Genomic DNA, 71,520 nt, shown 5'->3' with positions numbered 1-71,520 from the left:
AGAAAAGAAGAGATCCATTAGTCTTTATTAAATTTATATCTGTCAATCCAAATATCCTGTCCAAAATCATCCTTCCTACGCATATAATCTTCCACTTTTTTTTCTTGTCCTTATATATCTCAATTTAATTGAAATCTCGGGTAGAATGATGACAATGGAGGGGAGCATGGATAAAGGGGTATTGGAGGACATAATACAACGGCTATTGGACGGCAAAGGAGGGAAACAGGTTAAACTTTCGGAGGCAGAGATTCGTCAGCTCTGCGCCAACGCCCGACATATCTTCCTTTCTGAGCCCAATCTCCTCCAGATTCGTGCCCCTATTAGGATTTGCGGTAACTTTCCGCTTTTTTTTTTTTTGGTTTTTGATTTGTGATTTTGAAGGCCCTAAGCATATTTGAATAAAGATTGTGTGGATAACAATTTATGAATAATAATTCAGGTGACATACATGGACAATACCAAGACCTGCTGAGACTGTTTGACTATGGAGGGTACCCTCCTAGTGCAAATTACCTATTTCTAGGAGATTATGTTGATAGAGGGAAGCAGAGTTTGGAAACTATATGCTTACTATTGGCTTACAAGATTATGTATCCTGATAAAATATTTCTTTTGAGGGGAAACCATGAAGATGCCAAAATAAACCGTATTTATGGTTTTTATGACGAATGCAAGAGGAGATTCAATGTTCGTCTTTGGAAGATATTCACCGACTGCTTTAATTGTTTGCCTGTATCTGCACTGATTGATGATAAGATACTATGCATGCATGGTGGGCTTTCTCCTGAATTAACAAACTTGGATCAGATAAAAGATATTACTAGGCCTACGGATATTCCTGACAGTGGTCTCCTTTGTGATTTGCTTTGGTCTGATCCTGATCCTAGAATACATGGTTGGTCTGATAGTGATAGAGGTGTTTCGTGTATTTTTGGGCCCGATGCAGTTGCTGATTTTCTCCAAACTAATGAATTGGACCTCATTTGTCGCGGTCATCAGGTATTTATTAAATATCATGTCTTAACTTTTCTTGTGAATTATTTACCTCAAAATTAATAAATTTGCTGATTGTTTGTGAGCAGGTGGTGGAGGATGGGTACGAGTTCTTTGCCAAGAGACGACTTGTTACATTATTTTCAGCTCCAAACTATGGTGGGGAGTTTGACAATGCAGGTGCTCTTTTGAGTGTTGATGAATCATTAGTTTGTTCTTTTGAGATATTAAAACCTTTGGCAAACACTTCCAAGCTGCCTCTCAAAAAGGTATATTTCAATTTATATTTTTTTTTATCAAAAAACATTTGTCTGAATGTTGACAAGATATTCTACATATTTTGACAGCCCCCTAAAATTGGAGGATGATACATGAGAGAAAGTTTATATGAAAGTTTGTTGGTAGTGAATAGCTGGAGTGGAATGCTTACGTCATCATATTCATAACCCAACAAATTTGAAAAGCTCTGAATATCACTAAAGAAAAAACATGTGTAAATTGGAGAAGCACAAGTTGTTTGACTTTTGTTTAATAGCTTAGGGTTGAGACAACTGTAAACGTTGTTTGTTTATTTGCTTCTGGCTAATGTAATTTTGTTGTATCATTTTGTATATCCATTATGTGTTTTTTCTCTCCTTTTTTTCTTTTCTTTTTTGTTAGTCCCTTAGACCACCTCAAGGTTAAATGTATACACTGTTTAAGGCTTTTTAACGCATGGATTTGTCTCGTATCCTCGTTCCCCCTTTAGATACTTTCATCTAGGGGATAAACGAGCTAAGCTCGAGTTGAGTCAAGTCTAACGATTTTGGCGAGCTCGAGCTCGATCTTTTCGAGTTGAGCCCATTTTGTGTATGTTTTTAATTTTTCGGAAAAAAATGCAATTTGCCCCCTAGAAATTTTAAATTTTTGCACTTCCCCTAATAATAAATTAAAAAAAATTTGACTCCTCAGTTGTACTTTGCCCTAAATCACAGTGATTTGCTCCAAAATGGTCGAGACGATGACGTGGGATCCTTGGAAGATATTTTGGATGATAGCTCGTCGGGGATTCCACCGGAGGGGTACCTGCAACGCCGGGAAGGGTTTCCCGGCGTAGAAGCTCCGACGATCAAGTTAGTTTTTATCAAGAGATAATCGAGTGTGATATGTAAGAGAGAGCATGGGAATGATAAGTTGAGAGTAACTCCCTATTTATAGGTGAGGATACTTGATGTGTAAGAAATAAGCAAATTTGTCCTAACTCCTCTTCTTGGGCCTGATATAACTTTGGGCCAAATACAAGTGAAAACTCAATCCACGGCCCAATAAATGATTAGGAAACCCCATGAGGACAATTTACTCCATATCAACTACTCCCCCCTACTCCGAAGTCTAGAAGTCGTGATTAGACTAGGAGTATTATTCACGTGTTGTCTTTTCGCCTTACATCGTTTTTTCTATGGTTGTATGACTCGTGCGCTAATCTTGCCGTAATGGCTTGAATGTCTCTAGCGGTTTACATACTCGATTTGATAGGCTATTCTTGCCTATTATAACAATTCATTTTTGCTCGATTCGACGCCTCGTTTTTTCCTCGATTAAACAACTCATTTCGTTTCGATTTAACGACTCGTTTTCGCGCGATTTAACGCTTCATTTTTGCACTTACCTCGCCTCATCTCGTTTCGATTTAACGACTCATTTTCGCGCGATTTAACGCTTCATTTTTGCACTTACCTCGCCTCATCTGTTTCGATTTAGCGACTCATTTTCGCGCGATTTAACGCTTCATTTTTGCGTTTATCTCGCCTCATCTCGTTTCGATTTAACGACACATTTTCGCGCGATTTAACGCTTCATTTTTGCACTTACCTCGCCTCATCCGTTTGTTGGAGTAGGTGACCAACAAGCCATTTTGTGGCTGTGGTCTTTCCTTTTATCTTGTAATAAAACAATCGTTTTTTCGTTCGTAATAATAAAATATCTTATTTGGCATTCTATATCTGTTATCCCATGCAAGTAGCATAGATATAGTCCTAACGAGTTACTCTATTACTGTGAGTTGATCTAGTAGAATCGTGAGATAACTCAGCAATGTAATGTAACTGTTAAACCTTGTTCCTAGTCGATGGGTTACGCCAATAATGAGGATACCGGCCTTTCCCTTTTGAGACTAGCACTTAGTGTATGTGTACTGCGTCTCATCAGTCCTCGGTGTTGTGACATCGGCATACTTGAGTGGGTGCTCATACTGGATGAGTTCACTGAACTCCCTCGCCCTAGAAATCTATAAGTGGTTCTCATTCATCGAGTAATAGATTTCTAAGATATAGTTGTACACCATTAGTCCTTAAGACCCAGACATCACCGTGACTTCACTAGAGGACCGATTGTATTGTGACCTGTCCCTGAGTCCCACCGCGGACCACTCCAAGGGCCAACGTTCGTGCAATCCGAAATCTAGTGTGAAGTTTGTGCATTGTAGTAGGGGATTCGAGCGCTTGAGTAGTCATGGATGTCCTGTGTGTTCTGACGGTTTATAATCCATGGAATCTCTGGCCAGAGTTGATCGTGGGGTGATTAGGGAAATGTGTTTCCCTAAGTCGCACACGAACGGATTTATAATACCTAGAACGTTCGCACGGTTATTGAACTTTATAAGAGGTCTCGGTGAACCAATGCCTCTAGTTCAATCGGGACATGTGCTGCGAAAGGATCGTACTGTATGCTAACTATATCATAAGGTTCTTGCAGGCACTTTATTTGTATCTAGGGAATCATGATGCGTAGTTGCTAGACGCCAATCTTGATTCGTTGGGCACCGATTTGATCGGGGATTAGGTAAAACGAGTTTTACTCTAATCGGGACTCTTGGGAGGAGTTCGTTTAAGAACAATGTGTTGTTCGAATCACAAAGAGTTGTGAGCCCACGGCTAGCATACACCTGAACCATTGAGGGTCACACTTCTCGTGTAACATGGATCCTTGATAACAATGAGCATAGGTTAATATGTTAATCTTTGCAAAGTTGGAGGTCAATATGATTGAGTCCAAGATTCGTAATTGTGGATTACGAGTCGGAATAAACGTAGAGAAAGAGACATGCGGAAATTAGTGAACTTTCTAAATTGAGAAGTTTCCCAATTTAGCAGGTCCACTGAAGTGGAAGTTTCCAATTTTGGAAATTGAAAATTTTGAAGAGGCACTCGTATCGACGAGGACTTCGAGCTCGTCACAAATATAATTTTGTTATAATTTTGTGGACGATCGTTTATTAGAAACGAGGCCGACGAGGGAATGGGCTTAATGCATCAGTGGGACAAGCCCAATGACTTAAGCCCACTAGGGTTGAAAACCCTAAGTATAAATAAACCTCAAACAAGAGTTTGAGATCAGATTTTTACTCACAAAAACCCTAGCCGTCCAGCCTCTCGGCCGCTGCTGCCCCGCCGCTCCGGCGCCGATCACCGCCGGAATCCGCCGGTTCTTTCCTCTCCTTTCTCTATCGTATTCCCTTGTTATCTAACCGCTTTGTATCTAGTGCTACAGTAGGGGGAGATCCGTTTATTCGAGGTGAAACCTCATTGGAGAGGAGTTGCTGCCCCGACGAAATTGCCACGCCGCTGCTGCACCGCCGCACGCGCCGCTGCACCGCCCACGCGCCGCCGTCGCCTCACCTTCGGACCAGCTGCCGTTTGGTGGTGTTCCTGCAGCCCCTAGGAGTGGTATAAAGCAGCTTGTACGTGATTCGTATTAGGTTTCGATTCGTCGAAATCTCACGCTACAAGAGGTAAATAAATCAAAACTATCGTAAATTAATTCGAGCATGTTTGTATGAATTATAATTTATGATTATGAGTAATATGTGATTACGTGTTTCGATTTTATTGAATGATGAATAAGCATGTTTCGTAATTTTTGGTTTTACGTGTTTTCAATTAAATCGATAATTACCATATGTATGGCGGAAGCGTTAAGGTACGTTGACTATGTGATTAGTTTATGCATGTAATCGAAACTAGTTCGATATAAAAATTTTAAATTCCGCTGCGTATACATGCACGATCCCCAACAGTGGTATCAGAGCCACGGGTTAATCGTTTATTTGTCAACGTGTTTATCGTTTTCGAAAGCATGCTTCGATTTGTTGAATTGTTGAATTATTGGTGTTATCTAATTGGGTGGTTTAATATTAATTAAATATTTTGAATATTTCAGAAAATATAAAAATTTTAATTTTGAAAAATTCGATTTTTGCTGCTGTTTTTCAGCTGACCGAGCCGGTCCGGTCGGACCGGTCAGCACAACAAAAAAAAAAAAAAAAAAAAAAAAATTAATTTGATTTTCTGAAATTAATATTAAAAATTAATTGATTTTTAATTTTTGAAATTATTTATCAATTAAACCCAATTAGATAATTGATCCATTAATTTAATTTGAATTCAAAGAATAGTGTTGGATTAATTATTTAATTTAATCGTTAAATTAGTTTAATTAATGGAACACAAATTAGATAGCAAATAATTAATGGACTTCATTCTTATTTGATTGATTTATGAATGAAGGGAGTCCGTTAATTATATTTGCAATTAATCGTATTAATTAAATAATTCATGAGATGAATAATTGTGATTAAGTACGATGATGATCGTATGTCTCTCTTAGGATCAATATGCGTTTCCACATACCTAGAGAACATAGTTCTAGGAATCACAAACGATCATAACCTAAAACTTCCGATGAGCTAATAAGATTTAATAAATAAAATCCCTCATTCTTAATTAAGAATAATTATCAAGCTATAAAGAAAAACCAAATTGTTGAATTTTTCTTTCCTTCTACCAACAATTAAATTATGTGTAGCCTCTCATAATAGTGTAGTAAGCCGTGTTAGCGGGGAGTGCTATTGTGGGATAAGCTGTAATTTAATTGACATTAGATGGAGATACGGTCATAGATAAAATTATGTTGGATTAATGTGTCAGCTAGATTAACTAGGGATTGCATTAGTTTGATATAGTTGGATCTATGACATCACATATTGGTAGGCTAGACTTGACACACGAAGATTTTGATATTCGCTAGATTAACTTAGGTCATTATCAAGTGTGAGGTAAATCGATCTTTAGGGTCACATAGTGATGTGATTGATAGTACTCTACCTTTAGGCTTATGTAATCGGGATAGATTAACTACGGGTTACATTAGCGCTATTGGACCTAAAGCCCATTAAAGAAAAATAAGTTTTCTCGATTGTCTGCTAGAGGGTGGTGGAATTCGATAAAATTAGTGGGAGAACAATTAAAACATAAAAGTCCAAAATTTTAATTGTAACGATTATTACGAACTAAACTCTAATTATTGTCTTCTTAAATTTTTCTCAGCAACAATGTCCAAACATCCCCTTTCCTCAATCCTCGACCAAAACAAACTCACCGGTCCAAACTATTTGGATTGGCTTCGCAATCTGAAACTCGTGCTCCAAGTCGAGGAGCGTCTCTATGTGCTCAATGAACGTCCCCCCGCTGCTCTTCCTGCGACTGCTACTGCTGACGAGACTGCCACTTTCGAGGCATGGAAGAAGGACGACCTCCATGCGTGGTGCTACATGCTAGCATCCATGGTGCCAGAGCTCGCGAGGAAGTATGAGTCTCACGTGCATGCTTATGATATCAAGCATCATCTTGAAAGCATGTACAGTGAGAATACTAGGGCATCGAGGTACTCAGCTACCAAGGAGTTGATCACCATGAGGCTGCGTGAAGGGGCTTCGGTCCACGAACACGGTCTCAAGATGATCACTCTCCTTGAGAAGTTGGTGAACCTTGATTTCACCCTCCCGGCCGAGCTCTCGGTGGATTTGATCCTACTGTCCCTTCCTAGTTCTTATGAATCGTTCATAGTGAACTTCAACATGAACAAGCTCGATCCACCATTGGATGAGTTGTTGAACATGTTGGTCAGCTATGAGTCCACGATCAAGAAGGAGAAATCAGTTCTCCTAGTTGCTCCTTCTGCAAAGAAAGGTTCTTTCCAGAAGAAAAGGAAAGAAAAGAGTTTCGGCCCGAGCAAGAAACTTGAGAAGGGCGAGTCGAGCGGAGTGAAGAATGACAAGGTCACCAAGCAAGTTGATGACGCTTGCCATCATTGTGGAAAGAAGGGCCATTGGCGACGCAACTGCAAGGCTTACCTCGATCAGAAACGTTCTGAAAAGGGTACGTATTTAGTTGAAGTTAACTTGTCCGTTAAATCTTCTGCTTGGGTATTGGATACTGGTTGTGGCTCACATCTTTGTAATGATTTGCAGCTCATGACAAGAAGTAGGAAGCTTAATGTGGGTGAGACCTACCTAAGAATGGGCAACGGAGCAAGAGTTGCTGCTGAAGCCATTGGGACAATTTATCTTTCTGTTTTGGATTCTAGTTTTTCCATTGTTTTGAACAATTGTTTATTTGTTCCGTCACTTATTCGAAACCTTATTTCTATTCCTCTTTTGGATAATGAAGGTTTTACTTTTGTTTTTGGAAATTCGATTTGCATTATACAAAAGGAACAAAATATGATTTGTAAGGGACAACTTATAAACAACTTATATGAACTGAATCCAAATGAAATACCTATTAACATTATATCAGCAAAACGAAAAGATATAAGTCTTAACCCCGCACAACTTTGGCACGCTCGACTAGGTCACATTTCCTTGAGAAGGATGGACAAGTTTGTAAGTGAAGGAATGTTCTCCTTGGAGGACGTGAAATCACTTGAAACTTGTGTATCCTGCCTCAAAGGAAAAATGCCCAAGACTCCCTTCAAAGGGAAGATGGAACGAGCCGAGGGTCTTTTGGATTTGATCCATTCAGACGTGTGTGGTCCACTAAGCGTTAGTGCTAGGGGTGGTTTTAACTACTTCGTTACCTTTACCGATGATTATTCTAGGTATGGTTTCGTGTACTTAATGAAGTATAAGTCTGAAACTTTTGAAAAGTTCAAAGATTTTAGACACCAAGTAGAAAACCAACTCGGTAGACGTATTAAGAAACTACGATCCGATCGTGGTGGCGAATACTTAAGTACTGAGTTTATAGACTATCTTAAAGAGAATGGGATTCTGTCTCAATGGACTCCTCATGGAACTCCTCAACTTAATGGAGTTTCCGAACGTCGGAATCGAACACTGTTAGACATGGTTCGATCTATGATGGGGTTCACCGAGTTAACGGCATACCTGTGGGGTCATGCACTCCTAACTGCCGTGTATTTGCTGAATAGGGTTAATACCAAAGCAGTTAACTCCACACCTTATGAACTTTGGCACTCCAAGAAACCCACGTTTAAACATATTAGGATATGGGGTTGTCCTGCTTACGTGAAGCGGCTAGTGGGAGATAAGTTGGATGGAAAATCCGACCTATGCTATTTTGTGGGGTATCCCGAGGATTCCATCGGATACGAATTCTACTATGTTTCCGAGGCAAAGGTGTTCGTCTCGAGAAATGCCGTGTTCCTTGAGAAGGAATTTCTATCGGATAGAAAGGGCAGTGTAGTTGATCTCGAAGAAGTTCGAGAACCACAATCTGAAGTTCAAGCACAACAATCAGATAATGAACCAATTCAACAAACCACTAACATACCTCCTGAACCGTCACTGCGTAGATCCGAAAGAGTTCGGAGAGCGCCCGATAGGTTATTCCTCGTTGATGAAGTTGACCAAGGATGTGATCCTAGAACTTTCAACGAAGCTGTATCGGATACAGACAAGGGACATTGGCTAAATGCCATGAAATCCGAAATGGACTCTATGTACTCCAACAAGGTATGGACCTTGGTAGATCCACCCGAGGGAATCGTTCCCATAGGCTGCAAGTGGATCTATAAGAAGAAAATTGGAGTAGATGGAAAGGTATCGACCTACAAGGCTAGATTGGTAGCGAAGGGTTATACTCAAAAGCAAGGAGTTGACTATGAGGAAACCTTCTCTCCAGTTGCTATGCTTAAGTCCATTAGGATTTTGCTGGCCATCTCTGCGTGGTATGACTACGAGATATGGCAAATGGATGTGAAGACCGCTTTCCTTAATGGGGACATTGAGGAAGAAATTTACATGGCGCAGCCGGAAGGCTTCATATCTTCTGGAGATAAGCAAAAGGTTTGCAAACTCCAGCGATCCATTTATGGATTGAAACAAGCATCCCGTAGTTGGAACAAAAGGTTCGACACAACTATCAAAGAGTTTGAATTTGTGAAAAACCCGGAGGAACCTTGTGTCTACAAGAAGGTTAGTGGGAGTGCAGTGACTTTCCTTGTACTTTATGTTGATGACATACTACTCATTGGGAATGATGTAGGGATGTTGCAGTCAACTAAAGTATGGTTATCCACACGTTTCTCGGTGAAGGATTTGGGAGAAGCATCCTACGTATTGGGAATACGGATCTATAGAGATAGATCGAGGAGATTGCTTGGCTTGTCCCAATACATGTACATAGACACCGTTCTCAAACGGTTTAGCATGGAAGAATCCAAGAAGGGATTCTTGCCAATGTCCCATGGGGTTCGTCTCTCGAAATCCATGCGTCCTCAAACGCAAATGGAAATCGAGGAGATGAAAAGGACACCTTATGCATCCGCTATAGCAAGCATAATGTATGGCATGCTATGTACACGACCTGATATTGCGTATGCTGTGAGCGTCACAAGCAGATATCAGTCCGACCCCGGCCCAGCCCATTGGAAGGCTGTGAAGGACATTCTCAAGTACTTGCGAAGAACTCGAGATTTGTTTTTGGTCTATGGGGATACCGAGTTGAAATTAGAAGGCTTCACGGATTCTAGTTTTCAATCGGACGTGGATGACTCAAAGTCAAACTCGGGGTATATATTCAAAGTCAACGGAGGTGCCGTGTGTTGGAAGAGTTCAAAACAAGGCACGACGGCTGATTCCACCACCGAGGCTGAATATATTGCAGCATCAGATGCTTCAAAGGAAGGGTCATGGATTAGGAAATTCATCCAAGAGTTGGGTGTATTTCCGAACGCTAGCGATCCAGTACGGCTGTACTGCGATAACAACGTGGCCACCCCTCTCGGCCGCTGCTGCCCCGCCGCTCCGGCGCCGATCACCGCCGGAATCCGCCGGTTCTTTCCTCTCCTTTCTCTATCGTATTCCCTTGTTATCTAACCGCTTTGTATCTAGTGCTACAGTAGGGGGAGATCCAATTATTCGAGGTGAAACCTAATTGGAGAGGAGTTGATGCCCCGACGAAATTGCCACGCCGCTGCTGCACCGCCGCACGCGCCGCTGCACCGCCCACGCGCCGCCGCCGCTGACACACACGCGCCGCCGTCGCCTCACCTTCGGACCAGCTGCCGTTTGGTGGTGTTCCTGCAGCCCCTAGGAGTCGTATAAAGCAGCTTGTACGTGATTCGTATTAGGTTTCGATTCGTCGAAATCTCACGCTACAAGAGGTAAATAAATCCAAACTATCGTAAATTAATTCGAGCATGTTTGTATGAATTATAATTTATGATTATGAGTAATATGTGATTACGTGTTTCGATTTTATTGAATGATGAATAAGCATGTTTCGTAATTTTTGATTTTACGTGTTTTCAATTAAATCGATAATTACCATATGTATGGCGGAAGCGTTAAGGTATGTTGACTATGTGATTAGTTTATGCATGTAATCGAAACTAGTTCGATATAAAATTTTTAAATTCCGCTGCGTATACATGCACGATCCCCAACACCGTTTCGATTTAACGACTCATTTTCGCGCGATTTAACGCTTCATTTTTGCATTTATCTCGCCTCATCTCGTTTCGATTTAACGACTCATTTTCGCGCGATTTAACGATTCATTTTTGCATTTACCTCGCCTCATCTCGTTTTGATTTAACGACTCATTTTCGCGCGATTTAACGCTTCATTTTTGCATTTACCTCTCGTTTCGATTTAACGACTCATTTTCGCGCGATTTAACGCTTCATTTTTGCATTTATCTCGCCTCATCTTGTTTCGATTTAACGACTCATTTTCACGCGATTTAACGCTTCATTTTTGCATTTACCTTGCCTCATCTCGTTTTGATTTAACGACTCATTTTTCGCGCGATTTAATGCTTCATTTTTGCATTTATCTCGCCTCATCTCGTTTCGATTTAACGACTCATTTTCGCGCGATTTAACGCTTCATTTTTGCATTTATCTCGCCTCATCTCGTTTCGATTTAACGACTCATTTTTGCGCGATTTAACGCTTCATTTTTGCATTTATCTCGCCTCATCTCATTTCGATTTAACGACTCATTTTCGCGCGATTTAACGCTTCATTTTTGCATTTACCTCGCCTCATCTCGTTTTGATTTAACGACTCATTTTCGCGCGATTTAACGCTTCATTTTTGCATTTACCTCACCTCATCTCGCAAGGATATTAGTAGAGGTTCGAGCTTTCATAGATTTGTGTTCGAGGTGGAGATGCGAGCTTCGTAGGACCCATTCTTAATAGGAGAGAACTACAAGTCTCGACAAATCCCGCTTCGATGTAAGAAAACGAGCTCAGCAGCAAACAAGATCGTTAAGTACTCGCTTTTATGTACGAGAATAACTCTGGCCTACAAGAGCTTTAAGAACTATTTCCCGGAATTTGAAATTCCAGAGAGAAATTCAAGCTTCAAGAAAGGTGATTGAGAGACTTGCCTCGGCGGGCATTATGTTGGCGAGATTCGGTTAGAGAACATCGAGATGGTAACGTTCGAGACGGCGAAATCTGGCTCGGAGTTGTGGGAGAATTGGCATAGAAGTGCGAGCAATGTGAACGCGAGCTCCCGGGATAAAGTAAGTTTTCAGCAATCCTGCCAAGGGGATAACTCCGAAAATCGCACCTTGAAATTCCTTGTTTTCGGGATTTTGAAACTTGATGTGTATATCGGTGTGGTTCTCGAGGGACGATATACATTCCTTCAACGATGCAATCTCGGGTCCATATGCAGCGAGTTGACTTTTGAGGCCTTCATTTTGACCGATATATCCAAGACACTCATTGCGGAGCTCGTTATACTTCTGCTCGTAAAGAATCCATCTCACCATGGAATATTGTAATTCACCGAAAACCGATGCGGCTCGATTCCCCAGCTCGCTGATCTCATTTATTTTATTTTGCAGCTCAAATTGTAAATTCTTTTCTTGGATTTTTCTCTTATCGTGCTCTCCCTGCAATTCATGCAGATTGAATTCCATTTTCTGACTTGCTTCAAGAAAGTATTCTCCGTTTTCAAATCGCCATTATCTTGAGATAACTCCAGTTTCTGCTTTTCGACTAGACTAATCTTCTCTTCTGAATCTTCTGTATCCCGACTTGCAACTGATCGACTTTTTCGGACCCTTTTTCCGCCTGCTCAGTTACTTTAACTCTCCACGTTTTTAGGGTCTCTCTCATACGAGGCGAAACCATTTCATCTTTCGGGCACTCTTCGATATTCTTCACGAGTTGACTGTTCAAATCCACTAAATACACTACCGCGTCCTCCGTTTCACGGAGCTCTTGTTTAACCGCCACGTAATCGATGCTCTTCGCCTTTCTAATCTTCTTGTTCGTCTCCAGTTTCATTCTCAGGTTTTCGACCGTGGTGTGAAGATTCTCGAGCTTTTTCGCATTGGATGAGAGTCTTTCAAGAATCTTTACGCCGTTCGATTCTTGATTCGGCTTAGTAGTTGATTTGGTCCGTGGGGCTTGCTTCTTTTCTAAGACACGTGGGAGTCTTCTGATGAAGATGCCTCTCTTCCAAGACACGTGAGAGTTCTTCGATGGAGGTACCTGCAACGCCGGGGGGAAATTCCGGCGGGAAAGCTCCGCCGATCAAGTCAGTGATATGTGATTTAAGATGTCGTTATTATGAAAACTGTAAGTACGTGGATGTGCATATATATATGTGAATAGATAATGCTTCCCCTATTTATAGATGATGAAACCTTGGCCTCCAAGGTTTCCTTTTCTAGGGTTTTTTCTCCCTCAAGTCACATTTTTTGGGCATTTGTTATTTGGGCCTGCTTAGGCTTCACACATCTGCTCGGTACTAGACTTCGATCGTTTTTACATTCGGCTACGAACTACGGTCCGCCGAGGTCTTAAGTCGTTATTCAGAGATCACAATTCGCTATCCTTTCTTGTAATAGTGAGTCGGTTCTTCTTAACTCATATTTGTTCATCTAGGTCAGAATGGCCCGTATCAACTACTCCCCCCTACTCCTTATTTATAAGACGAGTTCGTTATTTCTCACCTCGTTTTATAAGTATGGAGTACGTGGTACGAGCTCGGTTTTGACTTATTTTCGGCAGACGCACGCGCGCCCTCCCTTTTCCATTAATTACTCTGACACCAAACGTGGTCGTTTCGAGTTCCCTAGGTCATTATTAGTGGATTTCAATCGGTTATTTTTTGCATCAGATTCGAGGCATTCTATTTTGAATCTCGTCCGTCCGAACAAACGGCTAGGATTGATTCCCCCGTTCTTCTTCCTCCTATAAGTACCCGATTCCTATGAATTTCCAAAAATTTTCCTCTTTATAACTTTGTGCTCTCTCATACTGCTAATTTCTTCCGACGATTCTGTTTCGAAACAGAGTTCCTCTCTTCCGTGTTTGTTTCCTTGGCCGACAAAGGTACTTATTTTCGCTTATCTTTCGATCATATATGTCTTCCCATTCCCCCGATCCTTTTGGTCAGAGAATGCCTTCCGGCCATTTTTCTGGGGAGGGGGACGAAGGACGAACATCCTACCCTCACTATTTCTTCATCTTCGGAAGAGGGGCCTTTCTTCTCTCCCTCGGGTAAACTATTGAAGAAATCTAAGAAAATGATTAGGGATGATCTTCTGTCCTCAGCGAGGAGTGGCTCTCCTTCGTTGTCTGAGGGACGAGATCTAGATGATCAATGGGGGCCCAGTACTCTTAGCGAGATAAATTTAGTTAATTTAGCTCGCGATATAGGTCTCCCTCCTGACACTGAATTGATTCTACCCTCCCGAACGAGCGTCCCTTAAATCCTCCCCCAGGCTTTAGCACCTGGTTCTCGGAACAATTTTACTTCGGCCTCACCTTCCCCATTTCACCCTGGTTTTCCAAGATTGCCCAAATATGTAATGTATCCCTTAACCAATTTCACCCCCATGCCATAATTATCATGACTGGATTTCGTATGCTTTGTGCCTGGTCCGGAGTAGTCCCTACCCCGGCTCGGTTCCGGAGTGTTATGGTATTGAAGAATTCCAGTCCCTTCCACATTTCGATCTCAGCTCGTCCGGGTTTCAAAGTGCTAATTCCACCCAATAAAACAGACGGGTGGCAAGGTCATTATTTTTTCGCCAAAAACCCCATCGATACCCCTTATTTATGTCCTTGGGCCGTTACTCTGCCTGAAAAGAAGAAGGGGAAGTCCTTAGCAATTGATGATTGTCTTTTGAAACTGATCGCTCATTTTCAACCGAGCTATGGTCTTCCTGATAGTCTCAAGAGTTTTCCACCGATGCTCTGCCATTTCTACTTTCACGACAACGGCACTCATGCTTTAACCCAAGCGGATTTAGGTGGGTCTAGACATGTTGCTAGTTTTACCTCGTCCTATTTGCTTTGATTTTCTTTTTGTCGCTTCTTTTTCGGTTATATTTATGTTTGTTTGGTTCTGACGGTTACTCACCTCGTTTTTCTAAACTTAATGAACTGACTTAAGGATGAAGAGGATGTTCAAAGGTGGTAAACCAGCGACTCGCCCCTCCGAGCCGGAACCTGGGTTCCAGGGATCGGATTTCCAGTGCCCTTTGGCCGCTGATTCCAAGAAAAGGCCGGTGGAAGAGGGGCCTTCAAAGCAGAAACCTTCCAAAAAGAGTACCGGGCCTACACGCCCCCGAGGTGCCTTACGAATTGAAGAGCCCGACCTTCCTCAGCAGTCGTCAGCTCTAGTCGTGGCAACCCCTTCGCTGCCTCCTACTACCGAGGAGATTGTCGAAAAGGAGCCTTCTTCGAAGAATAGGAAGGCTGATCAGGTCCTAGGACCAATTGGTTCGCATCCCCTCCCGAACTTCGCGCTTCACCTCTGCCAGAATGCGGAGAACGCTATCGCCGCATGTCGGGCTTTAGCTTTTCCCCGAGATGTCGCCCACTATAGCCAGAAGAGTAAAGGCGATAGGCTCGAGTTATTGTTGCACAACATGACTCAGGTCGGTGATTACTTTCACATGTGCGAGTTAGTATCATCTTTGTGTTTCTGATCGTGGCTAACTTTTACTTGAATTCCTTGTGTATGCAGCAATTTGCTATTGCTTTCTAGGGTCCTCTGGGGTGGGATGACGTTTCGTGAGAGGCGTACGACAACCAGAAAAAGGAAGTCACCCAACTTCGGAAGGAGGTCCGAGCTCTGAAAGAGAGCCTAGCACTGGCGGAGTCATCGAAGGAGGGGTTGTTCGCTGAGGTGCGGAAGGAGCAAGAAGAGAAGAAGATCTTACAGGCGGAGAGAGACTCATTGGCATCTCATAATGCCAATCTGGAACAAAGGCGAAAACACTCACGAATGAGCTCTTCGCTGCAGGAGTTCAGGCATCTTCTAACTTTACTGAAGGGGTGAAAGAGGGGCACCAGTTGTTCCCCGGGTCGTCCGAAGGATTCCGTTTCGCACAGGAGTTCGTTCGTCGGTTCTTCCACCGGCTGTGGCGATCTACGACCTTTACTCGCGAGGCTTCTGCCTTGGCTCATTTTTTCTTTTCTGCTGCTGTTAAGGCTGCTCAGAAAAGATTGAGCGGGGCTGTCATCGAGTTCGCACTACCGGAGGCAGAGCTCGCTGAGGATCTTCCAGATGACGAGATCCCGGGTTTCGAGGGGGACATAAATGAGGACCCCGACTTATAGTGGTGGAAGCAGGTTTATTGCAATCTTGTTGAGGACTTTTCTCGGCAAGGGTTATCGTCGATGATCATCACTGACTTTGTCGGGGACGTGGAGACTGTTGAGGCGGTGACCAACCTCAACGAATCATAATCGAACCCAGCCTCGTCTCCCCTTCCTTCTGCCGAAGGTCCTAACGACACGAGAGTGGAGCCCGCCGAAACGAGGAATGAAAGTACCTAGCCGGTCATCTGTTTATGCTTTGACTATGTACTTTTAGACAATGTATTCGTAGTTTTCCCTTTATCTCATGTATCAAACAATGTTTTGTCCTTGTTATAATTTTCGTGTTTTGCTTCAATACCTCGGAGGTTTGCTTGTTTAAGATTTACCTCTTGTGTTCGTTTAAACTCATATGCTTTAGTGTTTTCATATATGTGTGGAAATGAGTTTTTACTTTGAATCAGATTTTCTTTAACCAATCCAAAAGTTACCTTGCTAGGGTCTTTGGCTTTCCTTGAACTTCTCATGACCTTTAGGAAATCATGTCATGTTCTGAACTTAGCTCGGTTTAATAGTTTATTTCGGCTTAAGCACTTTAACTTGTTACCCGGTGCGATTTATTCCTGAGTTTGTATCTAGTTAATCTGTATCAACCCGATTTAACGACCCATCTCGTGCCAACATAATATCTTGGCTCACTATCAATTCAACTCGATTTAACGACTCGTTTTATGCCAATATAGCATCTCAATTTATCTCGATTTAACGACTCGTTTCGGGTCAACTTGATTTCTCAATTTATTGTCAATTCAGCTCGATTTAACGACTCGTTTTGGGCCAACTTAATTTCTCAACTTATTATCAATTTGGCTCGATTTAACGACTCATTCTTAATTCAGCTCGATTAACGACTTATTCTTAATTCAGCTCGATTTAACGACTCATTCCTAATTCGACTCATTCTTAATTCAGCTCGATTTAACGACTCATTCTAAATTCAGCTCGATTTAACGACTCATTTTGAATTCAATTCGTTTTAACGACTCATTCTTAATTCAGCTCGATGTAACGACTCATTCTTAATTCAGCTCGATTTAACGACTCATTCTTAATTCAGCTCGATTTAATGACTCATTCTTAATTCAGCTCGATTTAACGACTCGTTTGATGGGAAGTAAATGACATGGATATTTTTTAACGTGGAAACCCTCCAAACAAGGAGAGAAAAAACCACGGGGCCTAGCCCAGCTCGAAAAGATATGTTTATTGATGGTAATTACTTACAAAGCGTGCTGCCTCCTTTTTTTTTGTTTTTTTTACACGAAGAAACGCTTTAAGTGAATTATATTCCATGCTCGCGGCAATGCTTTTCCCTCCATGTCTGCCAGTTCGTATCCGCCGCCAGCCAAACACTTTGTCACTGCATATGGTCCTTCCCAATTAGCTTCCAACTTACCCGTGTGTTTCAGAGCATCAGCTCGTCGAATGACCAAATCACCAATTTGGAAAGAACGAGACTGGACTCCCTGATCATACCGGGCTTTAATCAAATTCTTGTTTCGTTCCATATGTAGATATACAGTCTCTCGCAAGTCAAAAATTTCGTTCAATTGTGTTCTGAGGGCGTCATCGTTCTTTTGTTGGTCAAATGCGGCTATGCGAAGTGTATCCATTGCACTTCGACGGGTATAACCGCTTCGGTCCCATAGGTTAATCGAAACGGCGTTTCGCCAGTAGCGGCTTTGGCGGTTGTCCGATAAGACCAGAGGACCGAAGGTATCTCGTCTACCCAACTTCCCCCCAGTTCGTCCAGCCTTTTTTTAAGGCCGTTGACAATGGTACGGTACACGGATTCGACTTGTCCATTGGCTTGCGGATGCGCGACTGCTGCGAATTTTTGTGTAATTTTCATTTCTTCGCACCATGCTCGAATTTTCTTTCCGTTGAATTGAGAGCCATTGTCCAACACAATACTCCGGGGTAAGCCAAAATGGCAGCAAACATTTTTCCATATGAACTGCATTACTTCGTCCTCCGATATCTTCGATAGGGCTTCTGCTTCGACCCACTTGGTGAAGTAGTCTATTGCAACAATAAGGAATTTCTTTCGACCAGCCGTTTGTGGAAAGGGTCCCACCAGGTCGATTCCCCATTGTGCGAAGGGGCATGGGGCACTCATAATGGTCATTTCCTCCCCAGGTTTATGGATGAGCGGGGCGAACTTCTGACAGTGTATGCAGTGTTTGACGTATTGATGGGTGTCTTTCTTCATGCCGGGCCAGTAGTATCCGGCCCGATATAATTTTTGTATGAGTGCTCGGGCTCCTCCATGTTCACCGCAGCCTCCTCGGTGCACCTCATCGAGGACGTGCTCCACTTCTCTTTTTCCCAAACATCTCGCATCCACCGTGGTGAAACTTGTTTTGTATAATATCCCATGTCGCACATAGAAGTGCCGAGCTTTGTATGCTAAGCGATGTTGCTCTCTGGTCTTCCCAGTTCGTTCTCCTCGAAAGTATGTGAACAGGGGCGTCCGCCTATCGGCTTCTTCTTCGTCGATCATCATGATTCCAGGGGTTGGGGTAGGGGCGATGAGGATAGATATCTTTCTCTCAACACAGTCAATGACCGACGACCCAATTTTAGTGAGGAAATCGGCTCGCTGGTTGTCGTTTCTCGGGATCTGGCAGACGGTGCAAGCCTCGAAGGTTTCTGGCACAGCTTTTGCTTTTGTGACATAACCTTGCATTCTATCATTTGTAATCTCATAATCCCCCTCTAACTGATGTATCACGAGTTGGGAATCGGAGTTGACTTGTACTACTCGGGCGTCGAGCTCTTGAGCGATTTCCATGCCTCGGATGACAGCCTCATATTCCGCCTCGTTATTAGAAACCCGTGGTAATTTAATAGCGAATTCGACTTCTTCTCCCGTTGGATCGATGATTATGACTCCTGCACCCGCTCCTGTCGCCGTAGATGACCCGTCCACATAGACTTTCCATTCCTTTTCCATGGGTATTTTCGTGGTTTCTCTGATGAAGTCCACCAATGCCTGTCCTTTTACCGAAGTACGAGGTTGATATTGGATCTCGTATTGTCCTAACTCGACAGCCCATTTGACAATTCGCCCGGATGCCGTAGGTTGGCCTAGAGTTTGGCGAAGTGGTAAGCTCGTACGAATTACAATAGTATGCGATAAAAAGTAAGGTCGAAGCCGTCGCGTGGTGAGGACTAATGCATAAGCGATTTTTTCGACTTCTGAATACTTAGTTTCTGAGCTTGTGAGGATTCTGCTAATGTAATAGATCGACATCTGCCGGCTATCCACTTCTTTGAACAAGAATGAGCTGATCGCCTCGTCTCCCACGGATAAGTATGCGAAAAGTGTTTCACTTCTTTCAGGGGTGCTAAGAATGGGTAAACGAGATAGTGATATCTTCAATGCCTCAAAGGCGAGTTGACATTCCTCGGACCATTCGAATTGAGCCGTCTTCCTTAGGACTTTGAAGAAAGGTAAGCTTTTATCGGCCATTCGCGATATGAAGCGAGCTAAGGCCACCACTTTCCCTGCTAGGGACTGTACTTCCTTAATGGACCGAAGAGGCGTCATCCGGAGTACTGCCTCGACTTTGTCCTGATTCACCTTGGCCCTCTTGAGTGATCACGTACCCGAGGAATTTCCCAGCCTTCACTCCAAATCCGCATTTTTCAGGGTTAAGCTTCATCCCATAAAGGCGAAGAGTGGCAAATGTTTCGGCTAAGTCGGAAAGATGTGTTGAACGTTTTTTACATATGACTAGCATATCGTCGACGTAGACCTCTATATTACGCCCGAGCTGAGCCCGGAACATCTTATCCATCAATCTCTGGTATGTGGCTCCTGCATTTTTTAAACCAAAAGGCATTACTACGTAGCAATAGGTGCCGGTGGCTGTAATAAAACTGACTGCGGGTTGATCCCTCTTGTCCAACGGGATCTGATGGTATCCTTGCCAGGCATCCATCATGCTGAGTAGCTCGCATCCGGCGGTGGCGTCTACGAGTTGATCTATGCGAGGTAAGGGATAGTCGTCTTTGGGGCAAGCTTTGTTCAAGTCTTGAAAATCAATGCACATCCGCCATTGCCCATTGGTCTTCTGGACCAGTACTGCATTAGATAACCACGTAGGGAACTAAATCTCCCGAATGTGTCCAATGTCTAACAGTCGCTGGACGTCTTGTCTAATAATTTCATTCTTCTCGGTCCCGAAGTGTCGCCGCTTCTGTTTGATGGGTTTACATTCGGGTCGTAAGTTAAGCCTGTGCACAGCAGTGTGGGGTGCAATGCCAGTTAAATCGCTCGGTTACCACGCAAAAACATCCGTGTTGGATCGCAATAGTGCTACTAGCCTATCTTGGAAAGACGGCTCTAAGTCTTTACTTATCCGGGTTCGCTTCGTCGTGCCAGGGATCAGGTCGATCGTCATTAGCTCGTCCATGGGTTGCACATGGGCAACCTTATCTTCGGGGTCGATTCGGGGGCGTTTCTCGTCCCCCAGATCCTCTTTAGTGAAAGTGCCACGTCGCCCTTTTTCTGCCATTTTGACCATCTCGACGTAACAAGATCTCGATTGAGCTTGATCACCTTTGACTTCTCCTATTACTCCATCCAATGGGAATTTGAGTTTTTGGTGTATAGTGGATGGGACTGTCCGGAAAATATGCATCATCGGCCGTCCTATCACGATGTTATACGAGGTGGGGGACCCTTAAACGATTACGAAATTGACAATTTGTGTACGCGTGCGGGGTGGCGTCCCAATGGTAACGGGGATCTTGACCTGTCCAACTGGTGCCAAAGATCCTGCTGTAAACCCGAATATTGGGGTAGTGACAGGGAAGATTGGGAGGTCGAGCTCCATCTGCTGGAAACACTCATAAGATATGACATCAACAAAACTCCTTGAGTCGACAAAGGCGCGAGCTACATCATATCCGCCCACATTAATTGTGATGAGAAGAGGATCACAATGGAAATCATCGAGGTCTGCGTCGTCTTCTGGTCCAAACGAGATGGCGGGGTATTTGTGACACGCCATTGCAGAGATCTGGCAAATCTCATGATTGTTTTTAATATCGCCGAAGTGGCGTCGTCTAGCTCGATGGGTGTCTCCTCCCGTGGGTCCTCCCGAGATCATTTGAATGTATCCTCGCTTTGGCATCGGGGGCGGAGGAGGAACCCGAGCCGGGTTTCCGAACTGGGCCTCGCGTTTCCGCCCTCGGGGAGGGTCTATTTTTACAAAATCCCCGATTTTGTTATCTCTGATGAGACGTTCTACCTTGTCTTTTAAATCTGAACATTCGTCTGTCGTGTGGCCATATTCATTATGGAACCGACAAAAGTTGCCTAATGCTGGACTTCGGCGGGGTTCTTCACGGGCGAAACGAGGCCAGCGTAAGTCATTCCTCTTTTCAATTGCACACAGAACATTGGATAAAGGAGCTATGAGGGGCTGATATGACTGATATCGGGGGCATTTAATGTCTTGGGCATTACTTCGACCGGACGACGTATCCCTTCGTGGCGGGACGGGCTCCTTACCTTTCCTCGTTTCATTGGTCCTCACCCCTAAGGCTTGAGGGGATTCTTCTATGTTCTGCTGTCGGGCCTCTTCTAGGTTAATAAACCTAGATGCCCTTCCCAGCAAGTTGTCGAAATCGGGAGAGGGTTCTAGTGCTAAGGCTCGAAAGAATTCGTCGTCCCTTAGCCCTTGTGAGAGGGAGGCCATTAAGACTTCGTCACTAGTAGTGGGGACCTCTAGGGTTGCCGAGGTAAAGCGTTTGATGTAGTTCCGGAGACTCTCCTTCTCCATTTGTCGAATGTTGAACAACGACAGCGAGGTTTTTTTACACTTCATTGAACTAGCGAACTGGTTCATGAAGGCCTTGGTAAACTACCCGAAGGAATGTATACTTCCAGGCGGCAGTAGGCCGAACCATGCTTGGGCCGGTCCGGCTAGAGTAGTGACGAAGGCGCGACACTTCACCCCTTCGGTAAGTTGATGGAGGGAAGCTGTGTTGTTGAATCGGCTCAAGTGTTCAGCCGGATCTGACGCACCGTTATATTCAAACAAAATAGGTCGATAGTTGAGTGGTATAGGGTCATTATCGAGATGCTTGGCAAATGGGGTACTGCCCTCGGGAGTTCGTGTTAAACCGCCTCGCAGAGCCTTCAGTTTGTTTATATCTTGCCTCAAACTATCAACTTCGGTCCGGACATCATGACTGTCACCTTCTCTGTTTTCCGAGTAACTATCGTATTCATTCTCAGCTCGTTCCTCGTTCGTGGGGCGCCTAAGGTCTCTCCTGGGCCTGTTTTCTTGTGGTGAAGACTGGGCATAGTTCCTGATGGCCACAGTGATCATAGCTTCCACCTCGTTTTTGGTATAGATACGTTCGCTAGGAGGTTGAGCGGGGGCTGGGGCTGGGTTCCTTGTAGCGGTCTCACCGTTCTGAAATTCGAAAGAAGGACTATCCGAGAAGGGGAGAGTTTGGCCTCCCTTCGTGGGGGTGACCCTGCTACACCCCGATTTGTCTTTTCGAACAGATGATGGCTCCGCAGTGTCGCGAGCTGCTGCGTCTAGTTCTTTTTGCAGGTTTCGAATAATGGTGTCTCCTTGCTCTATTTTTCTCCATGTTTATAACTCAGATCTGGACTTCTGGGGCAGATATAGTATTTTCCCGGAAGTTATGTACCCAAGATTTTGGAACTTTTCCCACAGACGGCGCCACTTGATTTGGTCCGTGGGGCTTGCTTCTTTTCCAAGACACGTGGGAGTCTTCTGATGAAGATACCTCTCTTCCAAGACACGTGAGAGTTCTTCGACGGAGGTACCTGCAACGCCGGGGGGAGATCCCGGCGGGAAAGCTCCGACGATCAAGTCAGTGATATGTGATTTAAGATGTCGTTATTATGAAAAGTGTAAGTACGTGGATGTGTATATATATATGTGAATAGATAATGCTTCCCCTATTTATAGATGATGAAACCTTGGCCTCCAAGGTTTCCTTTTCTAGGGTTTTTTCTCCCTCAAGTCACATTTTTTGGGCCTTTGTTATTTGGGCCTGCTTAGGCTTCACACATCTGCTCGGTACTAGACTTCGATCGTTTTTACATTCGGCTACGAACTACGGTCCGCCGAGGTCTTAAGTCGTTATTCGGAGATCACAATTCGCTATCATTTCTTGTAATAGTGAGTCGGTTCTTCTTAACTCATATTTGTTCATCTAGGTCAGAATGGCCCGTATCAGTAGTACTGATTCTTCTTGATGATGATGACGAAAGCTCTAGCTTATCCACACTCAGCTCTTTCTCCACATCCGAATCGGTCGACGGAGGGTCGGATTTGTACTGCGATTTATCCCTTTGCCTCAACTTGTACGAAATTCTACGCGAGTCTCCGACTGTCGTTTGGTCCCGATTTTTCCCGTCCACGTCAGTAGTTTCCCACATCTCGAGCATCAAATGATCGTCCATTCTAACACTGCCTCTCTTCAGTTCTGAGCTGTGCGAGACAACTATATCGAGAGGGATATCTTTCATCAGCATCTTTGTTTTTCGGCTGCTATGTTCGTGCTTGTCTCTAATACGACAGTGGTTCTTAAGCTTGTCATTCTCACTCCTACCAGGTTCTTGTCTTTTGCTATTATTCGACTCTTCGATCAACTTTCCAACTGCCTTAACTCTCATCTGCAATTTCTGCAAACTAGCAAGGGATTGATCTTCTGGAAGATCAACCCTAGCTTCTAGAAACTCTGTGTCTCGATTGTCAGCTTCTTTAACCTTTGAACGAAGCAGTGCATTATGCTCGATGAGTGATATATCGTCTCTTATAAGCAAATTTCCGACTCCAAATTCTTGTTCGCTAAATTAAGGCTCTCGTTTTCCTTCTTCATTTCGGCCATTGTTGTGCACAAAGCTAAGTTCGATTTTTCCGCAGCTTCGAGCTTCGTTTCTGCATCGAAGAGCTTTGCTTGTGTTTGAAGCAAACTCTGTTTACCATTTATTACATCCTGGTTCATTCGAACATTGCATTCTCTGACCACATCCATCTCGATTTCCAAGCTAAAAACGGCATCTTTCAGGGCTAAATTTTCCGCCTTTTTCAACTTAAGCTTTCCTATCAACACACTCATTTCCTTTTCGAGGCTAACATTGACCTCATTTTGTCGGTTCAGATCTGCGAGAAGTAATTTCACTTCTTCGATTCCTCTCTCCCGAAACACTTGACTTCAGATACATTAGCAGATGATAAAAATTCAAGAATTGCATCCTCGTTATACCGGTCTAACTCGTATATCTCATCTTTCAGATCCGAAAACTTCTTCAACACATACGTATTTTCTTGATTCACTTTAGAGTAAACTGCCTGTAATGCATTATACGCCTTCTGCAAATCAGCTTGTTTCACACAAAGACTCCCGAATTCAGCCTCGAGTACAACAGCTTCTTCACGACCTTCACTCGCATCCGACTTCAATTTCCCATTTATTTCCACAAATTCATTTTTTTCGTGTTCGACAGCACTAAGCTTCTCAGCCATGAGTTTCGACTCTTGCTCCAAGTGTATTTTCTGCGTCTCGATTTCGACGCCCTTTGACTCCAACTTTCGAGAAGAGTTAAAAGAACCGAGTTTTCAACCAAGAGCTCTTGCTTTTCATCCTCGTATTCCGAAAGAGAACATTTCATATCTTCAATACTTTGAAGAATGCAATGCAAGAAAGTTTGTAGCACCCCCCTTCTAGATGGGCGATAAATCGAACCGGTTTATCGGAATATACATTAAACTAGCGGAAGCAAAGGATCTATTTGTAATTATTGAAACATTGGGATGGGGCGAAAATGCAATTATTAAAAATATGGGTATTTGAAGGCTTTGCATTTTCAAAAGAAAACTTTGTTGGGTTACTTTGGCCGAATAAAATCTTCGTTTGGAAATAAGTTTCGAGGGGAGGTTTCTCATTCGAGTGCTACATTCTCACTAATCATTTTTCGGTTCGAGAAGAAATCAGAGTTCGAAAAGGTTATTTTGGTGAATAATTTGAAAATTCCTAGCGAAGGCATGAAAATAGTAAATTGCGAAACTTACTATATTAGAGTAGGAATTAAGTACGAGTCATAACAAAAATGAGTTCAAAAGTACGAAAAGAAAATGTTACGGTTTAAGGTTACACCACCAAAAGAAAATAACCAAAAGTCTAGCATCGTTCATAGGTCCTCGTACGTCTTCCAAACCTCCGGGCAAGACCTCGATCCACTACTCGATCCATCCCGGTTGAGGATTACTAGCACTACTACCTGCAATTAAAAGACATCTATATGAGCTATAAAGCTCAGTAAGAAATCCGAGTATTATCGAACTTTGGAAATACGTTATATATAATATATGATATTGTATACCCGTTCTTACCCACGTTTCGTAAAACAACACAAGGCAATCAGCCAAATTACATACCTCAGGAAAACACATCATTTAGCAAAAATCACGTAATTATGCAAAATGACTAAAATGCCCTTTTTGTGAAAATCATGAAAAACACATTTTTCGGTTTATCGGATCCGTGAAAGATTAATTTCTGTACCGGATAATAAACTTGTTACGAGCCCGTTTTCACTAAGTGGAATCAAACCACTACCACATCATCCTAGTTGGATACCGGCCCACTATATCCGAGTTGTTTATTACCCGATATTCCATTAATCTTTCAAATAAAAATCATTTAATGCAACTTTTCGAAATAATGCTATAACCCACACATGACATCACAAATATCAATCAAGTGCCACAAATCACACAAATATCACAATTTACCACATATTTATGATTTGGGCAAAATCCCAAATTCACACACATAAACACACAATCACACACGGCACACACACCATGCACCATCAGCACCCACACATTCACACATTTTCAGCACACACACATGCACAATCAACACATTAAACATCACTAATTACTCATCAAAGCAAACTTAAGAACAAATACCTTTTTACCTTTCTTTTAATGGACTTATTACCACATCTAGGTAATAATCCATTTCAATCAATTTCCCACAGCCATTAAACACATCCAACAGTAATTAAAATACAAAAATACCAAAACTCATCATTCATAATTATCAAATCAAAACATGAACACTTAAGGCACCAAAACATATGTAAATGATATGCAAGTATCCTAAATTCGAAATAATAGCAATTTAATTCCAAAAATTCTCGAATTAAATCCTAGTACTCCTAATTGATCAAAATTTCAGATTCTGACATTATTTTAAATTTTTGCAAAGTTTCGAATTTTCTTGAAATTAAAAACAAGGAAAATCCCTTTTTCAATTTAAAAATCCAAAATTCTAACATATCTCTAATTGATTTAAAAACTTGTTAAATAAAACTTTTTCCTATCTAATACTTGCTGAAAAACAGATCCAAACTTTAAAAATGAGAGATTTTTTTTCGGAAATTGCAGTTTTGACCCAAAAGTTTCAAAATTTATACATGCAACCACACTAGAAGTTCAATTTCCATTTTTTCATGAAAACCCCTAACAAATCTGAAATTCCACTTTACTAGATGCAGAAAATGAAGTTGAAAAGTTGCTTTATGCAGAAATTTTGGAAATTACACATTTTACCCCAAAATCCCTAGATCTACACATGCAAGCCTACTAGAATTTCAAAATCAACTTTTTCTTACAAAAATTCTTTAAATCCGAAATCTTTGTTCAATAAATGCTGGAAAACAGTGTTGAAAACATTTTTCGGACAGACTTTACAGATTCGGCCCAAAACTTTCGAAGATTTACACATGCAACCACAAAAAGTTAAAAATCCATTTTTTTTTTCTTGAAAACTCCTTTTTGAAATCTGAATTTTTTAAGGTTTTTGACCAATTAAAGTTGTATCTAACCACTATCAACTTAGATGATGCATGCAAGAACAAGAAATCAACAAGAAACACTTATTTTCCATTTTTCTTCAAAAAGCCCTAAATTTTCGAAATTTCCCCAATCTTTTAAAATTTTATGAAAATCATTTCAATACTATTGATGTCCCTTAATTGCAGCAAGAAATCGAATTTCTTACCTTAAAATCGGAGAAAGAAAAATAGCCGAAGGGGAGAGAGGCTTTCAAGCACCGAAGTCCAACCAAGCTACCTTGATTGTGAAAGAAATGGTGTGAGCTTCAAGGAGGGAGGAGTTGTGATCTCCCGTAAGGAGGCAAGTGGTTTTGATGGTATTTTTGGAGTAGTCTATGGCAAGAGTTAAATAAGGAACTCTCATTTTTATGTTGGAAATTCTTTGAAAATGGGAAGTGAGGTGGAGGAAGGAGAAGGCCGATGATGGTGATGAGGGCTTCGGTGGAAGGAGAAGAGGAAGACAAGTGATGGTTGAGGTGTTGGAAGAAGAGAGATGAAGGGTGTCTCTTCATCTCACTAATGAGAGTGTTGAGTGTAGGCTTAGATAAAATGATTAGTATTTGCCAAGTGTGAGTGCATGCCTAATTAAACATAATTTATTTATTTAATTTAAATCACAACTTGCATCTTAACACACACACACATCATCCGAACACACACACACAATTTCGGACATATATATATATATATATATATATATATATATATATATATATATATATATATATATATATATATATATATATATATATATATATATATATATATATATATATATATATATATATATATATATATATATATATATATATATATATATATATATATATATATATATATATATACTAGTAATGTGCACCGCGCAAGGCGCGGTGGATGGTGTCCAGGTTATACGGTGTAGCAGACCTAAATTGATAAGAAGACGGACGAACAATAAGTGGCATTTGATGTGTTCCTATGACGAAGTAAAACACCAAGTAAAAAAGAATACCTGCCCAGGAACTATAAACAAAAAGGAAGGAAGAGAGGACGATATAATTTCCAAGATGACGAATGATAACCTGGCCCAGATTGGTAAGAAACCAGTAGAGTAGCAAGCAGCCTTAACTGGAAAATCCCTTCAAAGCCAATGGAAAATTCAGGAAAAAGTGACCAACACTTTTTATTATATTTCAAATTTGAATTTCACAACAACCATTAGAAACACTTGTTTTCTTCGAAACTCCAGAATAACCAGCCTCATTTGTTCAGAGACTAAAATAGCAGATGAACTCGAATTCAATAAAGTACTCAAACAAAGCTGAAGTGAATGAACGAAAAAGAATATAAAGAAAAAAAAATTAGGCTCATAAATCAGAAGAAATAAAATTTAACAAATTTAAAAACAGGCTGCAATTAATGAACAAGAAAAAGGAATATAACGCAAAATTACGTAATATCTAACAATTCAAAGATGTAATCATTTATATAAGTCTTCTAGAGATAACATGTACCCTTACACTATAGTATTCCACAATTTTTTGCTCTCCTCCTTCCATATTAAATTCTTGCATTTCAATATCGTGGATGATTAATTTTACCCTGTAAGAAGTGAATTCGAACTGTAAAACTGGAATAACCAATGAAATAAGTTTCCATATATCAAAACTACACCGTAAAGATGATCGTATTAGAAAGTTGCGACATACATTTACCACACATAAAATAAAAAGATCTTGCCTTGACGAAGCCCTCCGTGTAAGCTACTCCTCAACCCCTCGATTTTTAACTATAGGCTAAAAGAATCATTCAGTAACAGTAGGGTACTCACAATGTGAAGTTCTAAAACTTCCAAAGAAAAAATATGTACGAGAAGAAATGAAATGAGGTAAGCTTTTAGGAAAATATAGAAGTAAAATGTACAAATTATCCTTTAAAATGGCACCGCCCAAACCAGCAAAGCCCTTTAGTATTCCCACAACGGGACCTCGGCTTTTGGGGAAGTTTTGAACACAAGAAACGAGGGACGCTGTGTTGAAGTATGTCTCGCCGTTCGTACCAATGAAGATAAGGATGCACATCTGCCAGTAAAAGCGATAATCATGTTTCGTTTTTTGTACAAGGCTTCAAATATCGTATTACACGTTGTGATTGCAGATTGAATGAAACATCTGACCTTTGATGAGAACAATGGCAAAAACTAAAAATCAAATGTCTGAAATCTTCTACAATCCTAAAGATGTGATCTTTAAGGTAAATTCAGCAGATCATATTCATCACATATAGAAAAATAAAAATAAAAATTCCCAGATCAATAATCACCAATTAATCAGCAATCCCTGAATAATAATAATAATATGCATATCTCTGGATACATCATATACATTGACCAAAAGTAGTTGCAGACCAATGAATAAAAAAAAGGGTTAAAAAATGAAGAATAAAAAAAAGAAAGAAAGAAAGTCACAGCCCATAATGGCAAAACAGGGGCTGTAGAGGTGACGACAAGCCAAACCCAGCCATAACCAACAAAATTCTGAATAGCCACTAAATTCGGAAACCAATACCCAATTTGTAAGTCTGTAAACGTAAATACGCACCGGTTATTTTCGCCATTGACTGCAAAATGAGTCCTCAAGCCTCCATCCTTTTCTACTGAAATTTACAGCAGACCCAACTGTTCCACCAAATTACAAACACAAAATTACAGCAGAGATATTGAACAAATAAAAGGACTCATGTCCAACACCGACTTCGAATTTTTTTACAGTAAAAGAAAAGAAAAAAAAATAAAAGACCAAAATAAAATGAACAAATACCTCACTAACATCGGCATCGGAAACTTGGAGGTCCTCGTCGGATGCAACAGCAGAGGCGAGGTTGCTGCCCGCGCAAGTGGCAGAAGAGACGGCGATGGCCGGCGGGGATTTCTTGAGCGCCTACTCTGAACGGTGGCCGAGCGATGGTGTAGGAGCTTCAGGAGAGAGCCGGCGGTAGCAAATTGGAGGAGATAATACCCAAAATTAAACTGTAGAGAATTTGTGTGAGGTCAACGATTGTTGGCAAAGGGAAAAAAAAAACGCAGAAAGAAAAAGCGAAAAGAAAAAAAAAATAAAAGCAGGTCAAGCAGGATGATTTAAAGTGGAGAAATAAAGTAAAAAGAAAAGAACGCAGGGTTGTGATTGGGAGTTCAGAACGAAACGTCGCCGTTTCCCGAATAAACGGGCCAAAGAAAAATGGAAAAGAATTGGGGGGCGGGATTTAGGGGCGATCGACATATATATATACTTAATATATATATATATATATATATATATATATATATATATATATATATATATATATAATCCACATAATTTATCAAATAAATAAAATACGAAATTATTCACATAAACCACGTAATTCACGAAATTCCATAGTATTTTAATCTACGGAAATTTAAATCATATAAATCGCACACATAATGGCGCACGTAGTTATTCACATAAGTAACATAATTAAATTCACGTAATGCATATAATTAATATCACGTAATAATATTCCCTAAGGGTTCTCGAGTTAGAAATATTAGTCTCGGGTTTTAGGATTTTCGGGTTTTGGAAAGGTGGGGTGTTTTTGTTCGTTTTCGACAACCTTTTCCTCAGGAGCAATTCCCAATCCCCTGAAAATTTGATATATTCCCAATCTCAGCCTCTCGATTTCATCCAATAGGAGCTCAGATTCAACTTGCTGCTCAAGACTTTCACCCTCCAGTTCGGATATCAATTTCTCCGCCAATTTCGATGCCTCGACGTGTTTTTGACACTCAATAATGAGAGAGTAGTTCTTCTCTTCCATATCTTTTATAAATGGGCAAATTACCAAAACCCCCCTGAGGTAATTCTGAATAACGAAAATTCCCCCCACGTTCTTTTAAGAGGGAACTGCCAGTAGCATAATCGTCCCGAACACGACCCATCTCATCCCTCTAACCAGATACCAACTCCTCTTCAGCGGCGCGTAGCCCCAACGCGACTCCACAACCACCACCGCCGTCGACAAGCATCACCCCACTTGGATGTAAATCGTCGCCGCCATAAGAAGAACGGTCATCACGACTACTAAGGCGACGAAATTCGGACCGCCGTAGTCCAATTGGACACCGAATAGAAGAAGCCCGCCGTACGCAAACGCGATTAAAATCCCGTAACAGATAAAAATCAACCATAGAATTATCAGGTAGACTAATTTGGTCACGAAAAGAGGGAGGAACGAGACCGGAATTGATTTGAGCGCGGAGGTAATTTCTACGGGTTCGCCGTAGAAACCGTGGATGGCGGTGTGGGTGATGGACGCGCCGCCGCAAAGGCCGAAGATGACTGCGAAAAGGAGGTAAATAAGTTGGATAATAAATTGAGAAGGAACTGATTTTGAATTATTATTAATATTATTATAATTGGGCGGCGGCAAAAGGAAAGGGTAAACGCCGCTGGAAATTGAGATCGGGAGGAGAAAGAGAAGTGAGAGGGCGGAGAAATGGCGGGGCTGGCCGCTTTGGGCTGATGCATGTCATGATTTTCAGAGATGACGTGATAGTATTTTTTTTTCTTTTTTCTTTTGTGGTGGTGGAGAATTAATTAAGAAGACGATGAACATAAAATATATATATATATATATATATATATATATATATATATATATATATATATATATATATATATATATATATATATATATATATATATATATATATATATATATATATATATATATGGCAAATTACCAAAACCCCTCTGAGGTAAGCCTAAATAACGAAAATCCCCCTCACGTTCTCGTAATTACGAAAACCCCCCTTGACTAACGGTTGACATAATTTTTTTAACCGAAAACGTGAAATGTCTATTATATCCTTCTGTTAAATATGTAAAAAATAAAGGGCAAATTACCAAAACCCCCCTGAGGTAAGCCTAAATAACGAAAATCCCCCCACGTTCTCGTAATTACGAAAACCCCCCTTGACTAACGGTTGACCGAATTTTTTTTAACCGAAAACGTGAAAATAAAAGAAAAAAGCTGAAAAAGAAATTATTAGTGTTATGGCCTTTGATGAGACCTCAATGCCCAAAAATTTACACCCGTTAAATATAGTGAGAAATCTACCCGAAGACCCAAGAATCACTCCCGTAACCTCATCAATTAGACCCATTGAAGGGTTTTACACAAACACCCCCACAGATATTGGAGCCGTACCTGCGGTTTATTACCAAACCACAGCTCCGGCTTTCTCCAACGGTGTTAGCGGGAAAATTCGAATATTTTTTAATACTTGTTATTCGATATTTCAAAACTTCATTCAACTTCAAAATTCTTGATAATCAATAGAAAATCTACTACAGAACTAACAAAAAGCAGAAAATTCCAATAAATTCTCACAGAAAATTCTTAGAACACCAAATTCACATACGATTCCACAATAGTCAAAATATATAATACATAGACCGAAAGAAAACTCGAATGAGTTTTGCATTAAAATTTAAGAAAGCCACCTAATTTTTCAATTCGATACAAAGTTAAAAAAACTTTTTGTTTTGTAACTATGTTCAAGATAAATATCCTTCTCATTTACGTGCTCGAGCTTGTCGATGTAGAAAGCTGGTTTCGATCAGACGGCTGCTGCATTGAGGCCTCAAATTTGAACTCGAACAAAATTTACACGAGACCCTGTGAGCAAAGAAATTTATTTAACAATCAGTAAATTCCAATGTGCAGATGTCGTGAATATGGAAAAATAATTTATAATTATTCCCTTCTACTTAGTATGTGTAATCTATCACAATCGAAAGAAAAAATACTCTTGCCTTCCACGATTATGCATGAGCCGTGTAGAGTTTGTGATGAGTTCTTGGTGCTATTGGCATTTGACAACGTAATCTAACAAACAAGAAATGCATCTTGTATCAATATTATTCCGTCCACATCAATCGTGCCACTTTGCGTTCCTAAAGCAAACAGTGGAACAACTACAACAGGAGAGTTTCCACCACCTCTACATGTACTGCATAGTTAGTATATAGTGTACTAAATGCTGCTACATTTCCAATAAGCTTAACATTAAATCTGAATAAAGTAATTACTTTTCCAAATTGGGTTGACACCATGCAAAAAAACTTATACTATTCAAATTGAGTTAACACCAACAGGCAACAACAGACTCATTCTCGTCGTTCTACCAACATCATTCTTTATTTACAACTACAAAATTCAAGAAATTATATAATCATTCGAAGTACAATAAACCAAAATAAACAAAAATTGGCAAATTAGCTTATTCAATGAAACAATGACTTACACGTCTGTTGCAATAAGAAGATCCAAGAACACTCATTCCGAAATTATTACTTGGTAACAAATCAGAATACATTTACAAAGAATCATGGTAACAAATCAGAATACATTTACAAAAAATGACCAATTAATACTCGTAGACAACCCTCAATCGCCGGCATTATTTTCATCGCACAACCAACTAATAGAAATCATCATTTTTTTGTTAATACCCAATGTATTCATAATCCAGTAATTCCACAGACTAATTATGTTATCTATCATTTTTTTAAATACAAGAACATCAAAATTAAGATTTACCCGTATGCCCAAGTATTTTATCGAGCACGCAGCTTCTACCGTCGCCGTCGCCCATGGTCCGGCGCTATGCTATCGCCCAATCAAAAAAATCGACCAGGCCTGCCCATAATCCTCCGTCATCGCTGCGTTCTAACTCTGATGTTTTAAAATGGGGATTTGCTAATTTGTATTCTTGAAACCCTCGATTCAAATGGTGATTTGCTAATTTCTATCCTTGAAAGTTGAAAGGGGATAACTATTTCAAATACTAACTTTTGCTTACTTGAATACCAAAAAAATAAAAAATAAATAATTAATTGTAAATTACTTTAATGCCCTTAATGAAAATTAAAACCAAAAAAATATTACAAATACTATTTTTCTTTCTTAAATACCAAATAATCAAAAACCTAAAAAAAACATTTCCCCTCCTCACTCACAAACCCCTCACCTCCTCCACCTCCTTCTTCTCCCTCCCCAAAAACCCTCCTAAAAAACCTCAAAACAAGAGAAATCAAAACCTTACACAACTTGCAAAATGGCGTCAAATGACAATAGAATGGTAGTTTACGAGCAAGGAGAACCCATTCAAGTATGTATTCATGTATTTTTTGAGCTAAAACATCGATTTTGAATTTTTTTTTTTTTTAAACTCGCCATGTATTTTCGACACATACAGGTCGAAAATACCCTTATTTTTCGACATGTATGTGTCGAAAACATAACAATTCATATTTTATTAAGTTTCGACACCTAAGTGTCGAATTTTGATACAATTTTCGACACCTAAGTGTCGAAAATATAAAAAAAATTAAAAAAAAAAATAAAAAAAAAAAAAAAAATTACACAGCTCTAATTTGACAGGTAGCTGTCGAAAATTGGTTGAATATTCGACAGCTAGCTGTCGAAAACTCATCCAAATTTTGACAGCTATCTGTCGAATTATCAAAAATCCCATTTCAAGCTTTCACATTTTTCGACAACTATATGTCGATTTTTGATGAATTTTCGACATCAAGCTGTCGAAAATTCATCAAAAATCGACATATACAGGTCGAAAATTGTGAACGAAGAACCAACCCACGAATCTCAAATCAATGCTCAAATCGACTGAAATTAGATGCACCCATTACTAATTAACGATCATTTCTACCTAAAACAATCAAATCCTAATTACCCATATCAAACAATCAAATCCTAAGTAAATATTAAAGAAAAAAAATTCGAAAAAAATTATTACTTGGATGAATGAAACCGGAACGAAGAAGCGGCGGCGGGTTGATAACAATGGACGAAGAAGCGGCGGCGGCGTTCAGCGGCGGCGGCGGCGGCGGCGAGGGTTGGAGGTTTTTTTTTTACAACAAAGGGATTTTTTTCTTTTTTTTTTTATTTGGTTTTTGATTAGGTAATTTCTAATAAAATTTGATATAATTGATTTTTTGTATAAAAGGGTGTTTTTGTAATTTTCTTTTTATTTTGGTATTAAAGTAAGAAAAAACTAATAAATATGTACTCAATTTTGGTTTTAAACTTGGTAGTATTCAAGTAAGCAAAAGTTAGTATTTGAAATAGTTGCCCCCAAGTTGAAACCCTCGATATCGAAGCGTCCGGCGAAAGGGGTAAAAGTTAAAGGGGCAAAATTGGTATTATCAAGGGAATATTCGGGAGAATCAAAAAGATTCTATCGAGTTTAACACCGTTAGAGCGATTTGTAACACCGTTAGAGCGATTCTATCGAGTTTAACACCGAGAACGTGGGGGAAATTTTCGTTATTCAGACTTACCTCAGGGGGTTTTGGTAATTTGCCATATATATATATATATATATATATATATATATATATATATATATATATATAGGATGGCGGGAATTATTGGAATTTTCAGCTTTTTTTTCTTTTATTTTTCATATATTTAACAGAAGGATATAATAGACATTTCACGTTTTCGGTTAAAAAAATTCGGTCAACCGTTAGTCAAGGGGGGTTTTCATAATTACGAGAACGTGGGGAGGTTTTTGTTATTTAGGCTTACCTCAGGGGGGTTTTGGTAATTTGCCCTTTATAAATTTATGCAATATGGATATTTCGAACTGCGCTTTCAAAGCTTTATCGAGTTCTTGCTCTGTTTCCTTTTTCTTACACGTGTTCTCTTCTTTAAGGAGATTGATTTGATTTTCGAGCCTGGCCAATCGGGTTTCGCTCAAAATATGAGAGCTTGTCCGTTCTTGATTTTCCTCATCCAACGAAACCTTGAGCTTTTCGACTTGATCGTGCATGGCTTCTTTCTCTTTCTCTAAATCAGTGTATTTTTCTTCCAACCCCATAATTTTTTTCTCCAAAATCTGCAGCCTTCTCTCCACATTTTCCAGCTTCGAAACTAAACTGCCCCTTTCGGTCAAAAGAAACGATCTTTCGTTCTTGAACAATTCGCAAATCTCCTCTAACCCTTTCGATTTTTCCCCCAAACCTTCGAGCTCGATTTCGGCGGTGGATAGTGAATTCTCCAAAACGGCGTTTCTTCCCACTAAACCCTGCATATTCTCGGTCATGGCTTGTAATTGAGACAGAATAGAAGCTTTCTCAGCAACTAGAGCAGTTTTTTCTCCGTAAATACATTAGCCCGATTCCAACAATGCGTCCTCAATATTCTCTAGCTTCTTCGACATGATTGCTTTCTCGTTTCTGCCGTTTTCGCATAGCTGCCTCAGCTTCGAATTCTCCTCGTGCAAGCACTTAATCGAAATCAACACACACGTGGGGTCGAGACCTGCTTCTTCCACTTGCTCCACTAAATCCCGATAGTGCCTATTCAACCCTTCGATTTCTTCTTTCAAATTCGAAATTTCCCTTTGAAGAGAAATAGTTATCCCAATGTGGTGCGAAACTTCCTTTTCGAGCCTTTCCTTAATCTCCCTCAAACTAAAGATTTCATTCTGCATACTCTCTATAGAAGAGTTAGTTTGGCTGAAACTATCGTTTTCATCTCTAACATGCCGAATCTCTTCTTCCAAGCAACTTTTGCTAGCTTCAGTTTCTTTCAGCTTTTGAACTACATTTTTTAGCTCAAGCGTCAGAGCCATTTGATCATCTCGAGATTTAGAGTGCGAATTTTGCAGAGTCTCGAGAGTGGCTTCGACTTTTTCGTGACGTAAATGCTCGTCCTTTAAACGCACTTCAAGACTCTCCAATTCGCCCTGCTTTTTTGAGAGTTCTTGATCTTTCGCAGCAATCTTTTTCACAAGATTATCCGCTTCGACTCGCAGTGATTGATTCGACTTCTCGAACAGAGCACACTTCTCTTCGGTAGTCTTGAGCTTCCATTTCCAATCGAGACTTTATCATTCAAGCTTGATATATCTTTCTCGAGCTTGGATATAATTTCTAGGCAGCACTTGTACTGTAGGGCCGAAGCTTCTTTCTCCTTGTTCAGATCAGCAAACGCCCTTTTTAGTTCAGAAACTTCAGCTTCAGCTCTCTCGGCTCGTTTCTTAAGAAGGCTGGCCTCATTTTCGATTATAGAGATTTTGTTCTCCAACTCCGATACTTTTTCGAGGCACTGTTTGTACTGTTGCATCACCGTCTCCTTTTCGAGCTCTAATCCCGACATTTTATCTTTTAGGGTTCGAGATTCACTTTCTTCTTCGAACGCTTTTTCGTCGAGCCCCTTCGTATGTGAAACACGTGGATTATTTCCACATTGTGTTTTTAACTTTCTTTTTTCTAACTAAAATTTTAGTTATGGAATAAGTAGTGCTTAGTGGGTTAAGTATAGTGCTTAGTGGGTTAAGTATAATACTTAGTGGGCTAAGTAGTGCTTAGTGGGTTAAAATGTGGATATTATTTTAACTACTAAACGAACCCACTAACCCATGTTCTTGAGTGCTCTTGTAGTTGGTTTTCTTGCAGATCATGGGCTGAGGAGTGGAAGCTTGGAATGTCTATAAATACCGAATTCAATACTCAAGAAAGTTGATCGATTCCAAGAAATAAACACCGAGAGCTGAAAAGAATACATGAGTGTTTTAATGTGTTTTTAGAATCGGTTGGTTGTACTCCCCATGAGTACAATCTTTACGTATTTCTCATAAGTACATTCTTTACGTACTTCTCATAAGTACATTCTTCGTAGTCTAGATTGTTTAGTATATATGTTTCTAGACTTGGTTGTAAGAATAATCAAGATAGTGATTCATTCATAAGAAATAAGTTCTTTAGGTACTCCTCACGAGTACATTCTTTGAAATCTAGAATTTTAAATATTTCTCTTTTTGTTTCTAGATTTGAATGTAAGAATGATCATGAGAATGATTCATTCATAAGGAAGAAGTTTTCGTACATCTTCTCTTTGTATTCGTGGAATACTGTTTTTAATATAATTTTTCCGTCCTGTAAAGGGCAAGTTCACAAGTTTTACTTGTGAACATTTTTAGATCTGAGTATTGTCTTTATATTTCCGCTGCATGTTTATTCAAGTGTCATAACACTTAAGATAACACCTCTGTATTAAACGAATTCGGAACCATAAATTCTTTCAGTATCTTCTTGGAATTTCGAAACCATAGCCTCGAGTGTTAGTTTTACGTTTTTTCACGTTTTATTTTTTGGTCCACTAATCTTTATTTTAATTAATTAAATTGTGGTTAATTCAATTATGGTATTAAGGTGATTTTATGGTAATTGATTTGCAACGTTGAAGGCAATAAAAGACCATGATGGGTGGGATTTGTCTTCTGCCGTTACAAATCAATCGTGACCCTCTTCTCTCGTCTATAAAAAAAATCCACAGCTCTTCTCCTCAACGATCATACACAAATTGAGAATTCCATCAATTACAGAAATACTTAAGATGGTAAAATTTGATTTTATTCTTAAGATGAATTTGATTTCAAGATTCTGTGATTAAGATTTTCCGCATAAAATTAAATAAAAGTTTTTCAATTGGTCTCAAAGCAGGGTTTTGAAATCGATTCATCTTAGAACTTATAATTTATTATATGGCTTTATGATTGTGTGAAACTGAATTTTGAGTCGAAATTAATATTTTGCTACAGTCGTTCTATGCATAATAAATTGAGACTGATTATTGTCAATTTTCTTGTTCCGTATTTTGGTGAATAATGATTGTGGTTGATGTTTTGATAATAATAAAATATTGGTATATGTTGATTGTTGATTGAATTTATATATAATATATATGTGTGTACTGTGTACTGTGTCTTTTTTTTTTAGGGAAAGGAAAATTCCATTAGGCATTAATAGCCAAATTATGAGGAATATGAGTTCCATCACTACAGCTTAAATTAATATTCGTGGCGAACATATGCGCCAATTGGTTTCCACTACGCTTAACAAACGAGAAATTGCAAAATACAAAGGAACCTGCTATAGCCAAACATTCATCGATATAAGCTCCGAACGACGACAGTGATGACTCGCCTTCTTTGAGGGAAGAAATAACCTGCAAGCAATCTCCTTCGATAATTATCGAGCTCCAGCCAATGGTCCTTGCCCAAGAAATTGCCTCAAAAATTGCATGCGCCTCGCATTCGACCGGCTGTGGTTGCCCCGGAAATCGACGAACCGCCCATCCGCAACATCCACCTCGCCAATCACTTGCGACCATAGCCACTGAGTAATAGACCATCCTTTCGGCAAAGCTGCGTAGATGTTGATTTTAATGTGTCCTGTGTACTGTGTCCTGTGTACAGCGTAATGTATGTGTGTGTGATTTGACACACACACACGTGATATTCAACTCATAATTCATCTGTACACATGAAATAATAGAATATACACAACTCTGAAATTTTATTAGTCGCCATATATGATTATATAGTACATAATATTAGAATGCATGAAATTTTGTATATTTAAATGCGTGATACAATATGTCAGTACCCATTTTGTATGTTTTTGATGGGTTTAATATAGTACATCATGCAATATGTGTGTGATTAAATACGTATTTGTGTATATAATAACGAGAATATTATTAGTTTTATATTTATGAAATTTACTAATCTTGTAGTCGTTAAAGTGACCTAGATTAGTAAAATCTAATAAATATAAGAACTATATAAAAGTTTAATCATTTATATGATATTAAAGATTATAATATTCTCAAATTGCAGTCATAATTAAGAAATTGAGACAAGCTCAAAGGATAGTCGATTTTAATTAATTATGAACTGGGTAGGGTATCATAATTTGTATTACTTAGCAATTAGAATTGTTTACCTAAAGGTAACATGACTAGTTGACGAGTAAGATAAATTATGTTAGACCCTACTTAGGTATTATAAAAGATCATTTACACCAACATAGAGTGAACAATAGGTATGCTGTATTTCACCCAAAGGCGAACTTGTAGTGATATCGATAGTTCATCTTATTTGACTCAAGGTCTTATGTGAGCATCCTTTATCTTTACCTTATTATATTTGCTATATTTATTTCAGTTGCTATTCCTACTTCACTGTACTCGCATGCTTCTGGTATTAAGACTCTGAGTGGGTCAAATTTCTCCGAATGGTATGAACAAATTCAATTCACCTTGGGTGTTATGGATTTGGACCTAGCATTGCTTACTGAAAAACGTGGGGAAATAACGGATGCTAACAGTGAGGAAGAAGTTAGCCTAATTGAAGCATGGACCAAGTCCAATAGGCTGAGTCTTATGCTTATTAGAATGACCGTTGCTAATAACATTAAGACTTCCCTTCCCGAGGTTGACAATGCTATGGAACTGTTAACGGCTATTAAAGAACGCTTTAAATCAGCGGACAAGTCGTTAGCAGGGACACTCATGGCTGAATTGACTACCATGAAATATGGTGGTGATAAGGGAATTCAGGAACACATCCTGAATATGACTGATAAGGCTGCCAAACTTGGAGCTCTTGGCGTGAAAGTGGAAGAGTCCTTCCTTGTGCAATTTATCCTTAACTCACTTCCATCAAAGTTCGGCCCATTCAAAATCCATTATAATACTCAAAAAGATAAGTGGAATTTGAATGAGCTGACCAGTATGTATATTCAAGAGGAAGTGAGGTTAAAGCAGGAAGGAAATCACTTTGCACTGGTTGTAACTCATGGAAGTATGAAGAAGAAAGGGAAATTTGTGAAGAGTGGAAAGAAATTCGCACCAAACAAAAGATATGAACCTGGTGAAAGTAGTCAGGGTCATGGAAAGGCTTTTGTTGTCACCTGTTACTTTTGTAACAAGAAGGGACACGTAAAGAAGGATTGTGAGAAACGAAAGGCTTGGTTCGAAAAGAAAGGTATTCATCTTTCTTTTGTATGTTATGAATCAAATCTTATTGAAGTTCCTTCTTACACTTGGTGGCTTGATTCTGGTGCTACAACTCATATCACAAATTCATTACAGGGATTCCTTACAACTCGGAAACCGGAGGAAAGTGAAAAGTACATCTGTATGGGGAACCGTCTCAAATCTAAAGTGGCGTTTGTTGGCACTTATCGCCTCATATTAGAGACGGGTCACAAGATGGATCTTGAAAACACTTTTTATGCACCTTCGTTTTCTAGGAATTTGGTTTCTTTGTCAAAACTGGATGTTTGTGGTTATTCAGCTTTAATTGGTTGTGGAAAACTCAGTTTTATGTTTAATTCAATAATAATTGGTTCCGGTATTTTATGTGATAGTTTATATAAAATATCTTTGAATCATGAGTTTGAACAATCATTATTAACCACTCATTCGGAAGTTGGCGTAAAGCGAAGCCTAAATAACGAAAATTCTTCTATCTTGTGGCATAAACGATTGGGGCATATCTCCAAGGAAAGAATCGAAGGATTGGTAAAAACTGGAATTTTGAAAAATCTAGATTTTACTGATTTTCAAGTGTGTGTGGATTGCATTAAGGGTAAGCAAACCAGACACAATAAAAGAGGTGCCACAAGAAGTAAAGAGCTTCTTGAGTTAATCCATACAGATATCTGCTCACTACCTATTCTATGTTTTAGTGGAGAAAAGTATTTTATCACCTTTATTGATGATCTATCTCGTTATGGTTATCTCTATCTAATTCATGAAAAATCTCAAGCCGTTGACATGCTTGAGGTGTTTGTTATGGAAGTCGAAAGACAATTAGATAGAAAAATTAAAGTTATACGATCAGATCGGGTGGGGAATACTATGGTAGATATGATGAGTCGGGACAAAATCCTGACCCATTTGCTAAATTCTTAGAAAAGCGTGGTATTTGTGCTCAATACACAATGCCTGGAACACCACAGCAGAATGGAGTTGCTGAACGTCGTAATCGTACTCTCATGGATATGGTTAGGAGTATGTTAAGTAATTCAACTGTACCCATTTCACTTTGAAATGAAGCCTTGAAAACCGCTATGTATATCTTAAACCGGGTTCCTAGTAAGGCAGTCCCAACAACTCCTTACGAGTTGTGGACTGGTAGGAAACCTAGTTTAAGACATTTACATGTTTGGGGTTGTCCAGCAGAGGCTAGAATATACAATCCAAATGAAAAGAAATTGGACCCTAGAACAATTTCTGGATAATTTATTGGTTATCCACTAAAGTCAAAGGGTTACAGATTTTATTGTCCTAACCATACTACGAGGATAGTTGAAACTGGAAACGCCAAATTCTTAGAGAATGGTGAAGTTAGTGGGAGTGTTGAATCAAGAAAGGTAGAACTTGAGGAAATTAGGGTGGATATTTTACCATCTTATTTCCCTCAAGATAAAGTTAATCTTCAACCTATACAGCAGGTTGAAACAATTGATTCGCCACTCCATGAAGATGTCATCATTGGCAATACTGTAGAATCACCACAACTGGTAGCTTTGAGGAAATCTCAAAGGAAAAGAAAATCTGCCATATCCGATGATTATGTGGTGTATCTACAAGAATCTGATTTTGAGATTGGTATTCAAAATGATCCAGTTTCATATTCACAAGTCATGAAAAGTAAAGATTCTAGTAAATGGATTGATGCTATGAATGAAGAGTTGAAATCAATGGACTATAACGGTGTCTGGGATCTTGTCGAATTGCCTAAGAACAGTAAGAAAGTCGTTTGTAGTTGTGTCTTCAAGACCAAAGGTGACTCTAAAGGCAATATCGAAAGATTTAAAGTTAGACTAGTGGCCAAAGGTTTCACTCAAAGGGAAGGCATTGATTATAGAGAAACTTTCTCTCCAGTATCTAAGAAAGACTCTCTTAGAATCGTTATGGCTCTTGTAGCTCATTATGATTTGGAGTTGCACCAAATGGACGTGAAAACCGCTTTTCTGAATGGGGATTTAGATGAAGATATCTATATGGACCAGCCTGAAGGATTTGCAAAACAAGGAAAGGAACACTTGGCTTGTAAATTAAAGAAATCCATATATGGACTTAAACAAGCTTCTAGACAATGGTATATAAAATTCAATGATAGCATTACTTCCTTTGGATTTAAGGAAAACACTGTTGATCAGTGTATATATCTAAAGGTCAGTGGGAGCAAGTTTATCTTTTTAGTCTTGTATGTGGATGATATTTTACTAGCAAGTAGTGATCTTGGTTTGCTTCACGAAACTAGGAATTATCTTTCAAAGAATTTTAAGATGGTTGATATGGGTGAGGCAAATTATGTTATTGGGATAGAGATCTTTAGAGATCGATCTCGAGAATTGTTAGGCTTGTCTCAGAAAGGATATATCAATCGAGTTCTTGAAAGATTTAATATGCATTTTTGTTCAGCCATTAATGCTCCTATCACGAAAGGTGATAAATTAAATGAAAAGCAATGTCCAAAGAATGATTTGGAAAAGGATAAAATGAAATTGATTCCATATGCATCAGCTGTTGGAAGTTTGATGTATGCACAGACTTGTACTAGACCAGATATTAGTTATGCAGTGGGAGTAATTGGTAGATATCAAAGTAATCCGGGAATAGATCATTGGAAAGCAGCAAAGAAGGTTATGAGGTATCTTCAAGGAACAAAGGATTACATGCTTACTTATAGGAGATCGGATCAATTAGAGGTTATTGGTTATTCAGACTCCGATTTTGGTGGTTGTGTAGATAGTAGAAAGTCCACATCGGGCTTTGTATTTCTACTAGCTGGTGGAGCAATCTCTTGGAATAGCGTAAAGCAAAGTATTATTGCTTCTTCCACAATGGAGGCTGAGTTTGTAGCATGTTTTGAGGCCTCTAGTCATGCACTCTGGTTGCGAAATTTTATCTTAGGGCTTAAGGCTGTTGACTCAATTGCAAAGCCTTTGAAGATATATTGTGATAACACCGCAGCCGTTTTCTTCTCTAAGAATGGAAAGTATTCAAGTGGATCCAAGCACATGGATCTTAAGTACTTGGTTGTTAAAGAAAGAGTCCAGAAACAACAAGTGTCAATAGAAAATTTAAGTACAACTCTTATAGTTGCTGATCCATTAACCAAGGGATTGCCTATAAAGACATATGAGGAACATGTTATTGGAATGGGTCTTTTGAGCAATCCATGATTTGATGAGTTATGATTATGTATTTGACACTTGATTTATTTAATGAAATGTTTCTGTTTTCCTGTTTCGAATTATGTGTGCACATATTATATTTGGATTTAACAGGGTTTGTCCTAACAAGACAAAATTAAAGGGGCTATTATGGATTAGAATAGTAAGGGTTATTAGTGGCGTGATACATAGAAGGGAATATGATCAATGAATCATATAACCGCTATGATTCACATTAATAACTTAAACTAGTTCTAATATTAAAGTACTCTACTTACCAATTACAGTAATCACCTTAATTTTCTTTTAAAATCGTGATCACGTGTCAAATGTTTTGTATGAAGAACCCACCGAGTCAAATATTTTTTAAACTTATTTTTTCTTAATCGATTCAGTGGACAAAGTGGGAGAATGTTAGTTTTACGTTTTTTCACGTTTTATTTTTTGGTCCGCTAATCTTTATTTTAATTAATTAAATTGTGGGTAATTCAATTATGGTATTAAGGTGATTTTATGGTAATTGATTTGTAACGTTGAAGGCAATAAAAGACCATGATGGGTGGGATTTGTCTTCTGCCGTTACAAATCAATCGTGGCCCTCTTCTCTCGTCTATAAAAGAAATCCACAGCTCTTCTCCTTTAACGATCAGACACAAATTGAGAATTCCATCAATTACAGAAATTTTTAGTGAGTTGTGATATTAGAGAGATAGAGAGAAGAAGGTGTGCTACGAATAAAGTTCTCAAGGAGATTCGAAGGAGGCCTGGCTAGGCTCGTCTTGTAGATTGCTATCATCTTTGTTCATCGTCTCTATCGGAATCCATGGCGAACGGTATGTCGATAATCTCTATTACGTGATTATATTCTTAAGATGAATTTGATTTCAAGATTCTGTGATTAAGGTTTTCCGCATAAAATTAAATAAAATTCTTTAATCGAGATCAGATATCCTCTCCAAATACTCTTTCTGTTTGACCAGTCCAGCATTCTTTTCAGCCTCTAATTGAATGAGAGCTTCCTTCAAAGCTTGGGCTTCGATTTTAGATTTTCCCGATTTTTCTTGTGCCTCATTTTGTTGGGTTTCGGGCACCCGTATGCAGCGGAAAACAAAAATTTTATGCGAATTAAACGAGTTTAAAACACATAAGCACATGCCCGACAAATTAAATCAATTAATTGCGTACCTTTGCGCTTCCAGCGAAATTAAAAACAACACACATGCTAAATAATTTAACTGAATTTAAATCAATTAACATGCTCGCGTTTAAACCAATTAACATGCTTGCAAAGATTAAAAAGATTACACACAATCACATAAAATCATGCGGAAGCAAACATGAATAAATAGTTTAAACTTAAACGAACCGAAACTAGGGTTTCGTGTATTTACCTCTTGAAGCGTGAGGTAGGAGCATTTAGCAAGTCGAGATTGCTACGGAAACCAATCCGTACAATCGGGGCAGCAGCAATGCAGCGGCAGCAGCGGCAGATCAGCACGGCGGCGCGTGTATCTCACGCGCGGACTTCGGGGCGGCGCGTGGGTCGCGTGCGTCGTCGGCTTGATGGCTGTTCTTCGATTCTTCGGTCTTCCTCCTCTCGGATTTCACCTCGTATACTTCGATCTACTAAAACGTGGCACTAGACACGAAGTAGTTAGAATTAACGGAAGAAAAAGAAAGAAGAAAAGAGTACCGAAAAGGATCGGCCAATTGATGGCCGATTCCGGTCACGGCGGAGCAACGGCGGCGCGGCGGTGGTAGCTGGGAGAGAGGCCGAGAGAGAGAGAGTGTAGCGGCTAGGGTTAGGGTTTTTGTTATCTCTTAGTTGTGTGTGTGCAAGACCTATAAATCAAGTATTTATATGTCTTGCATAAAACCCTAACGGGCTTAAGTTGGACCGGGCCCAACAGCTTAAGCTCGTTAGTTCTTTTACTCGCTCGTCTCTCTCAATTCAATGATCGGAAAATTGCAACAATTACATTTTCGGAATCATTATAATATCCTCGTCATTACGAGTGTCAACTCTCATTTTCCAACTTTCCAAAAGTGGAAACCCTAGTTCAGTGCACTTTCTAAATTTGGAAACTTCCCGATTTAGAAAGTTCACTAACACGTTCGCCTATTCTTTTCCTTTTCTTATTCTCATTCATAATTCCAAATTACGAATGTTGGATCCAATCATATTGACTTCCAATCATGCAAAGATAAACTATTTTATCTCTGACCGTTTATTCAAAGATCTCATGTACACGAGCAGTGTGACCCTCGATGGTTCAGGTGTAAGCTAGCCGTGGGCCCACAACCCTTTGTGGTCAAAACTCGTCCCCTTAGAGTTACGATTAAGATGAAACTCGTTTCACCTTAATCACCCAACGAATCAAGATTGGCGTCTAGCAACTACGCGTCATGATTCCCTAGATACAAATGAAGTGCCTGCAAGAACCTTCAGATATAGTTAACGTACAGTACGGTCCCTTCGATTCATATGTCCCGATCGAACTAGAGGCATTGGTTCATCGAGACCTCTTTATATGTTCGATGACGGTGCGATCGTTCTAAGTGTTGTAATCCTTACGTGCATGACTTAGAGAATCGAATTCTCTAATCATCACTTAGTCAGCTCTGGCCAGAGACTTAGAATGATTACAAACTTTCAGAACACACAGGACATCCAAGACTATTCTAGCGATCGAATCCCCGACTACAATGCACAGACCTCCCACTAGATTTCGGACTGCACGAACACTGGCCCTTGGGATGGTCCTCGGTGGAACTCAGGGACAGGTCACGATACAGCTGGTCCTCTAGTGAAGTCACGGTGATGTCTAGGTCATAAGGACTAATGGTGTACAACTATACCATAGATATCTCTACTCGATTATTGGGAACCACTTAGAGATTTCTAGGGTGAGGGAGTTCAGTGAACTCGTCAACTTACGAGCACCCACTTATGCATGCCGATATCACAATACCGTTTACTGATGAGATGCAGTACACATACACTAAGTGCTAGTCTTAATGGGAAAGGCCGATATCCTCATTAGTGGCGTAACCCTTCGACTAGGAACACGTTTAACAGTTATAATACTTGAGTAAATATCTCACGATCCTAACGATCAATTACTGGTACTTGTAATAACTGTAAGGACTATATCTATGCTTGTGACAAAGGCACAAAGATATAGAATGCCAAGATGTTTTATCATTAATACGAATAAAGGTTCGCTTATTACAATAATAAATACGAAAGACCACAGCCACAAGTTGGCTTGTTGGTCACCTACTCTAACAATCTCCCACTTGACCTAAAGCCAACTACCCATAAATCGCAATCCCATCGACTCTCGATGTTTCTCATGGACCGATCTCGGTAAAGGCTTCGTGAAGGGGTCTGCAACGTTCTCTTCCGAGGTGACTCGTTCAACCTTGACTTCACCTCTATCAATGATCTCTCGGATCACGTGATACTTCCTCAGAATATGATTCGACTTCTGATGAGATCGTGGCTCCTTAGCTTGCGCCACGGCTCCGGAATGACACCCAACTCTTGGATGAATTTCCTTATCCAAGTCCCCTCTTTTGCAGCTTCGGACGCTGCAATGTATTCCGCTTCGGTAGTGGAATCGGCCGTCGTGCTTTGCTTGGAACTCTTCCAACACACGGCACCACCATTAAGCGTAAATATAAATCCAGAATTCGACTTTGAGTCGTCCACATCCGATTGAAAACTAGAGTCAGTGTAACCCTCTAATTTCAACTCGGCACCCCCATACACCAAAAATATATCCTTAGTTCTTCGCAAGTACTTGAGGATATCTTTCACGGCTTTCCAGTGAGCCGGGCCGGGGTTAGACTGATATCTGCTTGTGACACTCACAGCATACGCAATATCGGGTCTCGTACATAGCATGCCATACATTATGCTTCCTATGGCAGAAGCATAGGGCGTCCTTTTCATCTCCTCGATTTCACTAGGTGTTTGCGGACACATAGATTTCGAGAGACGAACCCCATGGGACATTGGCAAGAATCCCTTCTTGGATTCTTCCATGCTAAACCGTTTCATAACGGTGTCTATGTACAGGCTTTGGGATAAGCCAATCATCTTTCTTGATCTATCTCTATAGATGCGTATTCCTAATACGTAAGATGCTTCTCCCAAATCCTTCATTGAGAAACGTGTGGACAACCATGCTTTCGTTTGCTGCAACATTCCTATGTCATTCCCAATGAGTAGAATGTCATCAACGTAAAGCACTAAAAATATTACTGCCCTCCCACTAACCTTCTTGTATACACAAGGTTCCTCCGGATTCTTCTCAAAATCAAACTCTTTGATAGTTGAGTCGAACCTAATGTTCCAACTACGGGATGCTTGCTTCAATCCATAAATGGATCGCTGGAGCTTGCGAACCTTTTGCTCACTTCCAGAAGATATGAAGCCTTCCGGCTGCGCCATGTAAATTTCTTCCTCAATATCTCCATTAAGGAAGGCGGTCTTCACATCCATTTGCCATATCTCGTAGTCGTACCACGCAGCTATGGCCAGCAAAATCCTAATGGACTTCAGCATCACGACTGGCGAAAAGGTTTCCTCATAGTCAACACCTTGCCTTTGAGTGTATCCTTTTGCTACCAATCTAGCTTTATAGGTCGACACCTTTCCATCCACTCCAATTTTCTTCTTATAGATCCACTTGCAGCCTATAGGAACAATTCCTTTGGGTGGATCTACCAAGGTCCATACCTTGTTGGAGTACATGGAGTCCATTTCGGATTTCATGGCAGTTAGCCAATGTCCCATGTCCGCATCCGATACGGCCTCATTGTATGTTCTTGGATCTCGTCCAAGATCAACATGATCTTCATCATTTTCGAGGAGGAATAACCTATCCGGCATTTTCCGAACTCTTTCGGATCTACGTACCGCAGGTTCAGGAGGTATATCAGTGGTTTGTTGTATTGGTTCGATTACTTGTTCTTGCGTTTGAACTTCACTTTGTGGTTCTTGAACTACTTCAAGTTCTATCATGCTGCCCTTTCTATCGGATAGAAACTCCCTTTCCAAAAAGGTGGCATTTCTCGAAACAAACGTCTTTGCTTCTTTGACATAGTAGAACTCGTATCCCATTGAGTCTTCGGGATACCCCACAAAATAGCACAAGTCGGACTTACTATCCAACTTATCTCCCACTAATCGCTTCACATAAGCGGGACAACCCCATATCCTAATATGTTTGTAATTGGGTTTCCGGGAATGCCAAAGTTCATAAGGTGTGGATTTAACTGCTTTGGTGTTAACTCTATTCAGCAAATACGCGGCAGTACGAAGTGCATGACCCCACAAGTATGCCGGTAAGTTTGTGAACCCCATCATTGATCGAACCATATCTAATAAGGTTCGATTCCGACGTTCGGAGACTCCATTAAGTTGAGGAGTTCCCGGTGGAGTCCATTGGGATTGTATCCCATTTTCTTTTAGATAGTCAATAAACTCGATGCTCAAGTATTCTCCACCACGATCGGATCGCAGCTTCTTAATACTTCGTCCGAGTTGCTTTTCCACTTCGTGTCTAAAATCTTTGAACTTTTCAAATGTTTCAGACTTGTACTTCATCAAGTACACATACCCATACCTAGAATAATCGTCGGTAAAGGTGGCGAAGTAGTTATATCCACCCTTCGCACTAACACTTAGTGGACCACATACGTCTGTATGGATCAAATCCAAAAGACCCTCGGCTCGTTCCATTTTCCCTTTGTAGGGTGATTTGGTCATTTTCCCTTTAAGGCAAGATTCACAAGTTTGCAGTGATTTCACGTCCTCCAAAGAGAACAATCCTTCACTAACAAAATCGTTCATCCTTCTTAAAGAGACATGACCTAATCTAGCGTGCCAAAGTTGTGCGGGGTTTTGATCTATCTCCTTACGTTTTGCTGATATAACATTAATAGGTATTTCATTTGGATTTAGTTCATACAAGTTGTTTAATAGTCGTCCTTTGCAAATTAAATTCTCATTCTTTTGTATAATGCAAATCGAATTTCAAAAAACAAAAGTAAAACCTTCAATATCTAATACAGGAATAGAAATAAGGTTTCTAATGAGCGACGGAACAAATAAACAATCGTTCAAAACAATAGGAAAACTAGAATCCAAAACATTTAAGTAAATAGTGCCAATGGCTTCAGCAACAACTCTTGCTCCATTCCCCATCCTTAGGTAGGTCTCACCCGCTCTAAGTCTTCGACTTCTTGTCATTAGCTGCAAATCATTGCACAAATGTGAGCCACAGCCCGTATCCAATACCCAAGAAGAAGAGTTGACAGATAAATTTACGTCAATGAAATACGTACCCTTTTCAGAACCTTTCTGCTTTAGGTAAGCCTTGCAGTTGCGGCGCCAATGTCCTTTCTTTCCACAGTGATGGCAAGCATCATCAACTTGCTTGCTAACCTTTGCTTTGGGGCCCCCACTACCTTCACCCACTTCGAACTTGCTGTTTGGGAAGGGAACTCTTTCCTTTCTCTTCTTTTGGAAAGAACTCTTCTTTCCAGAAGTAGCAGCAATGAGAACAGACTTCTCTTTCTTAATGGTGGACTCGAAGCTGACCAACATGTTCATTAACTCATCCAAGGGAGGATCTAGTTTGTTCATGTTGAAGTTCACTATGAACGATTCATAGGAACTAGGAAGAGACAACAGGATCAAATCCAACGAGAGCTCGGCTGGGAGGGTGACATCAAGATTCACTAGCTTTTCAAGGAGAGTGATCATTTTGAGACAGTGCTCGTGGACCGAAGTCCCTTCGCGCAGTCTCGCTGTGATCAACTCCTTTGTAGCAGCGTACCTCGATGCCCTAATATTCTCACTGTACATGCTATCGAGATGAGCCTTTATATCGAAAGCATGCAAGTGAGACTCATATTTCCTCGCAAGCGCGGGCTCCATGGCGGCTATCATATAGCACCTAGCATGAGTGTCATCTTTCTTCCAAACTTCATAAGTTTCCTTTTCAGCATCAGTCGCTGTGGCAGGTATAGTGGCGGGAAGCCTCTCGTTCAAAACATAGAGACGCCCCTCAACAGTTAGCACAAGCTTAAGACTACGCAACCAATCTAGGTAATTAGGGCCATTGAGTTTATTGTCGAGGATTGACATTATGGGATTCTTAGACATGATTATCTGAGACATATAGAGAAGAGGATTATTAGAGATTCGCGTTAAATGATTGTTACAATTAAATGTTTGGACTTATGTTATTTAATTGTTCTCCCACTAATTTTATCGAGTTCCACTTCCCTCTAGTAGACAAACGAGAAAACTGATTTTTCTTAATGGGCTTTAGGTCCAATAGACAAATATAACCCGTAGTTAATCTAGCCCGATTATATTTGCCCAAAGGTAGATCACAATCAATCATATTCACAATATGACCCTAAATTAATTTTCCTCACACTTGATAATGACCTAAGTTAATCTCGCGAATATCAAAATCGTCGTGTGTCAAGTCTAACCTACCAATCAAAGATGCTCATAGAACTTGATTATGCCAAACTAATGCAGTCCCTAGTTAATCTAGCCGACCACGTTAATTCAACATAACCCTTTTCTATGGCTACCTTCATCACTATGTCAATTGAATTACAACTTACTCTACCATAGCACTCCCCGCTAACACGGCTTACTGCACTACAGTAAAGGGCTACACATAATCCAACCGTTGGCAGAAGGAAAGAAATAACTCAACAGATTGGGTCATTCTTTATAGCTTGAAATGATTCTCAATTAAATTAAGAATGAGGGGTTTTATTAAAAGTTTTATCTCATCAGAAGGTTCGGATTGGTCTATGTGATTCCTACATCTATGTTCTCTAAAGGTATATGGAAACGCATATTGTCCTAAGAGGAACATACGACCTAACTATATAATTAATTACATTAATTAATTATCGGGTTTTTCAAAATAATTATAGAACCTCAACTAGCATAAATCATTCAAATAATGTTGAGGTACTATTAATTAAGTTGAACTATAATCAATATTATATATGTGTTCTATTAATTGAAATCAATTTAACAATTTAAATTAATTAATTAATCTAACACCTATTTACTAAAATAGATGATTGTCGATCCAATTATCTAATTGGGATTAATTGAAAATAATTTTCCAAAAATTAAAATCAATTTGTTTTAAGTTTAATTTTAGAAATCTGAAATAAATTTTTTTTTTTTATTTTCAGTGAACCGGTTCGGCCGACCGGTCTGACCGGTTCGGACCGAAACGGTCCGGTTCTGCCCGGTCCAATTGACCCAAATCAGTGGGCCGGGTCAGTCGGACCGGGAACCGGTCTGACCGACCCGAATCCACGCGGATTCGGTCAACTAAATCGTACACAACCATCGAACCGGCCGGTTCGACCGGTTCGATCCGATTAAACAAAAACCGATGTTTTAAAAACATTTTCAGATCCGATTTTCCACTTTTAAACAATTTTAAAGCTGGAAAAATTCTAAACAATATTTCAAAAATATTTTAAACTTACGAAAACTCCCAATTACATAATACGACAATCACTACTTCAATAAACCGAACATGCATAAAATCATAGCATATTATACAACGCAATTAATTACGCAACGAGCTCTGATACCACTGTTGGGTTTCGGGCACGCGTACGCAGCGGAAAACAAAAATTTTATGCGAATTAAACGAGTTTAAAACACATAAGCACATGCCCGACAAATTAAATCAATTAATTGCGTACCTTTGCGCTTCCAGCGAAATTAAAAACAACACACATGCTAAATAATTTAACTGAATTTAAATCAATTAACATGCTCGCGTTTAAACCAATTAACATGCTTGCAAAGATTAAACCGATTACACACAATCACATAAAATCATGCGGAAGAAAACATGAATAAATAGTTTAAACTTAAACGAACCGAAACTAGGGTTTCGTGTATTTACCTCTTGAAGCGTGAGGTAGGAGCGTTTAGCAAGTCGAGATTGCTACGGAAACCAATCCGTACAATCGGGGCAGCAGCAATGCAGCGGCAGCAGCGGCAGATCAGCACGGCGGCGCGTGTATCTCACGCGCGGACTTCGGGGCGGCGCGTGGGTCGCGTGCGTCGTCGGCTTGATGGCTGTTCTTCGATTCTTCGGTCTTCCTCCTCTCGGATTTCACCTCGTATACTTCGATCTACTAAAACGTGGCACTAGACACGAAGTAGTTAGAATTAACGGAAGAAAAAGAAAGAAGAAAAGAGTACCGAAAAGGATCGGCCAATTGATGGCCGATTCCGGTCACGGCGGAGCAACGGCGGCGCGGCGGTGGTTGCTGGGAGAGAGGCCGAGAGAGAGAGAGAGTGTAGCGGCTAGGGTTAGGGTTTTTGTTATCTCTTAGTTGTGTGTGTGCAAGACCTATAAATCAAGTATTTATATGTCTTGCATAAAACCCTAACGGGCTTAAGTTGGACCGGGCCCAACAGCTTAAGCTCGTTAGTTCTTTTACTCGCTCGTCTCTCTCAATTCAATGATCGGAAAGTTGCAACAATTACATTTTCGGAATCATTATAATATCCTCGTCATTACGAGTGTCAACTCTCATTTTCCAACTTTCCAAAAGTGGAAACCCTAGTTCAGTGCACTTTCTAAATTTGGAAACTTCCCGATTTAGAAAGTTCACTAACACGTTCGCCTATTCTTTTCCTTTTCTTATTCTCATTCATAATTCCAAATTACGAATGTTGGATCCAATCATATTGACTTCCAATCATGCAAAGATAAACTATTTTATCTCTGACCGTTTATTCAAAGATCTCATGTACACGAGCAGTGTGACCCTCGATGGTTCAGGTGTAAGCTAGCCGTGGGCCCACAACCCTTTGTGGTCAAAACTCGTCCCCTTAGAGTTACGATTAAGATGAAACTCGTTTCACCTTAATCACCCAACGAATCAAGATTGGCGTCTAGCAACTACGCGTCATGATTCCCTAGATACAAATGAAGTGCCTGCAAGAACCTTCAGATATAGTTAACGTACAGTACGGTCCCTTCGATTCATATGTCCCGATCGAACTAGAGGCATTGGTTCATCGAGACCTCTTTATATGTTCGATGACGGTGCGATCGTTCTAAGTGTTGTAATCCTTACGTGCATGACTTAGAGAATCGAATTCTCTAATCATCACTTAGTCAGCTCTGGCCAGAGACTTAGAATGATTACAAACTTTCAGAACACACAGGACATCCAAGACTATTCTAGCGATCGAATCCCCGACTACAATGCACAGACCTCCCACTAGATTTCGGACTGCACGAACACTGGCCCTTGGGATGGTCCTCGGTGGAACTCAGGGACAGGTCACGATACAGCTGGTCCTCTAGTGAAGTCACGGTGATGTCTAGGTCATAAGGACTAATGGTGTACAACTATACCATAGATATCTCTACTCGATTATTGGGAACCACTTAGAGATTTCTAGGGTGAGGGAGTTCAGTGAACTCGTCAACTTACGAGCACCCACTTATGCATGCCGATATCACAATACCGTTTACTGATGAGATGCAGTACACATACACTAAGTGCTAGTCTTAATGGGAAAGGCCGATATCCTCATTAGTGGCGTAACCCTTCGACTAGGAACACGTTTAACAGTTATAATACTTGAGTAAATATCTCACGATCCTAACGATCAATTACTGGTACTTGTAATAACTGTAAGGACTATATCTATGCTTGTGACAAAGGGACAAAGATATAGAATGCCAAGATGTTTTATCATTAATACGAATAAAGGTTCGCTTATTACAATAATAAATACGAAAGACCACAGCCACAAGTTGGCTTGTTGGTCACCTACTCTAACACATTTATCTCTCCCTCGATTTTACAAAGCCTTACAAGACATTGTTGGTACTGGAGTAGCACATCTTCCTTTTCAGCTTCGATATCCAAAAGGGCTTTCTTTAGCCCTTGAACTTCATTACTCTCGTGATGGATAAAACAAAGACACTTGCTTTTTAGTTTTCTCTCTTTAGATTTCGGTCGAGTTCAGCCATTACGAAGATATTTATTTCCAGATTTTCCTCTTTGTACTTCATCGATTCATCAGATCTGGATTCCAAGTACAAGATTTGAGCCCCTTTCTTGGCTTCCCGTTAAAAAACTCCCCAAGAAATACAGTGAACTGTTCTTCCTCCTCGATCCTGCAGCTCATTATCTCCAACCTCATGGAGAAGATCCAAAAATTCAAATCGTCTCACGTCTTAGCTCGAGATCCATTCCCACAGACGGCGCCACTTGATTTGCTCCTAAATGGTCGAGACGATGATGTGGGATCCTTGGAAGATATTTTGGATGATAGCTCGTCGGGGATTCCGCCGGAGTGGTACCTGCAACGCCGGGAATGGTTTCCCGGCGTAGAAGCTTCGACGATCAAGTCAGTTTTTATCAAGAGATAATCGAGTGTGATATGTAAGAGAGAGCATGGGAATGATAAGTTGAGAGTAACCCCCTTATTTATAAGTGAGGATACTTGATGGGTAAGAAATAAGCAAACTTGCCCTAACTCCTCTTCTTGGGCCTGATATGACTTTGGGCCAAATACAAGTGAAAACTCAATCCACGGCCCAATAAATGATTAGGAAACCCCATGAGGACAATTTAGTCCGTATCACACAGTTTCCACCGTATTTTTAACTAGAATTGCCATTTATCTGTCCATTTCAAGGACATTTGTGTTATTTCATTATTTCCATCCGAATCCTTATATTTTCTAATAGATGAAAAATAAAACTCATTTCTAAAAAAACAAAATTAACATTTATGATTACCCATTTCTGAAAATAACAATTATGAGTTTTTTCCTCTCAAAATGAATTGTGCCTATATTATGGTCCCAAGGTTGTGAGGATTTTCAATTTCTTCTTAAGTTAGGAGTTATTACGGTGATGTCATTTAAATGACGCAAATGCCATTCAATTGGATGGATTCATGGCAATTCCAGTTAATAAAATTGTAATTTGGGGCAAAGTAGAACTGGAGCAAAATTTTGAAGGGGCAATTAATCTCTTTTTTTAATCTATGGGGGAAAGTGCAAAAATTCAAAATTTCGAGGTGGCAAAGTGAAAATAAAAACACATATATACATACACAGACAGATTTAGTTTTAAATTTTAATTAATAAAATACTAAAAATGAAAGAATGTACCAATTAGAAGTTGAATAAAAGGCTTTTCTTTTTCTGTTTTTGGTAATAATTTGTGCAACAGCTTATATTAATGCTCAACAGGTTGCGTGGGGTTGAAGAAGGGGGTCTTTGTGGCATCCGCAATTAGTAGTTTTGGATGATAACAAGTATTTATAAATGAAATAAAGGATGAGCTGCAGTGTTCCCAGCATTAATCCAATTGCATTTGGTACCTGCCAATTAATGCATGCAGCAGATCCATTACAAACTAATTAACTCAACGTGTGCCTGCCCTGCCTGCCGCACACGTGCTTTTTATACAAAAATTGATGGAAATACAAATAAATATATAGGGACGAAGACGAACAATATAATGGTGCAGCACATAAATTAATTACTGACAAAAAAAATATATTACTAACTAAAATGTTAATGTTGCCATTTTAATTAATAGGGTAAATTCCACTTTACCCCCTCGTACTCTGCCTGAAAATCACTTTACCCCCTCGTACTCTCAATTTCATCAATTTACTCCCTTGTACGTGTACAATTTTCCAATAGAGCCATTTCCTTCAACTTTTGACAATTTTGACTCTAACGCCGTTTGGTCAACTCAGTAAATTACAAAATTGCCATTGCCTATAACGCGTCGTTTCTCCTCCATCAATATTGTCATTTCTTCTTCTCCCACCACTTCCCCTTCCAAGATATCCCCAAATTGAGCCCCTAACTTAGTAAAAATCAAGACCCAAAAATTGATCGATTCCACCCGGTGCAAAGAAAAAAATATATGAATGTGTGAAACTTTCTCTTTTCTAATCTCGAGAGTCAAAATCGAAAAAATTCAATATTTACGTCAATATTTTGACTCTTGACCAAATGGCGTCAGAGTCAAAATCGAAAAAAGTTGACGAAAAGGGTTGTATTGGGAATTTGTACAAGTACAAGGGGGTAAATCGACGAAATTAAGAGTACGAGGGGGTAAAGTGGTTCTTGGGCAGAGTACAAGGGGGTAAAGTGGAATTTACCCTAATTAATATTTTCATAAAGACGCATTCGACACACAATAATCATGTAAATTGTTAAGTTATCGCTTTTTGTACTTTTTTTTTAACGGATAATCTTATCGTTGTTTGTAATTGAACCACGAGTACCAAATCCTTTTCCAATATATATATATAGGTCGACTAAGCCTTATATTTTCCTCACATTATATTAATTAACGATATTTCAAAAAAAAACTATATTTTGAGATTCAGAAAAAAAAAAAAAAAAAAAAAAAGTCAAACTTAATTGAGTACCATCACATGGGACTTAAATACATTTTTTGGTCCAAAAAAAAAAAAAACAGTCTCTCAATTAAATTCATCCCCATGTCTTTAGTCTAAAATATCCTTAGTAATATAATTCTTATCAATTCCACCCATTATGCTATAACTTCCTTAATATTATACACTGACCCCAGATTTAAACAATCACATTAACCCCCAAAACTTTTTTTTTTGGAAAATAATTTTTTTTCTGAAATGTTTTTCCTGAAATTTTTTTCCGGCCGGTCAACCACCGTTGACCGCCGGTCTCCGGCGTTGACTTTTATTTTTTCAATTAACAGTTAAATTACTGTCACCGAGAGTTAAGTAACTGCTGGAGTTAGTAATTTAGCAACGAATATAGTAATATTAATTAAAAATATTTTTTTAAAGAATAAAAAAGTCAACTAACGGTTAAATTACTGTCTCCAACAGTTAAATAACTGCTGGAGACAGTAATTTAGCAACGAATACAGTAATATTAATTAAAATATTTTTGAAGAAAAAAAAAAGTCAATTAACAGTTAAATCACTGTCTCCGACAGTTAAATAACTGCCGGAGACAGTAATTGAGCAGCCAAGACAGTAATATTGATTAAAATATTTTTTTAAGAAAAAATAAATTTAAAAAAAAAAAAAAAACGTCAACGCCGGAGACCGGCGGTCAACGGCGGTTGACCGGCTGGAAAAAAATTTCAGGAAAAAGAAAAGTTTTTCAAATAAAAAAAAAAAGTCAACGCCGGTCAACGGCGGCGGCCGGCGGTCTCCTGTGGTGGCGGGTCAAAATTGAAATTATGGTTAAAATTGGTTAATCGATGAAATTGGGCTAAATTGGGGTGTAAATCATGAAATTGGAGTTGAATTGGGTCTCAATGAATTGGGGGTAATTTTGGTATATATAAAAGGATTTTCCTTATTTGCAAATAAGTTTGAATGGACTGGATTTATTTAAAAGACAATAAAGTTGGATATCCTTCCTTTAATTAAGTGCCCTTGTCATGGGCGCATTTGGTATTACCCATAAAAATTAATAGGATTTATTGGCATAGTAAAACTTTGAAGAAATCAAGTGTATATATTTATATGTGCAATTAATTAAACATCATATTCATATACATAGTTTAGTTATTATATATATTATAGTTAAAAAAGAAAGAAAGAAAAGACTTACTCCAAGAAACCAATCTTGCACAAGCACGGCATAGAAAGTCCAAATCCCTCCATTCAAGAAAAGGGAAAATGAGACAAGGAATGGCATATACTCAACACTCTTTCTCCTCACCATCCTTTTCTGTTTACATTACATATCCCACGTCAACGCGTAATTGCTTAACTTGCACTTATTAACAACACATGCCTCATATAACAACATATACTAGACTATTTATAAATAAACATATATATTATTATTAAAATACGTACCATGGCAGAAAGAGGAGAAGCATACATGACAATATTAAGGGCAGAGCACATCAACCCAATTATATCAATCCTCAATTCCTCATCCAACACTAAGCATTTACATACTGTTATTCCTCCTCCTAATAACCCAATATTCACTATTCCAACTAGTACTGCTGTCTTTGCCTGCTTTCATTAATTTATTTATCAATTAATTTCAAATAAGAGATCCATCCATCCATGGATCGATCGATCGAAGAAACAATAAATTATAATTAATATGATCACCAATAATTATTACCCTTTTGGGGGGAGGGGCAAAGACGAGAAACAAGACGACAAAAATGATCTGAACGAGGACACCAAAACCATTGACAGTTGCTACAAGAAAACTTCCAGGCTTTGTGATTCCGTAGTATGTCCATAGACATGAACTTAGCAATGTACAAATGTAAGGAATACTCTCAAACTCCTCTGTCGATTTCTTCTTCACTATCCTCACAAATGTCATCCTGCACGTTAATATTCCATCTTTTCATGTAACTTCATTTTATTCTTTTCTTAAATTATATACATATCCTATATATACACTTAATTAGCTTACACTTACCCTGGGGAAACAAACATAAAAACTGAGATTATGTTCCCTGAAATACATAAACATAGCTTTTAACTTATAAACGTTAGTATGTGTAAATGTATGGAAATTAAGCTTTAAGGCGCATGCAAAAACTTGACATGTGCTCTGCAAATACCTATAACACCAACCAAAAATGCTAATCTCTCCATGAGTCTGTGTGTGTGTGGGAGAGAGAGAGAGAGAGAGAGAGAGAGAGAGAGAGAGAGAGAGAGAGAGAGAGAGAGAGAGAGAGAGAGAGAGAGAGAGAGAGAGAGAGAGAGAGAGAGAGAGAGAGAGAGAGAGAGAGAGAGAATGGAGGATTCCAAGAAAATTACGCAGTATAGACTAATTGGTGTCGACGAAGTCTGCATACTATATAGATGGCATATTCTCTACCCAAAGATCCTTTTTACTTATTTATTTATTTATTTTTTATTTTTTTGGTTTCTTATTGGTTTGCTTGCCACCTCTAAGTCAACAGCAAACAAAATATATGTAACTCTAAATTTCACATATTTTTTTATTTTGTAATAGAAGTTTTGGAGTGAAGAAAAGGTCATATATCATGTAGCTAATTTACAGTGATGACTATGACCCATAACTCATTTCTACGGTTAGTTTAACAAAATTTAGTAGCAAATACAGGTACCTGAAAGTCATGCTTACCCAAAACAACTGAAATCAAATTCAATACCAGGTTTACTAGAGGCCAGTGCACATATATCGTTCGATATGCCTATTCATTCATTACCCAAAAAATATTCAAATTCATTAAGAATATATAATATTTAGGTATGAGAATACAAAAATGAATTTCATTAGCAAAAAGTGAATCTCAAGACCCAATCATAAAAGCGTAGATATTTACCGATTAAATATCTTTAGCATGATAATCTTCTTTCTTTTTAATTTTTTCTTTTTTTTTTAATTATTTTTTTGGCTAAAATATTTTTATTCCATTAAATACTAATGAAAACGCAAAGGAGGTCTTGTTAAAAACCTTGTGGGCCTAACACAAGGAAAAGAGTACCCATAAAAGATCATGAATAAAAACGGATAGAAAAGCCTTATTACAATTTATTACTCAAAAGCCCCAAGAGTGGGTAAGAAAAGCAATAACTAAAGGCGGTGGTTATATGCAAGCCCATTTTTTTACTAGTTCAAAACCACATAAGCCCGTAAATTAATCTAATTTTATTACATCAAGACCAAAGATTACAAATATACCCTTATCCACAAATAATACTCAAATACAAATAAATCCTATTTCTAATTTGTTCAAGACCAAAAAAAAAAAAAAAAACAAAACAAAAAGAAACATCACGACTGCCGCCGCTAGACAGCCGCGACGATGACCGGCGATGACCAGCGATCCACCCACCGCACCATTACCACCACTGCACCACCACCAACAAGTAAGTCATTTTTACTAAACTTTTGTTTGTAAATTCGAAAACATCAATCGAGCATCGATGTCCTTTTTACTAAATTTTTATTTGTAAATTCGAAAACATTAATCGAACATTGATTCTTGATAAATATGTATGAATGAACATAAATCTATGCTTATTTCTTGTTGGGTTGCAAGGATTTGGCCGATTTTGGAAAAAAATTGATATTGAAATTGGTTTTTTTTTTCGTTGGTTTCCTAAATCGGTTTACTAGACCGATTTTGTACACGAAAATCGGCGTCATAATGCCGATTTTTGTTAACCAAATCAGCGACACATCGTCGACTTTACAAGTCAAAATCGGCGTTCTAATGTCGATTATTGAGTACAAAATCGGTTTTCGGATACCGATATTGTTCGGATTTTTTTAAATAATACATTATATATTTGGTTAATTGATATTTTGTAAATATTTGAAACGAAAATGTTTATCACCATTCGGTGGCGTCTATCAACTCCTTTAACCCAATCGAGTTGAGCTTTCCGTGTCTCAAATATTTATTCGTTAGATAATTAATTTGAATAATCCTCCAGTTGCTGCACGAAAGTATGAGAAAACGGTCTAAAAAAAACACAGATAATAAAATCGGTACTTCAAAACCGATTTTTCTAGAACAAGTCGGCATGACAATACTGATAATACAAAAACAAATCGGTGTTGTCATGCCGATTTTTACTACAAAAATCGGTTTCTAAATACCGATTTTTACTAAAATAATCGGAATGTGGTTACCAACTTTAGTAATAAAAATTGGTATTTGCAGACCGATTTTTGGTATCGTCGAATCTTTTTTCCCAACAAAAAAAAACGATCTAAAAGCAAAAATAAACGGTTAAAACGTACTTCATTGTGTTCTCCACCCTCGTAAACCACCATATCATTGTTTTCTGGTTCCATGGTGAATGTTTGGTATGTATTGGTAATTTTGGTGTGTAGAATTTCTTGGCGGGTTTGTGAAGAAGAAGGAGGAGATTTGTAAGTCGTCAAATAAGGAAGATGAGTTTCTGGATTTATGTATTTTATTTGGTCTTACACAAAGGAAATGATTTTTTTTTTTTTGTTTTTTAATGTTTTGTGTTTTTTATTTAACTAGGCAGGTGCACGTGCGTTGCACGTGTCGTAATAATTTTACTGTATATTTGTTATCTTTACATTATGTTTTGACACATATTCAGAAATACTATATTATTATATACATTTAATTTTTCTAAATTATGTTTTGAGACAAGTTAAACTTCTTTCATTACATATAATAGAACATGTGTTATTTATTTAAGCAATTTTGCAATATTCTTAAATCATTGTTTTTCATCTTCATAGTTTAATTTGTTGTTTTTAACAGTCAAATTATGTTTGAAGGAAATCGACTCTTTTGAAATGTTTGGGGTTTTTTTTTTTTTTTTTAAAGCTTAACTTGATATGTTTTTGGTGAGAGTTGGAAGAAAATGAGAGAACCAAACATTGTGTGACAATCAAATCAGTCTGTACCATAAATTAATCACATATGTTTTTTTAAGTAAATACAATAAACTACTATTATCACTTTTTATTTAGTTATGTAATTTGATTATCATGATACAATAGTCATTTTTTTTTACAGTGAGCTCGTATGAATCCATATGAAATAGATGATAGACCCCATAATAGATGTAGTTCATATTCTATATCAACATAAGTACAAAAAAACAATAAATAAAAAATCAGACAATACGATAATATACACACAAAAAAAAAAAAGTTGACAAATAACTATGTACACGGGGAATTTTTTTCCTCTTCATTATGCCTCTTCTATATTCAATGATGCTTGGTGAGAATGACATACTATAATGTGTATGTATATTGTAAGTGATTATGTTTCTGATATAGTTATATGCATTAATGCGATAAATTAGTCTAATCTATGCCACAAGTTGTGAAATTAATCAAGTTATTTTTCATCTTTGATTTATATATAACAACAAATATATAATATACATGTTTTAATTGGTATGGATTTATACACATGTATAGTATAATATAGTCCATTGAAGTACATCAACGTAACATGGAACAAAACTAATGAATTTTGTGGGCAATGTTTTCTTACTAAGGATTTAATTATCATTTTCCATTTTGTGTACAGTGAATATATATATATATATATATATATATATATATATATATATATATATATATATATATATATATATATATATATATGTGTGTGTGTGTGTGTGTGTGTGTGTGTATAATAATAATAAATCTTTTGTTAATACTCTAGCTTACAATAATAAATTGTTGATAATAAAAGAATATTTATGGTTCCTTTGGAAAAAATTATTTTAGACAACTCAATAATCTAGCTTAGAATAATCCAATCCAGTGATGTCAATATAGTATGACATTTGAAGGAAACCATAGTGGTATGCCCGGGTCGGTTCGGTTAGATTTTTGGCTAAAACCGAACATGAACCGAATATATCATTTTTTGTAAAATTAGAAACCATATATGTCAGTTTTCATCGGTGCGGTTTCTTTTGGTTTTCGCGGTTTTTTTCAGTTCCGTTTCAGTTATTTTTCGGTTCAAGAGTAACTATATATTCAAGTTATACAAACAAAAGAATCGAATCACAATTACTTTCACAACTAACGAATGCAATGAAAATATAAATCTTTTAATCCCATAAGACTTAATTTAGATGATGTACTATGCTTTATTTTTTTCCTACTTTCATCCACCACATTATTAAAATCATGAACTCGAGTAAAATTTAGTTACTAAATAAATAAAATATAATGTCTCAATTTATGAACAAATGTTTAGTATGAGGCAAGTAATTGAAAGATACAAAGTAAAATTTAGGATAAAATAATACATATAATACATAAATGAAGTCATTTTATATTTTTGGTTCGGTTCGGTCATTTACCCTTTCCACCATACCGAACCGAATAATTCGGTATTTGAAGAGTATAAAACCGTACATATGGTTTGCTATTCGGTAAGGTTTGAAACGGCTCACTTTTTTCAGTTTTTCGGTTCGGTTTTTCAGTTCTTTTGCTCACCCCTAGGAAACGATACATATTGAATCTTTTGTCAATTTTTGTACACATCAACTTGGTGGTCGGTACACAAAACTAACCTTCAGAGTAAACAATTCTCGGCGAAATATGAAAAAAAAAAAAAAAAACAAAACAATCAAACAAACCCTATGGTTTTCATCTCTACATAAAATGGCAGAGGAAAAAAACATTGTATCGAGTAAAGACTATAAAAATTCGACCTTTGATCCATTTGTTTAATAATTTTCATTGAAGTTAAGGAATTATATTGTTCAATAAAATAGTTTTATTTGGAACAATAATATTGTATATAGACAATGTCTAAATATGAAAACAAACATAGTACTTGAAATCTAAGAAACACTTATTTTGTTTTATATTATTATATAATAATTTTATATTTTAGATTTAAGCAACAACAAAAAGAAGAAAGATTGTTTACATGCTTTTTCTTGTTATATTTCATTTTCATTTTCCGAACTAAAAAAGAAACTTTTGATTCTTTCACAATGGATTTTTCTGTTAGAATTTGAATGTTTTTTTGATCGGTATCTATCTTCTTCAGCAAAAGGTTTTAGTTATTTCATTTAAATTAAATGCTTTTCCGAATCTCATTCAATTTAGAACTCCCAAAGTTCAACACTCTCATTTTGATGATTCTTTGATGATCCTATCTTGATCATGCTTCAATTACCATATGAATACAAACATAGTACTTAAAATCGAAGAAACACAACTAAGTACGTTATCAAATGCTTAAACTTTTACCAGTTAACCAACCACACATAATTTATATTAAGATGATGAACTTACATCTCAAGAAGCTATGCCCCCTTATGTGACCTCGAGAAGGAAATAGACAAAAAATAGTAAACAATGCCAATAGGCAGTGTTTTTCTGAATCTTCTTTATATGATTAGTTATACAAATCTAGGTGATATAAGTAGATTCATATGAATAAATCCATTATTCATTGTAATTACTATATGGACATTCTTATTATTTCCCAATTTTACACAACACTAATAGCATCACAAACTTAGAAGATTTTTCAACATAAAATTGGAGAATATGTATTGAGTTTGTTGATATTTAAATATTGTATGGAAACATCCATATGAATGTGATCATTTTGTTTGCCTTTTTATTATGTAGTAAGTGCTTCACATTAAACTTTGTATAAAATTTTTAAGACCTTTGAGCTTCTTGTATTAACAAAGGGCCAATGAAGATGGCTGCAGCTGTAATAAAACATATTACGGTGCAGTTAATAGTGCAATATATTCGTATGAGGAATTCAAGAATTCCACTAAACCGTTACAACTTTATTTGGTGTATTAATTAGTAGTATATTTAAATCACTTTAACTCAACGTCCATTTATGACTAATCAACTTAAATAAAAATTATGATTAATATTTTTTACCAAGCAATATTACCATATTATCCTAAAAATATAACCTATGTAAGGGTAAATTAGGAACTACAAAAAATGGAAGAAACCTTACCTAACATTCACACTTTTATAAGTAGTATAGATTTTAAATTTCATTAAGGGTAAATTAATATTTTTATGTTGGAGGTCTTGAACTAATAAAAAAATGGACTTGCGTATAACCGCCGCCATAACTAAAAGAAACCGCCTACGCTGATTATTGTAACTCAAATAAAGAAAAGAGCCCCAAATGGGGTTGGAAATGCGAATATCCAAAATATCCCACCACCACCTTAAATTATTCAACTTTTGCGCTCTTCTCCTACGTTGAGATTGATCCGTATTCATCTTGAGTTTCTGCGGCTGCATTCTTAAGGTCGAAAGTCCCATATCCCAAGAGCATCACATCGATATGCAGTCCATACTGACCTAGGAAGGTCATTTCCTGAAAAGAATTCTTGAAGGTGTTGGTGATTATGCGCCCATGTTGCAAGTCGATCGGCAACCGAATTCTTTTGCATGTACACATGTGAGCACTTGAATGTCTGCTGCATAAGATTAACACATTGACGAGCAGAATACTCTAGAGCCCAAGTAATACGTCGACTGTGATTAACCAAATTCACTACCCAAAGAGAATCACTCTCAGTTCCAGCCATCAATCAAAGCATGCAGCTCAGCCTTATTGTTCGAACCCAAGCCGTAATTATATGAGAAACCCGCAACAAATTTACGTGATTCATTTCGGATAACCCCCCGCCAGTACAGACGCCGTCCTTAGCGGAACCATCCACATTGAGTTTGAAGAAGCTAAACGGAGGTCTATCCCACCGACACTATATACCTTTCCGTATTGTCGGTTTTAACACCGTCAAACCTAAAGTTTCCAAAACATGTAACCTATAGCCTGTAGTTTGGTGTTTGGGTTTAAAAATGGCTGTTATTGTACGAAGTTGGAACACAGCTCGACACCGAGCCTTCCAGATCTCGTGAAAAGTGAGGAGGCAGATGCTCGTGCGAACAACTTCATAATAAGTGTAATGCTGCTCTTTCGGCGACCAGAGTAATAGAGTTCGATATATAGAATTATCCAACAAGGGGACGCCAGAAAGATTGCCGAAGAAATTCCATGTTCGGACCGCACAATCCAATTGCAGAAATAGGTGCTGAACTGTTTCTTCTTGAGGAGATTCGCAGCAACTACATCGAGAAATGATCAAAATACCTTTGGACCGAACTCGTTGGTCTACCGGAATTGCGTGGTGCATCAATCTCCACATGAATGCACACGTTTTGTAAGGGAGAAATTTCTGCCAAATACGTTTCGACCATCGGCGGACAACTCCTTTATGACGAATTAACTCCCAGTACTCCTTGGTAGAAAAGACCCCAGAGTCTGTGAGAGTGAAAATTAAAGAATCCATCTTATCCGGGTTAAGCACAACCTGGTGAATAGCTCCATGTAAATGCGTACGAATACAGGGAAGATATTGCCCAAGATTTCGGAAGCCATCTTTGACACTCAATTATTGTTACACCAAGAGGGACCCTGTAGCTTTTCTCCTAGCCAATTTTTTCCCCAAAACCGAACATCTCCACTCCCAAGTAACCAACGAGAGCAGCACCGAAGGAGAAGCTCATGTAGGTGGATGGTCCACCATATAGGAGTACTAGATTGCTTGCAACCAAATTACCGTCGTATTTGGCCTTTATATGTTTAGCCCATAGAGAGTCACCTTGAATAACCATCCACATGAGTTTGCCGTGCAGACAATTTTGCACTTGTTGCAAACTACGAACCCCCAAACCGCCTTCCTCCAGTGATGTACAAACGGTGCGCCAGTTCACCCAATGGTATCGAGACTACTCATCAGTTCTTGGGCCAAGATCACTTGAGTAGAGATATTTGTTCATTTAATAAGCCCAGCTTGCTCATCATCAATGATTAAAAGCAAAAGTTTAGACAATGTGGTGGCTAAAATTTTTGAAATGATTTTGCCACAAAAATCTCCCAAACTAAAGGGTCCATAGTCTCCTATCTATACAACGTTCTCCTTTTTGGGTAAAAGAATGAGGGTAGTCATGTTGATTTCTTTTGGGATGGCCTCCTTGTTGCAGGACAGAAGCACGGTAAAATATTAATATTTACGAATTAATTCTATAGAATAAAATAACATTCGGAATCCACAGAAAAACTCTGGAATTGACGAGAAAAATAGACAAAACTCTAAATTTCTTATTAAAATTCAAAATTCTTCTCAAAATAAAGTCCTAATGCAGCTATTTATACTAATAAAACTGAAAACCCTAATTAAACTAAGAAAATACTAAAAATTACCAAAAACGGCAAAAACTTGTTAGATCCTGGTTCTAGTAGATTTCTTAATTTTGGGAACAACCCAATTTACGGAATCCTAATACGAGGTTTCTGTGATTTGATATTAATTTTCTAAAATTTGCCTAAAATAGTAAAAATGAACTTTTAGGAGTATAAACGACGTTGGATTGCTGAAATTTGACGTAATTCATGAGCTTTGCTCATGAGTTTTGTTCCTTACATCGTTTTACTTGAGATAGAGTTCGTTTCATACTCAAATACAATTTGAGTTAGTAGAAAACCCTTATTTTTCCATAATTTCTTTCGATATTTCCACCAATGCCCATTAATAAGTTTTCTCTGAATTGAATAGTTATTTTGCAATTCGAATCCAATTTGACACTCCTTATCAATCTCCTCTTCTTCAAAGGAGCTCGGAGCTCGACCTCGAGCTATGATCAAAATATAACGACGCATATTTCTTTGCAAACAACTTCAAGTGCTCCACCAATCTTCCCGGCACAAAAATCTCGCTAACAAAATCTTCCTCCAAACAAGGCATTAGAAAAATTGGCTTCTTAATCGAAAATCTCAATGGCTCCACCAATTTCTCCGATACAAGAACTTCACAGCAAACAATATCTACAATTAGATCACATACCTCAACGCAATCCACTTGTTCCTTCTCTTCTCGTGCACCTTCCCCTTCTTGAAGAAATTCTGCAACTTCAAACTCTTCCTCAAATTTACTTTTAGCATCCTCTTTAAACTCGTCGACTTCTTCTTCAAGCTTGCTAACATTCTCTTCTACCCCATTGTCGCTCTAACTTTGTTGATTCTCGCTTCAACCTCGTTGACTGTCCCTTCAACTTCGTCGATGTTCACTTTGATTTCGTTAATGTCATCGTTAATAATAGCTATGCTACTTATAACTTTTGCAATAGTATCCTCTTCAACTTCGTCAACTCCTACGTCATGATCCTCCACCAAATTTGGAGGTTGAATAACGAACTAAGTATCTTGTGCCTCCTTAACTTTGACAACGGGTGGAAAATGTTCGGTTTTTCTAAAATAACTATTTCGCTTTTGATAATATTCCTCCCTCCATGCTAACTTTTGAGCCTCTTCAAGGAAGTAGAATGTATGCCACCCAATCCTAAGACGTATTGAAATATTTAATCCTTTCAAGTACCGGGAAATTTCCGTACATTCGGATTCTTGGAGGTTATAAGTTTGCTAGTCTCATAAACTCAGCATTATACTTGTTGATCGATCTACTCCCTTGCGAACAATTACGATAAAGTTGAAATAGATGTTGCTCATAATCTATAAAGGTAAAAAACGATTCATTTAACATTTTTCTCATCCTCCTCCATGATTGGATTGGAAAATTTTCCTGTCTAGCTCTCTTCATTTGTATTTCATCCCACCATGCGGCTGCACTACCCTTGAACTCACACCAAACCAATTTTACCATCTTATTCGGCAAAATATCTATCAATTCAAAATATCTTTCGACTTCTGATACCCAATCGATAAAATCATCAACTTCAAAGAAAATTTCCACTAAAAGAAGGAATTTCAGCTCTTACCCGATATTTATCACAATCATTTTGCCTCCATACAGGCGGGCGGGTTTTCTTCAAACTCAAAGTTGTCGCTTCCCTTTGAATAGTCTTCATACCTTGATTGAAGTTGAACAGGCCCATGATAATTCTGTCTAACATAATCACCTCGGGCTAGACCGTCGGCAATCATCATGTTAGATTCAGTCATTCTGTTGTTGTTGTCAAGGGCAAATCCCTCGCGCACCATCCGCAGATTTTGCACTTTTTCAACCCCGCAGTCATCGCCAACGTAGTTGTTGTCTCCAATATGTTTTGCACCTTTCGCCATCTAACCAGGAAAAACCTCGTTGTGATACCAACTGATGCAAGATGGAAGCACGGTAAAGAATTAATTTCTACTAATTAATCCTATAGAACAAAATAACATTCGGAATCCACCGAAAAACTCTGGAATCCACCAGAAAAATCTAAATGTTTTATCAAAATTCGAAATTCTTCGCAAAATAAAGTCCTAAGGCAGTTATTTATACTACGAAAATACTAAATAAACTGAAAACCCTAATTAAACTAAGAAAATACTAAAAATTACGAAAAACGATAAAAATGAGTTAGAGCCTGGTTCTAGTGGATTTCTTAATTTTGGGAACAACTCAATTTACGGAATCCTAATACGAGTTTTCTATGATTTGATAATAATTTTCTAAAACTTGCTTAAATTAGTAAAAATGAACTTTTAGAAGTCTAAACGACGTTGGATTGCCGAAATTTGACGTAATTCATGAGCTTTGCTCATGAGTTTTGTTCCTTGAGTCGTTTCACTTGAGATAGAGTTCGTTTCGTACTCAAATACAATTTGAGTTTGTAGAAAAGGCTTAGTGTTCCATAATTTCTTTCGATATTCCCACTAATGTCCATTAATAGCTATTCTTCGAATTAAATAGTTACTTTGCAAATTTGAATCCAATTTGACGTTCCTGATCACTCCTTTAAAGAAATCGGAAATAAATTCCACCAAGTCCTGCTTAACAATGTCCCAACAGCTTCTATAAAAATAACTTGTGAATCCATCTGAGTCGGGATAACTATTTGGATTAAGATCTTGAATGGCTTCCCAGATCTCATCAAGAGAAGGAACAACAGAGAAATCTACATTCATATCCTCGGTAATATGTGTTGTTATATGAGAGAAAATAGCCTCATCAATAAAGTAAGGGCTAGCTTGAAAAAGTCGGGAAAAGATATATGTGACCACATTTGCAACTTCCAGTGCATTCGAAGTGCACGTTTCTTCTTCTCTAATAAGCTTAATCACTTGCTTACTACGGCGCTCTTTGATCATGGCATGATAAAGCTTCGTGTTTCGGTCGCCATCAGCAGCCCATTCAAGACGAGCTTTCTGGCAGAGCATTTCTGAGTCCCAAGTCTCAAATTGAACTAAGAGCCTGTTTGGCTAATCTTATAAGCTGCTAAAAACATCTTATAAGATGTTTAGAGCTTATACGTTGTTAAAAGATGTTTGGTAAAAAAATGCAAAAGATCTTATAAGATGTTTTTAAAAAAATACTTCCATCCCACATTTTTTTCTTTAAGATCTTATTAGCTTCTTTACTAAAGCACTCAAAATACAAAATTACCCTCAAATAATTTATTACATTATATGAATACTAATAATATTTATATTTTATCCAAACAACGTATTCTTGTAATTAAGATTAATAATTAGTTAATAATTATCGTAATTATCATAATAATTGTAAAAAAAAAATTATTCTCTATTTATATTTGATATGCATATAAAAATACCCGAATATTCTTATTATCTCAATAATAAATTATATTTCTTTCATCTATAAAAAAAATGTATTTCTTTTATAACTTTTATTTTATATAAATATATAATTTTATATTATTATTATTATTTGAAAAAATAATTTGTAAATATTATAATAATATTTTAGGAACAAAAGTATTTGAGTCAAATAAGTTTAACAGTTATAATGGCGTCATGTATTTTTTTGTCATTATAGCAATAAACAAACATTTTATTTCCAAACACATGAACAAATTAGAAAAACAAAAAGTAACTTATAAGCTACATATCTAAACACATAAAAAAAATATTTTTTAAAAATAAAATCTAACAGCTTATCAGCTTTCAAAACAACTTATCAGATGTAGGAGCTTTTAAGATGTTTTAAATAAGTTTAGCCAAACGAGCTCTAACTGTTGTTTAGCATTAGAACATTCCAGCGCCACAGTTTCATCCCAACAATTTTGAAGTTGCAA

The 71,520-nt window shown here is 38.4% G+C and overlaps 6 protein-coding genes and 2 long non-coding RNA genes across 10 annotated transcripts in view; 2 read left to right on the top strand and 6 right to left on the bottom strand.

Annotated features, from left to right (window-relative positions):
- Positions 1–1,892, top strand: part of LOC105958202 (serine/threonine-protein phosphatase PP1) — a 2,140-nt gene extending 248 nt beyond the window's left edge. The window contains exons 1-4 of the mRNA XM_012982209.2: positions 1–335; positions 443–1,002; positions 1,086–1,265; positions 1,344–1,892. The exon at positions 1–335 is cut by the window's left edge and continues 248 nt beyond it. Coding sequence (XP_012837663.2) covers positions 146–335; positions 443–1,002; positions 1,086–1,265; positions 1,344–1,364 — 951 coding nt within the window. The 5' untranslated portion in view covers positions 1–145 and the 3' untranslated portion in view covers positions 1,365–1,892. The remainder of the gene's footprint in view (positions 336–442; positions 1,003–1,085; positions 1,266–1,343) is intronic.
- A 4,330-nt stretch (positions 1,893–6,222) lies between these two features.
- Positions 6,223–7,474, top strand: LOC148772258 (uncharacterized). The gene is made up of 2 exons (XM_088814913.1): positions 6,223–7,190; positions 7,283–7,474. The coding sequence occupies exons 1-2, from the start codon at positions 6,365–6,367 to the stop codon at positions 7,297–7,299; spliced, it is 843 nt and encodes a 280-aa protein (XP_088671039.1). The 5' UTR covers positions 6,223–6,364; the 3' UTR covers positions 7,300–7,474.
- Positions 7,475–20,605: 13,131 nt separating this feature from the next.
- Positions 20,606–21,709, bottom strand: LOC105958201 (uncharacterized). Its single transcript, XM_012982208.2, has one exon. The coding sequence runs from the start codon at positions 21,707–21,709 to the stop codon at positions 20,606–20,608; it is 1,104 nt and encodes a 367-aa protein (XP_012837662.2).
- A 6,461-nt stretch (positions 21,710–28,170) lies between these two features.
- On the bottom strand, positions 28,171–30,074 carry LOC105973868 (uncharacterized). 2 transcript variants are annotated; one of them, XR_001174289.2, is made up of 4 exons: positions 29,616–30,074; positions 29,397–29,473; positions 28,506–28,877; positions 28,171–28,398 (listed from the first exon to the last, which is right to left on the bottom strand). It is a non-coding gene; the product is annotated as an uncharacterized LOC105973868 (long non-coding RNA). The 2 variants fall into 2 exon arrangements; XR_016034890.1 differs by having other exon boundaries at positions 28,537–28,877.
- Positions 30,075–30,708: 634 nt separating this feature from the next.
- On the bottom strand, positions 30,709–31,981 carry LOC105958200 (uncharacterized). Its single transcript, XM_088814956.1, has 3 exons — positions 31,909–31,981; positions 30,883–31,334; positions 30,709–30,840 (listed from the first exon to the last, which is right to left on the bottom strand). The coding sequence occupies exons 1-3, from the start codon at positions 31,979–31,981 to the stop codon at positions 30,709–30,711; spliced, it is 657 nt and encodes a 218-aa protein (XP_088671082.1).
- A 193-nt stretch (positions 31,982–32,174) lies between these two features.
- LOC148772257 (uncharacterized) lies at positions 32,175–33,666 on the bottom strand. Its single transcript, XR_016034887.1, has 3 exons — positions 33,421–33,666; positions 32,634–32,819; positions 32,175–32,496 (listed from the first exon to the last, which is right to left on the bottom strand). It is a non-coding gene; the product is annotated as an uncharacterized LOC148772257 (long non-coding RNA).
- Positions 33,667–38,646: 4,980 nt separating this feature from the next.
- On the bottom strand, positions 38,647–39,045 carry LOC105958198 (uncharacterized). The gene has a single exon (XM_012982204.2). It carries the CDS (start codon positions 39,043–39,045, stop codon positions 38,647–38,649), a length of 399 nt encoding a protein of 132 aa, XP_012837658.2.
- Positions 39,046–55,948: 16,903 nt separating this feature from the next.
- On the bottom strand, positions 55,949–59,875 carry LOC105958220 (bidirectional sugar transporter SWEET17). 2 transcript variants are annotated; one of them, XM_012982222.2, is made up of 6 exons: positions 59,555–59,875; positions 59,410–59,446; positions 59,101–59,311; positions 58,821–58,985; positions 58,570–58,689; positions 55,949–56,321 (listed from the first exon to the last, which is right to left on the bottom strand). In XM_012982222.2, exons 1-6 carry the CDS (start codon positions 59,787–59,789, stop codon positions 56,184–56,186), a joined length of 906 nt encoding a protein of 301 aa, XP_012837676.2. In that variant the 5' UTR covers positions 59,790–59,875; the 3' UTR covers positions 55,949–56,183. The 2 variants fall into 2 exon arrangements, with proteins under 2 accessions (XP_012837676.2, XP_088671038.1); XM_088814912.1 differs by lacking the exon at positions 59,555–59,875 and having other exon boundaries at positions 59,410–59,528.
- Between the last annotated feature and the right edge of the window lie 11,645 nt (positions 59,876–71,520).

Source organism: Erythranthe guttata, chromosome 2, assembly GCF_056151865.1.
Source record: "Erythranthe guttata isolate IM_541 chromosome 2, IM_541, whole genome shotgun sequence".
Lineage (NCBI taxonomy): Eukaryota > Viridiplantae > Streptophyta > Magnoliopsida > Lamiales > Phrymaceae > Erythranthe > Erythranthe guttata.
This window is presented reverse-complemented; position numbering and strand designations above follow the sequence as displayed.

What these genes read in the sequence shown, in the direction of transcription:
- LOC105958201 (XM_012982208.2), bottom strand. Translation starts at nt 21,709, where the DNA reads ATGGAGAAGGAGAGTCTCCGGAACTACATCAAACGCTTTACCTCGGCA.
- LOC105958200 (XM_088814956.1), bottom strand. Translation starts at nt 31,981, where the DNA reads ATGGGTCTAATTGATGAGGTTACGGGAGTGATTCTTGGGTCTTCGGGT. An exon ending in TCTCACTATATTTAACGGGT is followed by an intron (nt 31,335 to 31,908) that starts GTAAATTTTTGG and finishes GACATGCATCAG; the next exon opens with CCCAAAGCGGCCAGCCCCGC. An exon ending in CCTTAGTAGTCGTGATGACC is followed by an intron (nt 30,841 to 30,882) that starts GTTCTTCTTATG and finishes CAAGTGGGGTGA; the next exon opens with TGCTTGTCGACGGCGGTGGT.
- LOC105958198 (XM_012982204.2), bottom strand. Translation starts at nt 39,045, where the DNA reads ATGGTCTATTACTCAGTGGCTATGGTCGCAAGTGATTGGCGAGGTGGA.
- LOC148772258 (XM_088814913.1), top strand. Translation starts at nt 6,365, where the DNA reads ATGTCCAAACATCCCCTTTCCTCAATCCTCGACCAAAACAAACTCACC.
- LOC105958220 (XM_012982222.2), bottom strand. Translation starts at nt 59,789, where the DNA reads ATGCAGACTTCGTCGACACCAATTAGTCTATACTGCGTAATTTTCTTG. An exon ending in ATTTTTGGTTGGTGTTATAG is followed by an intron (nt 59,447 to 59,554) that starts GTATTTGCAGAG and finishes TATGTATTTCAG; the next exon opens with GGAACATAATCTCAGTTTTT. An exon ending in TTTATGTTTGTTTCCCCAGG is followed by an intron (nt 59,312 to 59,409) that starts GTAAGTGTAAGC and finishes ATTAACGTGCAG; the next exon opens with GATGACATTTGTGAGGATAG.